General features: G+C 39.3%; 1 protein-coding gene across 5 annotated transcripts; it reads right to left on the reverse strand.

Annotated features, from left to right (window-relative positions):
• Positions 1386 to 59641, reverse strand: TMEM200A (transmembrane protein 200A). Of its 5 annotated transcripts, XM_021391439.1 has the most exons (4): positions 59501 to 59641; positions 41737 to 41806; positions 29364 to 29439; positions 1386 to 4541 (listed from the first exon to the last, which is right to left on the reverse strand). In XM_021391439.1, the coding sequence occupies exons 3-4, from the start codon at positions 29375 to 29377 to the stop codon at positions 3056 to 3058; spliced, it is 1500 nt and encodes a 499-aa protein (XP_021247114.1). In that variant the 5' UTR covers positions 29378 to 29439; positions 41737 to 41806; positions 59501 to 59641; the 3' UTR covers positions 1386 to 3055. The 5 variants fall into 5 exon arrangements, with proteins under 5 accessions (XP_021247114.1, XP_021247115.1, XP_021247117.1 ...); XM_021391440.1 differs by lacking the exon at positions 29364 to 29439; XM_021391442.1 differs by lacking the exons at positions 29364 to 29439; positions 41737 to 41806 and having other exon boundaries at positions 59501 to 59626.

A 72089-nucleotide genomic window follows, 5' to 3' on the forward strand; every position in this document is an offset into this window, starting at 1 on the left:
ATATGAATTTTTTTCTTCTGGATTATTACATTCAAAATGCTGTACCATAACATCTTCTGAGCACTACATATAAGGCTTAGCTTCTTATTGCATGTAAAGCCTTGTTGTGTAGTTGCACGCTTATTTTCCCTGATGAGAAAGCTAGTTTAAAACTTCCTGTCTTTGGCTTCTTTTTCACCCTGCAGTTGTACTCTCACTGTGGAGCTGCACAGAGCATCAGTAACAGCTACATCCATAAAAAAGTCTACGAACCTCAGCAAGAGAGTGAATATGACATATATGCTCTGAAGGTTTAAGACACATTCCCGTCTTCACCAGGGTCCTTGCCATCTGAACTTGGGTTACATACAGTTCAGAACACTGTACCTTATTCAGGATTCTGTCCTCTACATATGAAGGTTAGTGTCCGCACCTCTTGAACATCTACAAGTTTTTCTGACTAGATACTGAGTCAGAACTATACAAGAAATATGGAAAGATGCAATGCCCTTCATTTCCAGACTGATGCCTAACCTTGTGGTTAGTATCTGGGCAGAAATAGAGACCTACCCAACTTTTTAAAAACATTATAGCTCTCATCAGACTTAGCACCTTGGACTTTACGCCTTATGAATGATTTGGCATGCATGTTTAAAGTCTGGGATCTGAAAATCCAGGAAAACAAGGTTATCACCACTTTTAAGAGTTATCATGTTAACTTAATAGATGAGATTATTTCTGGAACTTACCGTGTATGTTATTATCTGAATGAAATGTTCTATTTTAGGGTAATTTGGGAATCTTTCTGTAGTCAGTCTGTCAATCACACAGCTTCTTTGTATTTGCTATTTCAATTTCTTGCTAACTTAAGTCAGTAACTTTGCCTCGGTCTCCCAAGCAGGTAATTTTTGCTGAAGTCAGTAAGTTTTTCAATATTGGGTATCTATGGAAAAATTAAAAGCCCATGCCCTGATATACCTACAAAAAGGACAACTATTCTCACATACAATGGTGAGCAAAACCAAACCGTTGTGTAAGCTAAGACTTAATTTAGCTATTCAGGAAATAAAAGCTCACATCATTTGTATCTGTTTAATAGTAGTTTCCATTTTTCTAAGCTTCTTTACTGCCAAACTAAAAAGAACAGGATGTTCTTTTAATACAAAATTTCCTTATATCAAAAGCATTTTGAATATATTTCATACTACATTAGAAACATAAATATCAGAAAAGCAGTAAACTCAGCCTCTACATATGCAGAGGTATCACTGAAATTAGTCACTGTCGTACATCTAGTGGTGGGCTAATATAGTTAGCATAATATTATTTACAATATTATGATACCTAATTATACTTTGATATGGAAGACCTGAGATTACAGAGGAAAAAACGTCTCACAGCAGGTATGTAGATACACATTTTATTTTTGTTTCAAAAAATAGCAAATGTCTTAAGAACACAAACCAGAAAGTTATTAAAAGCTTCATAGCAAAATATTTAGCCAACTCTATTACAATATATAGGCTTGAGGTTCTAATAGTTAACACTATGCCTCAATTCACTGAGCAAGTTATGCTCCTGATACATAAACACTGCACAGTTGAAATTTGGAGCTGAATATTTAAACAAAAAAAAAAAAGAGAGAGTATTTTTATGTTTGATCTTTCATAACCAACTGAAGTACAACACTTTCACAGGTTTTATTCTTTTTGGGAAAAGCCATTAAAAATAATTCCTGAGCATTTAGGTTACGTGAATATATCCAAAATGACCAGTTAAGACCAACGTCCTGCTAGGTGAGCCTTGCAACCAGAAATGACATTCTCTATCATGGCTGTCATGGCAGGATTAAGGCCTAAGTACCTTAATGAAATACATGAAAACTTTCTGGTATGCACACTCAAATTCTCATTTTCTTTATAAACAGCCTAAAACTGCCAACTGAGAAGTTTGCTCTCGTGAGACAAACATTGTTTTAAATGTCACAAACTTCTGCAAAATCTTGTAATGCAAATTACTCCAGCTAAGCTTTCAGTGAACCACCATGCCAATAATTATGTGAAATATATAAAACAAAATTCAGGCAAGGGGCTTTCATACTGTGTTAGTATGCATATTGAATTTGTATGCTTTGTATCAGCTATTTTGACCATAAAGATCTAGTTATTTAGCTTCTTGCTATTGAGAGGCAATATATTCACTTCCCATTATTCCCATCAGAATAATGTCTCAATATCATTTTACTATACATCACGTTTCTAAAATCCTGTTATCACTATGTTCCTATGATTTTAATTGAATCCAAATAGTTAGACTTTAGAACTGCTGCCAATCAAAGTGCTTTAGAAAGCTAACCCTAGAGGATTTTCAGATTTCTTTAATATGTTTTCCTGGAATTACGGGATTAAATTATAATGTATGTAGAAACATTATTGTACAAAGCATAGTTAATAATTCACAACACTAGTATTCAACTTGATCGATTACAATGAATTCACAAAAATGTTTTTAATTATACCCACTCTTCTCTAACCACCCACCTCAATATGTAAACAAGTTTCTCACAATGACAGTGGCAAGATTGTAATTACTGAGATGTATCATATGTGAAAGGCAACACCTAGGATAAAGGCCTGAATTTAACAATTCCAGTACGTACTGCTGCTCACTTCCCATTCTAGACCATAAGCACAATTTTTAGACTCTTGCAGTCATTAAATAAACAGAACTTATAGGTAAACTCAGCTTTTATTCTAATGCAGGCTTCTGGAGTCAAATTGATAGAAACTAACATGCTTATATAGAACAGAAGGGATAATTACTTGGAAAAAATTTGGAAAAGTTGTACCAAAACTCTCCGAGCATTGATAATGTACAATATTGCAACTGTATGATACTATGACAAAAAACTTGGCCTTACAAAGATGAAGATCTCTGTTCACACAAGCCAATTTTAATTTGCTATTAAGCATTTGGTTAAAAACAGGCTCAGAGAATTTTCACTGAAAAGGAAACACTTGTCAAAATGTTTTTTTTAAAAACACTGTATGATATCTTGTAAATTCCAATTTAAATATTAAAACCTTGTTTCTGAAGTTCCCCTCTTTAAATTGTTACTCAAAAACTCATCGTGTTCAAAACTCAAATTATTATGAGATCTTGATATCATAAGAAGCTTTTCCTTATTGGTAAAGTCTTTTTTGACCACTGCTTGTGGCACAAGTAACCTATCCATTGGGTCTTCTTTGTTTTCTAATTTCATATATCCTTTACTGTTGCTCCGATCCAGCCTGGGCCAGCTGGGATGTTTCCTTTGTTCAGCTTGGACAGTGAGTGTAGATGGACCCCTGTCCAAATCCAGTGACTTTGAATGTGAAGACAGAAGATGCAAAGATGTGTTGGAACCAAACTGTTTCCTGGCAGCACCAGGGGATAAAAGCTTTCCTGTGCTTGGTCCGAGGGTCATAGAAGATTTGAACTGGTCGTGTTGAGTATCCACAAATGAATTATGTCGTGGTAGCGCAGCTGGCTTGCAGGATTCTTTGGTGTCAGTTAATGGAATGGCCAAAGAGTCCATTGAAAGATTTCTGGACCGACTCCTTGTGATCTCGGAGTCCTCGGTTATGTTGTCTATACTGGGCTCATCAATAACACAGTTATTCAGTTTTATTACTGGCAGTGTGAAAGCACTAATGGAAGATGACACAATGGATTTTGTTTCACACTTTATAGAACTAGTGTTTTTGTCATCTGAAGCCTTGTTGGAATGAGGGTAAAGTCCAAAGACTGAACCAGATTGCTCAGTCAGCAGAGGTGGTAGTAGGCTAGCAGTGGTCCTATCTTCATTTAGAGTAATTTCATCTTCTTCAGCAGAACTATCCATTCTAAAACTACTCTTGAAGCCAGAGAAAGGTGCAACTGTGTTAGCAGCCAGCCGTGATGCACATGAGCTCCCACTGTGCCTGAGTTCTCCTTCCCCTAACAAACCAGCAAAGGCACCACTCAACTGCTTTTGTTCCTTGATCCTCAAGGTGTGGATGTCTATTACAGTTGAGTATATGTCTCTCATGTGTATGATTTTTGTTTCCTTGTCACGGTTTTCATGTAGAATGGCATTTGCGCAAATAAAAATGAAGATTCCAATTCCCATAGTAAAAGGGCCCAACATTTTCATCTTATCTGAGTGCACATGCTGCTCAAAGAAACGAAGTAAAATGCTTCCTTGGTTTCTTAGGACCTGGGTTTCGTTTACTGATAGATTATCTTCAGATCCCAAAAGCTGTTCCTTTTGGGGCCAGTATCCAAGGATGGCCATTGCAATTCCCAAGAATGCGATAAGCACTCCCAAAACAAGGAAGAATCCCGATGGAGAATAGAGTCGGATTTTGCCCCTGACAATGACTACATCTGCCCTGGGCCGGCGTCTGACTGGTTTCTTCTCCTCAGAAGCTGGTGCTGCGGCAAGATTTACATGTTGCTGAGATCTGGCAGAATCTTGCCTTTTCAAGGCAGCCAGTCCTGTTATGACTCCTCCGGTTGCTATCATAGTTCTATATTGTGTCCTGGGGGAAAAAAAAGCAGAAATATTAATGCAGTGAAAGTTTGTGTAAGCTTTGTTAATACGTAAATATTTATTATTAAATTATTAATACTTTTTAGAAGTTACTACATATTAATCCAGTTAGGACATAATAGAAGTGTTAAGATTCACATGGCATTTTAAAAATGTTTTCACATATCTTTATAGGCAATAAATCTTCCATTAATGATACAAACATTTGAAGAAAACTAGTGTTCTTTGTGGTGACGTATCAGGATTAAAGATGAAAATACAAAGAAATCTGTACAGATGGTTTATGTCAGGACTGGTCTCCAGGAAAAGAAGTAACAAATTATCACCTTGTATAAGTTTCAGATCATTTTACCATTTCAGCCAGTAGCTCTTTCAAAATCTTTTGTGACAATTATTACGATTACAGATCATTCTACACATCTTCTTTAAGAGATTTTGCCTTTTACGTTTCAGCATACATTAATGTATTCTTATTCTATTATTCAAAGAAGCTTTTATTAAGACCCTTCACCAGCTTTGTCACCCTCCTCTGAACACACTCCATGGCTTCAGTGTCTTTCTTGCAGTGAGGGGCCCAAAACTGGACACAGTACTCGAGGTGCAGCCTCACCAGTGCTGAATACAGAGGAACAATTACTTCCCTACTCCTACTGGCAACACTATTTCTGATACAAGCCATGATCATAGAATCATAGAATGGCCTGGGTTGAAAAGGACCTCAAGGATCATTGAGTTTCAACCCCCCTGCTAAGGGCAGGGTCACCAACCACTAGACCAGGCTGCCCAGAGCCACATCCAGTCTGGCGTTGAATGCCTCCAGGGACAGAGCATCCACAACCTCCCTGAGCAATCTGTTCCAGTGCGTCACCACCTTCTGTGTGAAAAACTTCCTTCTAATATCTAACCTAAATCTCCTCTGTCTCAGCTTAAAACCATTCCCCCTTGTCCTATCGCTATCTACCCTCGCATACAATCGATCCCCCTCGTTTATATGCTCCCTTCAAGTATTGGAAGGCCACAATGAGGTCTCCCCAGAGCCTTCTCTTCTCCAAACTAAACAAGCCCAGTTCCCTCAACCTTTCCTCATAGGAGAGGTGCTCCAGCCCTCTGATCATCTTGGTCACCCTCCTCTGAACTCTTTCCAAGAGCTCCACGTCCTCCTTGTGCTGGGGGCCCCAGGCCTGGACACAGTACTCCAGATGGGGCCTTACAAGAGCTGAGCAGAGGGGGACCACCACCTCCCTCTCCCTGCTGACCACTCCTCTTTTAATGCAGCCCAGAACACAGTTGGCCCTGCAGGCCACCAGCGCACACTGCTGGCTCATGTCCAGCTTCTCGTCCACCAGGACCCCCAAGTCCCTCTCTGCAGGGCTGCTCTCGAGGAGTTCTTTGCCCAGGTTGTATAAATACCTGGGATTGCCCCAGCCCAAGTGCAGCACCTTGCATTTGGCCTTGTTGAACCTCATTAGGTTCTCGTGGGCCCACTTGTCCAGCTGTCCAGGTCCCTCTAGATGGCTTCCCTTCCTTCCAATGTATTGATTGCACCGTTCAGCTTGGTGTCATCTGCAAACTTGCTGAGGGTACACTCGATTCCATCGTCTATGTCACTGATAAAGACATTGAAGAGCACCGGTCCCAGGACTGAGCCTTGGGGGACACCACTCGTGACCAGCCTCCACCCTGACATAGAACCATTGATCACAACCATTTGCCTGCAACCAGCCAACCAGTTCTTAACCCACCGAACAGTCCATCCTTCAAATCCATACCTCTCCAATTTGGAGAGAAGGATGTGATGAGGGACCCTGTCAAAAGCTTTGGAGAGTCCGGGTAGATGACATCCATCGCCCTCCTCCCATCCACCAATGCCGTTGCCACCAGATTGGTCAGGCAAGATCTGCCCTTGGTGAAGCCATGCTGGCTGTCTCGGATCACCTCCTTGTCACGTATGTGCCTTAACATGTCTTCCAGGAGGATCTGCTCCATGATCTTCCCAGGCACAGAGGTGAGGCTCACTGGCCTGTAGTTCTCCGGGTCATCCTTTCTCCCTTTCTTAAAAATGGGAGTAATGTTTCCCTTTCTCCAGTCACTGGGGACTTCCCCGGACAGCCATGATTTTTCAAGTATGATGGAGAGCGGCTTGGCAACCACATCAGCCGTCTCTCTCAGAACCCTAGGATGGATATCATCCAGCGCCATGGACTTCCATACATTCAGTTTCATGAGGAGGTCTCAAACTTGTTCCACTGTTACAGTGGGACAGAATCCGCTCCTCTCACCCACACCTCGAGGTTCAGGGTCCTGGCAGACACAGGGAGCCTGACCACCAGTGAAGACCGAGGCAAAGCACTTATTGAATACCTCAGCTTTTTCCATGTCTGAGGAAGCCAATTCTCCATCCTCATTTACCACAGGGGGAACACTCTCCTTGACCTGTCTCCTCCTGCCTATGTACCTGTAGAACCCCTTGTTATTTTTCACATCCCTAGCCAAGTTCAGCTCTACCTGTGCCTTGGCTTTCCTGATCCTATCTCTACACATGCGGACAACAGCCCTATATTCCTCCTAGGCTACACAACCCTGCTTCCACTTTGCATACATTTCTCTCTTTTCCCTCAGTTTAATCTGCAGGTCCTTGCTCAGCCATACCGGTCGCCCGCCTCCTCTGCTCGATTTCTTTTGCTGGGGAATGGAGAGCTCTTGCGCTCTCAGGAGGGTGTCCTTAAAGAGCTGCCAGCTCTGCTCTGTTCCTACGCCCTTAAGGACAGTTTCCCAGGGGATCCCACCCAGCAGTTCCTTGAGCAGCCGGAAGTTCGCTCTCCTGAAGTTCAGGGTCCTGACTTTACTCTTTGCCAGGCCTGCATTCCTCCAGATCACAAACTCCACCAGGGCATGATCACTACAGCCCAGGGGGCCTCCAATCTTAACCCCTCTAATGCTCTCCTCCACGCTGGTGAGCACCAGGTCCAGTAAGGCTTCACCTCGGGTCAGTCCATCTAACACCTGGACCAGGAATTTATCCTCATCAGACTCCAGGAATCTGCTGGACTGTCTGCCGCCTGCCTTGCCGCTATCCCAGCAGATATCTGGGTGGTTGAAATCCCCCATCAGGACAAGAGCCCATGAACGCGACACCTCCTGCAGCTGGAGCAAGAAGGCCTCATCAACAGGCTTCCCCCTGATCAAGTGGCCTGTAACAGACCCCAACCACTAGATCTCCTTTACCGGACCGATCCCTGAATTTAACCCATAAGCTCTCAACCTGGTCATGGCTGTTACTCAGACACAGCTCTTCACAATCTATCCACTTCCTAACGTAGAGGGCAACTCCCCCTCCCTTCCTGCCCTGTCTATCCCTTCTGAAGAGGCTGTAGCCCTCAATCAGAGTGTTCCAGTCGTGGGATTCGTCCCACCACATTTCTGTGATAGCAACCAGATCATAATTTTCCGAGCACATCACGGTTTCCAGTTCCTCCTGCTTATTTCCCATGCTGCATGCATTAGTGTAAAGGCACTTCAGCTGGGCTGAAGATGCCATTGGCCTTCTTGGCCACCCTTGGTGGTGGGTCTGGACCCTGGGCGGTCCCCTCGTGGTGAGTCTACACCCTGGACCCTTGGTGAGGGGTCTGGAGCACAGACCTTAAGAGGAGCAGCTGTGGGAGTTGGGGTTGTTCAGTCTGGAGAAGAGAAGGCTCAGAGGTGACCTTATTGCTCTCTATAACTACCTGAAGGGAAGTTGTAGTGAGCTGAGGGTCGGCCTCTTCTCTCTTGTAACTAGCCACAGGACGAGGGGGAATGGCCTCAAGATGCACCAGGGGAGATTTAGGCTGGATGTTAGGAAATATTACTTTTCTGAAAGTTTGGTCAGGTGCTGGAATGGGCTGCCCAGGGAGGTGGTGGAGTCACCATCCCTGGAGGTGTTCAAGGAATGTTTAGATGTTGTGCTGAGAGACATGGTTTAGTGGGGTTATATTGGTGGTACGTGGATGGTTGGACTGGATGATCTTGTAGGTCTTTTCCAACCTTGCTAATTCTATGATTCTATGATTCTAAGTCTGTTAAGACCACTTGAGTCTCAACTATAGAATCACTTTTATCTTTCTGAATAAAGCTGATCCTTCTCTATACATACCTATATCCTTTTCCTCTATTGTTACATCGTAAGACTACAAACTTGGTTTAGTTTACCAGATAATTTTCATAAATTTTAAGCTCATGAATTCAAACCTTCACTGTTTTTATGAGTTGGTTTTTTGTTTTTTCATTTTAGGCTTTTTACACTTGGCTGTCTACTATGTGGGAAACGTGAACCAGCACAGAAAAAAAGAAAGTCATGTTTGGTCATTTACTTATGAGTAAAAGTAACAAATAAAATGACACAGTTCAGGATTATTATTTATTACTTTAAAAGACATCTTATAATCACTTGAAAATAGATTCTAAGGTTAATTAATGAATTACAATGAATACTAGATAATATTATAAAATACAACCAAGATGCTATATGCTAGGTATGAAAAAATACATTATTTCTTTCGTGGTATTGCTAAGCTCTAAGATAAAAAAAGACTGATGGTCTGCTGCAGAGAAAGAGGTGAAATGTCAATGCTGGGGATGGTTTAACAAGCAGATAAAGTTAGACTGGGAGCATAAAATGAAAGACAGAGAAGCAGAGGGAAAGCAAACCACTGACTGCTTGTGATTTGCAGAAAATAATTTTCAACAGATGTCTTTATATATTTGGATTCTAAAAATCCTAACAGTGACATCCATTGCCAAGCCGCTTTCCATCATCTATCGGCGTTCCTGGTCAACTGGAGAGGTCCCAGAAGACTGGAAACTTGCCAATGTGACTCCCATCTACAAGAAGGGTCGTAAGGAGGATCCGGGGAACTACAGGCCTGTCAGCCTGACCTTGGTGCCGGGGAAGGTTATGGAGCAGATTGTCCTGAGGGAGATCACACGGCATTTGCAAGACAACCAGGGGATCAGGCCTAGCCAGCATGGGTTTGTGAATGGCAGGTCCTGCTTGACCAACCTGATCTCCTTCTATGATCGAGTGACCCGTCCGGTGGATGAGGGAAAGGCTGTTGATGTGGTCTACCTAGACTTCAGCAAAGCCTTTGACACTGTCTCCCACAGTATTCTCCTGGAGAAACTGGCAGCCTGTGGCTTGGACAGGTACACCCTTTGCTGGGTAAGGAGCTGGCTGGAGGGCCAGGCCCAGAGAGTGGTGGTTAATGGAGTTAAATCCAGCAGGCGACCAGTCATGAGTGGTGTTCCCCAGGGGTCGGTGCTGGGGCCTGTCCTCTTCAATATCTTTATTGATGACCTGGATGAGGGCATTGAGAGCACCCTCAGTAAGTTTGCAGACGACACCAAGCTGGCAGGAAGTGTCGATCTGCCTGGGGGTAGAGAGGCCCTACAGAGAGATCTGGACAGGCTAGATCTCTGGGCTGAAGCCAGCGGGATGAGGTTCAGCAAGACCAAGTGCCGGGTCCTGCACTTTGGCCGCAACAACCCCAGGCAACGCTACAGGCTTGGGGCAGAGTGGTTCGAAAGTTGTATGGAGGAAACGGACCTAGGGGTATTAGTCGACGCTCGGCTGAGCATGAGCCAGCAGTGTGCCCAGGTGGCCAAGAAGACCAATGGCATCCTGGCTTGTATCAGAAATAGTGTTGCCCGTAGGAGTAGGGAAGTCATTCTCCCTCTGTACTCAGCCCTAGTGAGGCCCCACCTCGAGTACTGTGTCCAGTTTTGGGCCCCTCACTGCAAGAAAGACACTGAGGCCCTGGAGTGTGTTCAGAGGAGGGCGACGAAGCTGGTGAGGGGTCTGGAGCACAGGCCTTATGAGGAGCGGCTGAGGGAGCTGGGATTGTTCAGTATGGAGGAGGCTCAGGGGAGACCTTATCGCTCTCTATAACTACCTGAAGAGAGGTTGTAGTGAGCTGGGGGTTGGCCTCTTCTCTCTTGTAACTAGCCACAGGACGAGGGGGAATGGCTTCAAGTTGCGCCAGGCGAGATTTAGGCTGGACATTAGGAAATGCTACTTTTCTGAAAGAGTGGTCTGGCGCTGGAATGGGCTGCCCAGGGAGGTGGTGGAGTCACCGTCCCTGGAGGTGTTCAAGAAACGTTTAGATATAGCGTTGGGAGACATAGTTTAGTGGGGTTGTTGGTGGTAGGTGGATGGTTGGACTAGGTGATCTTGTAGGTCTTTTCCAACCTAGCGCATTCTATGATTCTATGATTCTATGATCCATGCAAGAAGATGATGTCTATTATGGTATGAGAAACAGACAGACTGTATATATGGACGTTATCATGAATTTTCAACAGGTATCAGGTAAGCATATTTCCAAACAGAAGTTGCTCCAGCCTGCCATTATTTAATGACTATGAAATTAATAGAGAGGTGGCTGATGGAAGCACTAATCCAGAAACAAAAATGTACCCACTGTTCATTATTATTTGCTCAGTAGTAATTCAGGTGACAGACAAAAAGTGGCAACCTCAATTCCCTCCTTAGACCATCATTATTAAAAGGCAGAGTGCTTCTTCTCCGCCTGTAAGAAATCTTTCCTTTATGAAGAACTGAAAAAAAAGGCCTGAGGTACTATGTATACAGCATTTTCTAAATTTATGAAAGCAGACTTCAAAGGATTATTCAAAAAAACTCAAAAATTTCACTGGTAGTGTCAGGTTTCATGTTCCTAAATTCTCTGGAGATTCTCACTCACCGCAATTCACTCCCATTTTTATGCTATCTGGGCAATTTCAGTAGTTTCATGTCAATTAGTTTCTTTAGTTTTCATAAAAGCCATATTTTTATGTAACAAATTTAAAAATCATCCGAAGAAAGTTTTTTGAGGTTGATAGTATAAAAAAAAAAAAAAGAAAACAAACTTACTCGTATGTCTTTCTATAAGGGTTTCTGCCAAAACCAAAAGATTATTCTTCTGTAAAACAATGTTTGAATCTCTAAGCAGAAGTAAGTAGGACTTACTCATTAAAAAAGCCATTGTATTTTGTCCTTACTCAATTAAAAGTAATTAGTTTTCTCTATGAAATAAATTAAGAGAATTATGACCTATCTTTATGAAATGAATAGATCATGTAGCTATTATCTAATTTGCTCCTTTATTCTTTTCCACATCCCAGATCTTCGCAGGGATAGTAGTTTCCATATTCATGTGGCATTTTGCAGCACACATAAACTCACACTTGTCCATCTCAGGGTTGCCGAAAAGCTGCACAGGGTAGCACTAAATCCAAACTCAGCCTGTTAGAAGGATTTGATATTTTATGTGTTGTATTGTGTTTATTACAGCTACCTGGATTGCAAAAAAGGGTGAACCAAGTAAGCTCGGATTTGATTGCTAAATATTTTAAACACACTTTTGGCAAGAGCTCCTCTCTAACTCTGAAATGCACACCCAAAAAGAAAAATACATCTTGAGGTGTCTTTCCACAGAAAAATTCTCATTTATATGATTTACAAATACTGCAGGAAAAATACATAAATTTAATTACTAATTGGTATATAATAACTTGAAGGACAGAAAGAAACTGAGATCTCTTAAAGTGAGAAAGAGATCTCTTGAGCCACTTGATCACCCTCCTCCCAGCATTTCAGGGGAACACTGTTCCTCTTTTCACTGTACCTGCATCAGAAAATGGATGTAGAGGAGACCAAATTTGGCTGCAACAAGACGAAAAACCATTTTATATGCAGGAAAAGTCTCTTTCATATTTCTTCAGTTGACATCAATATTATTAAACCTCTTTTCTTTCATGGAAAAAATCACAACCAAGTGCATAAGTAATAACTTTTAATAAGCCACAGAGCTGAGTAAGGCTTCTGTACTACTTAATATTAACCACTGAATTTTGATCTCTTCTCCATCTAATAAAATCCACAGCATTAGCAGACATATTGATATGCAATGATTTCAGAAAGCTTTTCATAAGCCTACTACAATTAAATGCATTTTAAGATGGAAAGCCTTTTTTTAGAAAATGTTATGTTTAGAATAAAGTGTCTTTGTAGACACAAATTATCTTGCAGATCTGTTTAGCTGCACCACCGAATAGCCATAATTTGTGAGTACTGATGACAAATGCTAACTTTCTTACTTTGCTTAATACAATGATTATATTTACTCTTACTGAAAAGTCAGAACTGAAGCTTCTGAACAAGCAAACCTTACAAGATTTTGAGTCAAATTATAACAGAAGCTTTGACAGAATATTTTGGTAGCACTGTAAATGGCACAGTCTTACTCTAAAATGCATCGAATAACAATAAAATGGATGTGGAGTACAGAGGAAATAATACAGAGACAAGTCTGTAAACCACTTTGTAAAACATAACCGTCTTGCTGATACCAAAGCACCACAGCTGTTGATCTTTTTTTTAAAGAACAAACATTAGTATTTTTTTCAAGATTCTGCCTCCCTAACCTTGTAGATGTTCTGTTTGTTTCATCTTCAGCAAGAACATCAGTACCTGTCTTGGTTTTGGCTAAACAGAGCCAATTTTCTCCATAGTGGCTGGTATGTTGGATTTAGGATGAAAATAATGTTAGTAACATACTGATGTTTTAGTTGTTTCTGCTTACACTGAGTCAAGGATTTTTCATCTTCCTGTGCTGCCCTGCCAGGGAGGAGACTGGGGATGTACAAGGAGCTGGGAGAGGACAGAACCAGGAGAGCTGACTCAAACTGGCCAAAGTGATGTCCCATCCCATACCACATTGTTCATTCTGAACAAAATCTGCGAGAGTTCTCTGGGGACGCAGCCACACTCCTCAGGGACTGGCTGAACATCTGGCAGTGGCTGGTGAGCAATTGTATTTGCATCATTTGCTCTGTGTTTGTTTGTTGTTTTTATTATTTTTCCTTCCTTTTCTGTTCTATTAAACTGTCCTTATGTCAAATCATGAGTTCTTCCTTTTTTTCCCATGCTCTCCCCCACCCCACTGCAGGGCAGTGAGCGAATGGCTGTGTGGGGTTGAGCTGCCTGCTGGATTAAGCCACAACAGAACTAAAGGCCTAATACTTCATGGTTTTAGTCTTGAAAGAAACAGCAGCCCAGATTTACTCCTATATCTAGCACTGCTTTGTACTGCACTGTTGTTATCAAGTGACCCTTGCACCAGCGCTATCAGCCACTCCAAGAACACTCAAGAAAAGCCCATCTTGGTATAGATCCTGTAAAGTAGCTCCTGCTAGTGCTAGCTCTTCAACATCTGTACAGAGGAGAATGACTCAGGCTCTTGACGCTTCAGGTCATGGCCCTTAGCAAGATGTACTTCACATTTAATACAAACTGTGGGTCAAGTGCAGTCCTGTGCATCTGGCGCGGTTTCTAGATGCTCCCAGAAATCCAGCAGCAAGTGGAGTAACAGGCTGCTGTGTGCCCCTTAATAAGAAGGAACAAAGGACTCAGCAGCAGCTGCTCCCCATAGGTTTCTCAGGTAACAAGTGATGACAGCCTTAAAAGGGCCCTTAGAGATCCACGCAGCAAGCACAAAGAAAGAGATTCTCGGGGAAAGACCTGGATGACACTTGGAAACATATGGGTGATCAGGAGCCATGAGAGGAGGTGCAAGCCATCTAAGAGTATACTTGAGCCAGAGGAATAATTCATATAGAAAAGGTTTGCAAACAGTGTAAGCTGGGTAACAGTAAGAGAAATATCAGCCTGAGATGTGGAGGGCCACCTGCTTCTTTCTTCTGTAACACCACCTGCCCAGATCAAGGCTGACAGAAAGACTGAAAGGGATTCTCCTATATCACCTTTCCATATGGGCAGAGGTTGCTAAGATGCTCAAGGAAGCTTATCATAAAACTGTGAAGGAGGGGAAAAAAAGATGGCTTTCCTACAAGATTTTGTGGGTAACCACTAGACTCGTATCTGCTGAGCAAAGAAAGAGCAACAGCAACAAGTGGAATCTGAGCCAGCAGTGTGCCCTGGGAGCCCAAATGGCCAACTGAACCCCGGGGTTCATCAGGCTATGCACTGCTGCTAGGTGAGGGAAAGGGTTGTTTCGCTCTGCTCTGCTCTCTGTGGCCTCACCTCCAGCACTGGGTGGAGGTTTGGGTGCCATGGCTCCTCACCAGGGGAGCGGAGGGGCAGCACTGAGCTCTGCTCTCTGGTGACAGCACAGGACCTGAGGGAACGGCATGGAGCTGCGTCAGGTTGAGAGTTAGAAAAATGTTCTTCACCAGAGGACAATGGCAATGGAACAGGCTCCCCTGGGCAGTGGTCACAGCCCCAGGTGCTGGAGTTCAAGGATAGTTTGGACAGCACTTTCAGACATAGGGTTTGAATTCTGGGTGGTCCTGTGTGGAGCCAGGAATTGTAATCGATGATCCTTGTGGGTCCCTTCCAAATTGAGATATTCTATTATTCTATGATTCTGTACTTTTGTTAATCAAGTCGGAAGGTCAAACTCAAATCAACAAAGAAACAAAGGGAGTAGGTTCACTCCATGAAACGTAGGTAAGGCAGGGATTAATCATCACGGACAAATTGTAATTTAGCACAGATGGACAAAGGTCCCTATTTTCTATTTTGATTTGTATCAGTATGTCAAGCTTTCATGTATGATTAAACAGAAATATGGTGTGTTTATGCTGATAGTGTTACCCATATCTGAATTGTCAGCCTACAGAAGGCAGGCAGGCCAGAGGCAGGTGACCAGGGGAGTCATTAGAGCAGATGGTGTCTCCAGACAGCTGCAGACTACAGAGCAACTTGAACAGCCTGGACACGTCCAGAGGGAGGTGTGACAGATAAGAGGAGTCACTCAGAGTCCCTTTGAAGCTAAGAACCACCTACACAAGTAATACTCAGTTATCCTTCGGAAGCCAAGGAAATGACAAAATGGGTGGAATAGGATTTGGAGGGATTTGAGCCCAGCTGACTCACTGATTGATTATCCCACATATAAAATGTGTCAACTGCTAGAATGTATTACAGACTGCACATTTCTGTTTTAATCACAACTAAGACAATATCAGCTATTTACACAATGGTTCTGCCTCTAGGCAGCCTAGAAAAATCTGAAAGATGTGTATTCAAGAACAAAAACTCAATGAAAGGAGTCAACTACACAGCATGTGGTAGTGGCTCCAGCTAACTTCTTGTGGTTCCAAAACTATAAACTCCTTACTTCTCTCTTTACCCTATGAAGGGCAATACCCCTCTTTCCTCCCTGATGACTAGCATCATATTAGCAGTATAGGTACCAACTAAATAACTTTGTTTTTCAGAGATGGTCAAACTGTTAAGCATCTAATTAATCTCTCAGAAACTACACAAACTTTCAACCAGTAGTTAGCTTGAAGATTGGCATTTCTATTTCAGGTGATTGAAACAGAAATCTATTGTTTTCAGCTGTTTTGGTACAATACAAGTTATTACCACTACCTACAACTTAAGTCTTCTGAATAAATATATGATCATTTGAATTATGCTGAGTTCTTACACTGAATTTAAAATGTATACAAGCAGCAAGACGGGAAGTGAAATAAAAGATAATAATATATATTTCTTAAATATTACTTGTTTTATTCCAGATACATTTCAGTGTCCCTTAGCACTTATGACCTTTGCTTTTTGCATGAGTATTTCTTTTGCTATAAAACTAGAACACTTACTTGTTGAAAAATTATTGAAATTTAATTATTTGAAATTATCAGAACTGTATATGCTATTTCCCATAGTTTGGTTTTATCTAAAACTTTGTGAAAAAATCAGGTCTTGTATTTCAGCAAAGAATTCAACTTAGTCACAATAAGAAGTGTGAAAAAAACTGGTTTATATGACCATGGCATTACCTATCCTGCTACTTCAGTTGATTAGGAAATTTATTTCCTGTTAGTACGATTTGTTACCATTTAAGTGTCTCAACTTCAAATTGAGAGGACAAAATTTAACATCAAGTAAAGTTTCCTTTTCCTTTGATAAACTCGAAGTCCTAGCAATTAAAGAGGCATGTGTAAATTCTCATAAGAATGCAAATGATACAGTAATAAGAGAACTGGTAACATAACTAAGTAAACAAATCAATATTAAGTTGAATTTAACAGAATACATGTAAACTTCGTTCCTGATATATTATATATCCATATGTTATCTATGCATAGACATTGTCATTTGATACAATCACTTCTTTTCCACAGGTAGAGATATGTTCTTTCAAAGCAATTTTATAGGCACAAAGAGATTAATCTTTCTCGTAGAGGTAACACAGCAATAGCCAAAGAGAAAGTATTTCCACAAGAAAAACCATCCCAAATTCCACTTTTATTTAGTAGCTTAACAAACAGTCCTCTCTAGTTGACTAATACATCAGTGGGACTACCTTATGATGCATCTGTCTCCTAATATCTAGTCCTCAAAATATGATTAAAAAAGAAAAACAAGTACAAAAAAGGTATCTTTTGTATTTGTGATTATAGGGTATTTTAAGTGTACTTTAATTGACAATAGGTGAGATGAAAGCATGTGAAATGTGGTATTAAAAATCTTCATAACCTCAGCTGGGATTTTGAAGTCATGCAAGCAAAGCCAAGGACAGAAAATTGCATGCCTATTTAAAACATTAAAGCTTTGAAATTTCCAGCTGAAACAAACCCTTTGGGTTCAAATTCCCTTTAATGTTGCCTCTTTTAGGCTGCAAAGAGATAAGCTTAGGGACTAATCATATCCTTTTAACCTCCTGGTTGCCAGTCAGATTATGGAAGCAGGCCAAATCATGCCAGCCATTTCACAGCATAAAACGGAAAAGGCGGGCTGCATGTGGGTCAGGTAATGAAAGAATCCAGGGTGTCTAAGGGGCAGCAGTAGGCATAAGGTCCATAGCAAGAATTAAGAGCTCAGGCTCCCCAGGTATTGGTAGATCTGTATCAAATGTTCCGTATTTGCTTTACATATCAAACAGTAAAATCTCTGCACTTCCAGGTGAAAAACAAAAGCTTGGTATTAAGGATACATCAAAATCTGTGAAGAAATTTGACATTTGACTGTGATTCACTCTTTTAAAAAAACCTAGGTATGGCAGCAGTTTCCAAATCTGCACTGTACTGGCCCAAGCAACGCCAAGGGTCTTCATCAGTTACCTCTAAAGAATCAATGGAAGATAATCAGGAATGGCACATCAGAACATCAGAATATAATTTCTTTAAATATATACATATATTTTCTACTTTAAGGAATCCAGGGGGACCACAAATTGTGAAGGACAGAAAGCGACTGATCTAGTGTGGCTCTAGACGATGGACTGAACATATGTTGTTCTACTATAATAAGTTGAATACTGAAACAAGGTAAGGGAAAATAATTAAAACAAAAACAAAACCAAATACAGGCTCTTTGGAGAGTCAACAGACCTCGTCTTATATGTATTTCTATAGCTACTCAGTGACAGTACTTTGGAGCACATGCAGAAAGGAACCTTTATTGTATACAGTCACAGTTCTCTTTTATAAAAATGATTAACTTTCAGAAGTGGCAAATAGCTGTTAAACTTCCTTATTTTACTAAGTAGAGACACTCAGGTGGCAAAAATAGAATTATGCAGTTATTTGTATATATTTGCTGTATCAGAGAATCATACACAATCACAGAATGGTTGAGGCTGGATCGAACCTCTGGGTCCATCCAATCCAACCCCTACTCAATTAGGGACACCCAGAGCAGGGTGCCCAGGACTATGTCCCAGCACCTTTTGAAGATCTCCAATGAGGAGGCTCCATAGTCTCTGGGCAACCTGTGCCAGTGCTCCATCACCCGCACAGCACAGAAGTGCTTTCTGATATCTAGGTAAGAAAGGGCTCTCACATGTGGGGAAGTTCAGGTATGACTGTGAGTAGCCAACTTCCTAACTGAGCCTTCCCCAGGCTGTTATACTATGTGTCTGCATAATGACTCTGTGGACAGGTTATAAAATTAACCAATTCACAAAACTATGATTCCAAAAATACTTTCATTCTCCACTGTTCCTTTGAAAAAAAAAAAGAGAAAAAACAAAACAGTCTTAAAAAATTCAGTACCATTTAAGTGAACCTGTCAGCAGACAAAGAACAGAACTTGGTTACAAAGGTACAACTGATCAGCCCCCAAAGTTCCACAGCTGTTCAGTTTGTGTCCAAAGTAATGCAAGACTCTTCTTCTTCCTTTAGAAAGCTCATGGAAGTGAGTGTGGAGTGCCTTTTTTTTTTTCAAATCAAATTTTGGAACGTTCTGCTCAAGACAGCTGACTCAGCAGGCTGGAGTCTGTGTGCATATACACAGTGTGGCTACACTATTGTAAGCTGATTGTTAACTTGGGCTGAGCAGAGCTCAGGAGATCTCTAGGCCGACCTCCATCTCACAGAAGGGCCATCTGCATGGTCAGCCCTCCTTCCTCATTCTATTCTCAGACGTGAGGCCCCTGGCTGAACTTGTTCCAGTCTGTGAATGTCTTTTCTCGAATTTTATTGATGCAAAATTCCTTTTTGGAAATTCTCTGGGATTTTATTTGGCTGCAAACTTGATTTGAAACTATCAACCTAACTGAAAAAAATAAAAACTAAATATGGAATTTGAACTAAGAACTACAAACTCAGAAATATTGATAAATATAATTTAAGCTAAGTAAGAATGCCTGTTACTCAGATTTGGGGAATGTCTTGACTTCATTCTTTAAATTACACAAAAGAAAAATCCCTTTTGAATGCCTTCATCACATACAGTATCTGCCATGTACACTAATTATTTCAATTAGTATGCCAAGGTCAAAAGCAAAGTGAACATCCACCAATACTGTATGAAGATGAATGCCCAATCTGCTTGTCCTCTTTGCTATTATCTCTTCTCCAGCCTGATCCTTAGAGTGGGTCAGATATTGTAATTCTGTGCAAAATCAGCAGCATCCAATATTGGCAGCATTACACAGAGCTCGTTAGCCACTCACAAAAGCACAGAGCACACATCAAAGAGAGAAGGAACCCGAGTTCTACATTTTGCTTTCAAAACACTGCTTTATGACTTGGCCTAGATTTGGTCTACAGGCTTTTGCCTGCCTCAGCTGCACCCACTTTTACATTTGTTCCTTCCTCAGTTACATCTGCAGACACACTGCAGAAATCTGGTGAGTTTACAGAATGTTGGAAATTTTACCACCGTAAAACATGAGGTTGGCATCAGATATCCAATGTTGAAAACAGCTTCTGAGTCATCATACAATGAACTACATGTTCTCTTCATGGCCACAGAACACCTATCTCATGCATTATCAGCCTGAATCATTGTCACATATGATGTCTACAATGTCCAGACATTCTGCTCAGCGTAGCTGTACCAGCTTAGCACAGGTGTTAGATCATGGATTAGAGAAATAAAAGTGCTCAGATACTAGATGCATTTGTTTGTGGTATGCCTACTGTAATGTCTGTATTCACTGCACTAAATTATCTATAAATTGTTTTCAGAAGTGTGCACTGATAACTTCCTCACTTATGCACAGAATTTTTCACTTATTATGCACGAGTATATCATGTCCTGTTTCAAAATACATTACAGGACTATAACAAAAAGCAAGAGAGAGCTAAAACAAAAAGATTGCAGAAACAAAAATAGGAAGCTTTATAAGACCTGAAGGAAAAGTACCTAAAAGCAGACTGCCTAACAATGTTCTTGCATTATTTTCTTTGCAGAAGAAAAAAAAAAACTGAATATGCAAACAAAAAAATAAACCTGGATATGGCTGGCTATACTTTTGCTTATATTTGCTTGCATTCTCCAGTTTTTTTTTCCTACTAAAAAAGGAACTAGTTTGGGATTTTTTTTAAGCCTTAATTGAGTAATAACTGTCCTTTATGACTAAAGTGAGAAAATCTGTTTCTAAGCTATGAGGGTGCTCCAAATGTAATGTCTCCTATTTTATTATGTTGCCCCACAATGTCAGAGGTGGATGTTGGTGGTATGGGAGCAGAGTTTGAACCTTCCCACCAATATCCCATCACATTTGGTTGCTATGTGCCTGATGGCAGCAGAGGGGCAGCCTGACAAAATGGCATTGGACAAGTGCATATGAAGCACAGGTGTGTCACTGAATTCCTCCATGCAGAAAAATTGCACCCACTGACATTCACTGATGCTTGCTGAATGTTTATGGAGACCAAAGAGTGGGTGTGAGCACAATGAAAGTTGGACTGTGTGGGCAACATTGTCCGAGCACCAACACCAACACAGCAGGTGTGAAACAGTCCACTGGTACTGATCTTTACATGCGTGGCATGCAGGTTCTTGTTCATCACTGGTGAAAATGCAAAGCTAATGGTGGTGACTATGTTAAAAAACAGTGTTTTGTGGCTGAGAATTTGCTCTGTCAAATACCGTTATTGTGCTTTGCATCTGTTGTAGTTTGCATGAAAATAAATAGGAGACATTACTTTTGGAATGACCTACATATTTTAAAACTTTAATTTGAATAAAATCCATTTCCTAGTGAAAACAAGTAGCAAAATTGGAAGTAGACATCGCTATTTAGCCAAATTTCAGAATTATTTTCAAAACATCTTTTCATTCAGACTGTTGGTGTTCATATTCAGGGAATGGAAAAGATCTTAGGACAGTTATGCTTATAGGCTAAATAGTTTATTAAATCTTTTATGCTCTTCATCTACCTGCTTTCAGTATAAACAGAAATAAAACCTTTTTTTATTGAAAGATAATCATTTTAGGAGCACAATCAAATTTAAAATATGTGTAAGAAGCATGTGGGGCTTTATGTATTTATTCCAGTTTGCCTTTTTTTCATTTTATCTTTCAGACATTTCAAAGAATATGAAGGAATTTATTTTGAAGAAAGTGAACACTGAGATAACATCAGAGATCGGCAATACTAGAACTAAAATCCCAAATGCACAGAATTAATGGGAATTTGGAATCAAGCTCACTGAATGCAGATTAAAGTATTGACCAGACATTAACCATAAAGTCATGAAATAAATAATATAAAGGGTCTCTCTCTTCTGTTTCTGAAAGACTCAGTTTGTAAAAGCAGAGTAAAAGCTATCTGTCACTTACTGCAAAAGAAAAATTAACACTCCAGAGCTCAGTGTGCCAGAAGATGAATAAGCTCAAGTTTCCCTATAAACCAAATGTGAAACAAGATCAAAGATGTTAAATATCTTCATTTACAAGCACTATGACTTGCTAGTTCTTCAGTCCTTGCACACAAAATTTCAAATGACTTATGAATAAACCAGTGGCAGGCACTTGCTGTGAAGGTATATGAGAACAAATAATATCGTAGTCCTTTGGTGAAACATCATCTAGCTTCACCACCAATCTGTTACTTGATTTAGTCAGAGTGAAATCTTCAGGCAAGACACACACACTTAATGTGGGCAGCGACCAGCTGTCAGGAGACCAAACAAATGTCCTTATGCTCTACATGCTCACTTAATCATGTTAATTAGCATGTTCTAACAACTGTAATTTCTCACTGTGTATAGAAATTCAATGACTGTAAGATCAAATAATACCAGGAACAAAATGAAGTAGCCATTTAAAATAAGGTTTAAATAACATATATATATGAGTTCAAATCTATTTGTTCCATAACTGAGGTGTTTCAGCAGAGCTTTAGCCCTGACCTAGAAAACACATTGTGTTCTTTTGTTCTGTAACACATACAGGCTGAAAACTGCATGAGTTATCATTCTCTGTTTACTCTTAGAGACCTAGGACCAGTTTTTCAAAGATATTCAAATAACGTCAGAACCTAACTCTGAAAAGTTCTTAGGTATCTATAGGTATCTGAGATGCCTATGTCATGTAGTCATGTTTGAAAGTTTCAGTGCATGCCAGAGGTACACAAAAGATGCAGTGCATGACTTTCCAGAATTTAAGTGCCTAAGACTGTGAAAGCCACAAACTTAATCCTGCTACTTTCAAATTATGCTGCCAGTGCTAATTGACAATTAGTGGCCAAGACATCAGTCTGTGAAGAGGGACATTCTGGGTTTCTGGCCCCTCCACCAACAGGATACTTTTTAGTTGTGTCATGACATCTTAGTCCATGTCAGTAGAAAAGTACATGCAAGGGGCTCTTTGGAACAAGAACTGGCATCTGGGCTCCCTAAGCACCCCAGCCACATGATGAGCGTTTATATGTCCAACAGGAACAGCTGCTTCAGCACAGTGGTGGCCCCTTGCTACAGCTACACTCATCTGGTCTGTCAGTGCCTTTGGAAATCTCCTGTGACAACTATATTCCAAGGAACACTGAAAAAAAGAATGGGCGATGTGTTAGAATATTTTTTAAATATTCTAACAATTTTTAAAAATATTCTAACACATTAAATATTCCATAATATTTTAAATAGATTAAAAAATAAAGTAATATTTCACACAGAAAGGAAAGCATAGTTCAAAAATACTTTGGGCAGAATTTGCTCATTAATAGATGTCTCAGAAATAAATCATTATTAAATTGCAGTAAAACTCCACCATGTCTTCAACTGAATGCTGGAATGCCATAGCCAGACGTCCACATGGGAGCATCTTTAGAACCTGCAGGCATTTCTACCGCTCCTCAGTTTCCTGACCCATAACTGCAAAGTACACATAAAAAAAGCAGCAGTTCCAAGACACAGAGACTAGCAAATTAATCTTTCATATGTATAGAACTATAGAAATGTCAATATCAGGGTCAAATTAATTCTCAGTAAGTAAATTATCCCTAACAATTTCTTCTTTACTTTTAATCTTCCTCATTACCATTTGTACTATAATAACCAATTCTTGCGCTCTAACATCCAAAACTAAGAATACTGTAAACAGCAAGAAGCCACAGAGAGCCAAGTGATTTATCAGTAATGAGATGCTAAGAGAAAGACATGCTGAAATACTGTAGGTCATATTTATGGAATTGTACCTGAATCTTTGACAGACAAATACATATCTGCATATAGATACGTGACGTGCTTAGCAAGTCTCTTTTTTGCCTTAGCTCTGAACAACCCAACTGATGCTGTATCATTGTGGAGAAGGAGAAGCAGGAAAAATGTTTTGGCTTAAGCGGTTTCTATGACAGTAAAGTCTATCCCTTAACAATGATAACCTTTCTGCTAAAACTGCTAAGTATCAGCAGCAACATAAATTTGTAACTTGGAACCTCTGAAAGCAAAGGAGATCTGCTAGGTGTCCTCTGCTTTTGTTCAGTTTCCCTCCCCGTTAAAAACAAAGACCTGGGCACTGCATAGAGTAAAGACAGTTCAAAGAGCAAAAGAATGGCTTCCTGTACTACCTCCTCACTTCTGCTTGCTCCCAAAATGCCAATGTGTTCAGACAGGAGACTTCACAGCTATCACAAAACTTTCTTCTGTGACCCTTAAATGGTTTATATCCACTCCATCCTGTTGGCCTTAATTTTCAAACACACAACTTTTCCATGACACCAAAGACACTGAATTAGCTTCTGTGACTTCGTTTTGCATCTGTGTATCAGCTGTATCAGCGTATGTCTATCCTGCTGTTTTGCTCCATCTGTTGGTTCCAGTTATGCCTTTTGCAGATTGAGTCCATAACAGAGAGTTTGTGTAGTAGTAGGCCACCAGGCCTGAGAAAAATGAGAATATTCCTAATACATGAGGAGTGATTAAATGGTACCACTAGCTAAAACATGGTACCCTATTAATGACCTATTAATGGATATGTTGCATGGATAGCACACTAGTACACTGCTCAATTTCAATGAGGTCTATACATCTGTGTTTTAACACATTTGAGCTATCCTGTATAATTTAAAACAAGATCTCAGTCGACTCATATGATCAGGTCACCTGTCAACGATGACTGATGTTAGGTAACATTTTAATTTTAAAAAGAGATAGTCAACTGTTATTTGTATGTATTACAGACTGCAATCTATTCAAAAATTACTTGCAAAATTATGTTTTTTAGCTTCTTGAGGTCCTCACTTACGTTGCTATTTTTACATCACCTCAATGCTACTAATATTTTGCTTGTTTTCCCTTAGCCTGTGTCTGGTCACAATTAATTACAAAGATAATGTCAATTTCTTTTAATGGAAATCCTCCTGAGTTACACAAAGCCAGAATAACACTCAGAATAAGGCACTTAAAATATAAGTAAGGCATGTTTAAATTCAGCTGAATGCATGTCTTAAGTTAATTGAAGCACCTTGTTAAGAACTGTTGGTTGATTTGCGATGCAAATATAGATAGCATAAACAACTGAGAGAGAATTTCAATAAGGAGTTAAGAGTCAAGGAGAGAGAAAATAAAGAGTCTTTTTTTTTTTTCCAGTTACTGTAAAATTTATATTTGTGTCTTATTGCTTTAGGGTCTTCTCAGCTCATCACAGAACACTTGTAGCTATCAGTCAGTCTAGTATGTCTAAAGCTTTAGCCCAGTTTCTGGATGTATTTCTGAGAAGTAAAGGTCAGCAAAACTCTCTCAGCAGACTATTAAGTATCAACACATGTAGTGTGGATTACTTTCTTTTTCTTTTAAGAAACTTCTGCAAAATTATCAGCTATGTGTAAGAAAAGCAGGATGAAGAAATAGGGAGAGGGAGATAAACTGAAAATGCAATTTTCAGGTTAAGCAGCAGGAAGCTGCCAGTAGTCTACCATAATGTTTACAGTTCAGAGTATAGGGGAAAGGGTGAAAAACAATGTCACCAGCTGATTATTTTTTTCAATATAATGTGTTACTAAATTATTTCAAACAGAATTATTTAGACAGGTATAGCAACAAGCAAGCACAAAATGAAAATTATGCAAGCATAACTGAGGGTATCCACTAAAAATCATAAAAATTACACAGAGTATTATGTAAGAAATATTCATTCATGATTCCACTTCTCTCACAGCTGAGTTTAAAGGTCGCCATTCAATGCCTGTCCCACTCAGCAGAAAGACATCACCAACACAACCAGTGTAATGATGGAGTAAAAGGCAACAGATAAATACAGAAGACATTACAGAACAGTTAAGACTATCAATACTAGTGCAGTTAACAACAAGCAGAGCATGCTAGGAGTATAACAGCTGTCTAGTTTTGCGAGTTACTGCCCTAACACAGGTCAATTCTGAGGACAGATACTAAGTAATCTCTTCCCTTTGCTGCAGAACCCTTAAGAGTTTTGATTCTGCAGAAAAGGTTTTCCGTGTAGAAAACCCTGGGTAAAGTAAATGGTTTAAGCAGCTGGATTAGTACATAAATACATGAGTTTAAGTTCATTATAGGACTAAAATGTGAAGAAAGTAATCAATGCTTCGTTAAGGCAAAGAAAGTACCGCAGAAAAACCAATCAGCAATGCCACAGTAAGCCAGATACGTCAGAAAATTAAAGTATTACTTTTTTTCTAAGAATGTGACTAAGAATTTGCAGAGCAAATATCAGAAGGAAAAATTTCTGTACAACTTGAACTGAACTTGGTATTTGAAATAGTGGTTAATAGAGCTGCAAACAGTAAGGACCACCCAGAGTGAATAAAGAGGCAGATGAACATGCAGAGAGATTAACCAGACCATGCAACTATGTGAAAACAGCCTGAGATGTCAGAGACAGAATGTAATTTGACCAACACAAATGAACAAAAATGAAGATAACAAATGAGAACACAATAGGAGGCAAGGAAAAATCAAATAAACTAAATGACCTACATAAATGATGAAAGAACACAACATATGAGATTGAAACCAAAAAGGAGAGTAGAAGAAGCATCTGGTCATGAGTTTGATTTGTTTGATTTGTAGGAAATGTGCAAGGTCTGTGGGAGTTAACTAGTCAGATGCAGCTGCTGGCAGATTTGGAAGTTGATCACATTCTCCTAGTTCAGCTGGAGGACAAGATTTTGCAGAGCAAGAAACTCCTTTTCCCTCCACATTACATTGTTGTTTATTCCTCTGCAGAAAGGATCAACCACCACCTGCCCAGAGGCTGAAAAAAGCACTTCATGGGCACTTCTTTCAGGCTTCTCATTTATTCTTCGGTTTTCATTATCCTAGTGCACAACAAAGATACCAGTGAGTAAAAACAAGAAATACGGTCCTCAGAAAAGTCATGGACTGCTCTATGCTGATTCAAGATAGCCAACCAGCATATACAGCATTGGTAAGAAGTCTTCTGAACAGTTCCTAAGCATCTACCAGTTATGTAAGCTGGCTCTTTCAGGAAAGTGCCTTCATCAGCCTGGTACGTGTGTGGATTCTCACACTGTCTTGACATCCCAGGGTGTGGTTATAATTGAGGCACATCCAAACTGAGAGTGTTCCAAATTCCAGCCAACACTGATGCTTCTGCCTTTGAAATAGCTGTGAATTTGAGAAAATGTTTAACACAGGTCTTCTGCAGTTTTTCACAGCTGAGTTGTTGAGTGGGTGAAATAAGGGGTCAGAAGAGAGGACACTCAAAACATCTCTCCTGTTGCCCTCAAAAACTAAATTTGGAGGAGAAAGGTCCAAAGATACCAGATAATCAGAAAGTTTGTTCTTCTGTACTATCAGGAAATAGGTTAAATCATGTGGGCATTTTTGTTAGCGTTCTTATTGGCAAATTTCCATTAGTTACAGTGTTTTACTGAGGACATTAGAAGTACATCTTGTCAGCTGCAAATTGCAAACATGAATATCCCTAGTATTGCAGATTGGCTGAAAGCTGTGTTGAGACTTCTCACTTGGACAGTCCCACTCCATTCAGTTCCAAGTCCATTTTCCAAGCCATGGAGAGACGTTTGTATAGCAGATCTCTATTACTTCATAGTGATAACATGCGATAGCCTTTCTCTGCCACGTACACAGAAGAAGCCTCCCATACACCTAGGAACTGTCAGTGTCAATACTAAACTTGATGGTTCCTCAAGGACCTCCACTAAATGCCTTTGCCATGACAGAAGCAAAACAGTCAGCTCATCACTGCCAAGCATGCTGAAAGCAGGGACACAGAATTAGAATCTTAGTGGTTGGTATTTGTCTGCTTTATTTAAACTGACTTAAATCTGCAAACTGAAACACAGCTGTGCTCTCTCTTCCTAACTTGTCAGATCATAATCCATATGTAGATCCAAAAATTCAGCCAGAAAATCCCACATCTGACAAGTAAAAAACTGATCAAGTTTACGGGAAGTATGTGCATACACTATATGGAACTAGGGCAGTGTCTTAGTGAATTCTGAAATGAGAAAATCCTAGATGAGTCATCCTGCTTTGTGACCAGAGGGACAGATTCCTAAATAATCCCTAAATTAGCTGGGAAGGAATTATCTCCCCTCTAGCTCATAGGTCATACCAAACAAGACTCCCTCGCATGTAGTCTACGTGAAGAACATTTCTTGACCAAATATTCTCACTTATACTAAGATCATTCCAAAACATCACTAAAAAGTGCTGGTGTTAATAATAACATCATCTGCTGGTGCCATAAACTTCCCATGAGAACATTCTCACAGGTAACCAGTCTATGTAAGGAGATTCCAACTTTCTTTCCAACTGAGATACAACATAGATCACATAATACGTAAAGCAGGACCATACTGTCACTCCAACAGCTTTCAGAAATGCTGGTATATTTGTGCCATTCCAGAAGCCTCAAATACTGAGAGCTCTGAGAGGTGGCTGGAAGCTGAGATGTGAATGTGTTGCCTTATTCTAGCTTGGAAACTCTCAATCCATGCATGATGCAGCACCCTGGTTTCCCCATATTTTATTCTGCTGTTGTTATACTCCTGAATAAATATAGTGACGCCTGTTCTTGGTGTCACAGTCCTAAATGCATTACCCCACGGTGTACTACTTGTTCTGAAAAAGCATTACTGAGGAACACTGAAGAAGTGAAGTACAGCCAGCAGAATATTTCTATGAAAACTTCAATTTTCTAGCACTTACCGAGTATCTTCTGATCTGAGCTCTGTGACCCAGCTAAGCATTAACATTGATTTTTGAATTTAATTACAGACACTCTGGCTTGGAGAATTGTGACATGCTGAAATTCAATTGAATTGGGCTTGCCCTGGCCTCCTCCTAATACACACTATACTGATTAATCCAATCCTGTTCTGATTTTCATGCAGTCCAGGCTACATTTATCCTTCCCCATTCCTTTACACTGGATACTGTCTCCCATTTGCATCTGTGATGCAGCACTGCTTAACTACATGCCCTACATCAGCTTTTTGTGCTTCACTGAATCAGTCATCACAGAAACGCATTGCTTTAAAAAAGCAAGGGCAGTAAGAACAAGATGAATGAAGGGCAGGTAGAAACTCAACATATGTTTTGGAGAGGGATTTACAGATTTCAGATTTGCAGAGGCTGCAACAGGTATGTACTATTCAGAACATATTTATTCATCTATATTTTTATTTTTATTTTATTCTTGAGGGTAATGTGGTTCTACTGTAGCTGTTTTTATGAACCTTTATTTCACTGATAATATAACTAGGTTACATCCAACCAGTGCCAACTTGAGGGCTGATTTTAGCCCCATGGGATGATGACAAATAATTTGTTTACTCCACTGGCTCACAGAAAGGGCAAGTAATAGATGCTCTGTCAGGCTAAGGAGTCCTGATTCATGTTTCTTAACCATAAAATCATAAACAGACCTCAGCATACTGGAACCTACTCTTAGTCAATATCATGTTCCAGGATGTCCAGAACAGAGCTATGAAAATGTCATCAGCAGATTATCACCAACAGTATCTATAAAACATGTCCAACAAATGCAACAAAAATCTTAGGGCAAAGTTCTAAAGAACGATCCAGAACCTTATTCAGAAGTTACCTGTGAGCCTTCATTCAAAAAGGAAATTGAGTATCCAAATTACTCAGAAGTTTTTCACACTTCTAAGAGTCTGAACCTGGAAATAAGGCAAGATTCAGCTTTAAACATTTGAGCATTTGAGTGTCCAGTTCCCATCTATTAACTAGGCCATAGCTCTTTTGCTCTGACCCTACAACACCATCCTCAAATTCCTATTTACTAATCATTAAGTAATTAAGTTCTAACTGATCTCCTAGACAGCTATTCCTTCCTCAGTCCTGCCTTATTCTTCACACGTATCAGCTTTACAAAGAACTGATTCATAAAATTTCAGGTAAGCTTTCAGCACATCTTGCTATCTGTAGATCCAGGCTGCAGGGCTCTACCCTCTATCAGTCTTTGTTAATAGAAAAAGGAGGAAAACTATTTTAAAGAACAATACGCATGCTGTATTGTTTGCTTTAATAATATGCTTTTAAGGTGATGCTGTCATTATTTTGGACAATTTTTTTCCAGTTTTCACTATTTATTTCAGCAGTCCAGAGTGGTGAACTGCACAATAAAAGCAGATTCAAAATATGCTGAATTATGCCTAAATTTAAAAATTCCTCCTTTAAATTAAAATAGGCTTTATGTAACAACTAAATACAGGATGCATGTTTGCGCATGTAAGCAAACTTCATTAATTCAGAAAGGATTAGAAAAATGACTATCAAAGATTTATCACTCCTTTTCTTAAAGGCCCTGATTAACTGCAAGGTCTTCCAATTTTCAACAACATGTTTCCTTGCAACCCATACACCACCTGTGAAATTCTGAAGAATTCTCTAGAAAATTATGAGGGAAGGGAAAAGGACTAATACATCATAAATGTTCTTGGAAAACAGAATTATAAAATATTACTGTGAAGCATGAGCAGCAACAATAGTTTCTTCACGAGCTATCTGTCAGCTGAATATTCATCCTGGTGAGATGGCATCAATATTATTAACATGCTTAGTAACAGGAATGTTGAAATATATGAAAACTCAGAATTATGAATCTTTCTATTGTCATACAAATGATTACACAAGAGATACAGTAGGGCATATTACATTTAGTTTTTATCTGTTTAAACAAAAGGAAAATAAATAAGGCTGAGTTTATTCTTCCTTATTGAGGATGCTTTGCTGAAATATTCAAGCTGACCCCTAGACACTGTCTTGTTCATAAGGATCACTTCACATTTAATATTCAGCTTCACAGTAACCATTAATTGTGTTCTTTTTCCACACAAGATTAAAATGAAACTCGTTCTTTGTACCACATCAAGTAGAACACTTCTACAATATAAACTTTTTTCAGTTAAGTGAAAATGTTTCCTCAACTCTTTTAAAATCTCTCTTCAATGCTGCTCCTACAGTCAAACTAAAATCTAGAGAGAAAACAAGTAGTTTAGTTCCTTTACTGGTGACAAAGATAGCACTAGATGTTGTTTTAAAATGTTAAAGACCAGAGAAGATCTCAAGTTCATTACATTAAAATCAAAATCATTTTATAGTATCTTTTAATTATTCTGCTGCCTCCATTATAAAAGTGAAGTATTTTGTTCCATCCTCCCACTAGGATCACTTTAACTCGACATCTAGAAATACTCTCCTTGCTTCCAGCTCCATTTTATTCCTGGACAGTTTGTCCTCATTTGTTTTTGTGCCACATTTTCTGAGACATTTGAACCCCACTACATTTTTGAGACAAGCTGTATCTGATGTTGAAGTAGCTCACTGCTGTTTCTCTCTCTAATGAAATAATTTGTTACAGTACTTTCTGAATTCTCCATAGTATTAAGCAGGGCAGATTCATCATTTTCTAAATTCTCAGAGCACTTGATTGATCAATCCACCAATACATTTAAATGCATGCTGAACTTCAAGAATCTGAATATTGAAGCTGACCTTGCCAGCATTACAAGCTAAAATGCTCCCTGCATTGTTGGATGGAAGCAATATCCTCCATAACTTGCAGACTGATGTCAATGGAGCAGGAAATCAGGACTGAATTGGATCCATTAGGGTTGGATCCAAATATTTTCCTATTACCTTCCCTGAGAAATCCTGCTGATGTTTTTTATGTAAAGGATCTACTCAGAAATGCTAAGGAGCTCACATAAGCAAGTGCTGTTGAATGAGAGCGGTTCTTTCAAATGGACTGGAGGCATTAAAATTTCTACACTTTCTGCAATTTACTTTTTTACTAATTGGTGATTTTAATTCCTATGAGGACATTTGTGGAAAACTCTTTTCTTGATCCTGTCACATACAGTTGAAACAGGGCTACATTTTTCATACTTGTTTACCTTTGCTGATTTCTGGGTTGCTTAGGATTTTGATTTTTTCCCATGCTGCCCTTTATTTTCCTCACTGTCACCTCAGTTATTTTCTGAAACCATTTAACATGTTTAGCAACTATGATTAGCTATGATTACACAGAAACTAAAACTAGACTAGTTCTTCCAAATCCTGAAGACATTTTTACTCAGCTAACGTAAGTTGGAGGGAGAAAACACCACTATCTTCAACAAACACTAAACGGCTTGAAGTCTTTCTCTAACCATAAGGAGCTGACTCCTTCATAACAGAGAACACACAACATCTTATATTCCAAACTACAAGTTGATAATAACATAATGAAAGCATATATATCTGCTGTATAAAAACTTACAAAATCCAGGTTCAGGACAATTGTGCAGTTGTAACAGATAAATCAGTGGCACCTTTATTATAATGCAGACAGAATCTTGGCCATTTCTCTAAACTTTGTGAAAACCACACTGGTGAACTGTGGCAGCAGCACACGAAAACTCGTATCTTCCTCCTATCAGGTAACACTTGCAAGAATCCCTGTGTTGGGAGTTGCAATGCATACCAACCACAGAAAACAAATTTCTCCCTAGTTATCTTTCTTATAACATAAAGTGACTTTGTTTTAATTTTCACTGTAACTGCTAGAAATGCTTTCAGTAATTATCTGATCTTCTGAAGCTTACAAAGTTCTTTATTTCAAACATTAAATATGAAATATAGTTTCCTTTGATTAGTTGTTATTTTTTTACTGTGGTCTGGTTCTCATGAGGGTAAAGGGGAAACACTCCCAAGGCTATCTCATAGATATTCTATAAGAATATCTCAAGTTGGAAGGGACCCACAAGGTATATCGAGTCCAGCTCCTGGCTCCACACAGCACGACCCAAAATTCAACTATGCCTGAGAGCGTTGTCCAAACGCTCCTTGAACTCTGGCAGCTTGGGGCCATGACCACTGCCCTTCAGAGCCTGTGCCAGTGCCCAACCACCTTCTCAGCGCAGAACCTTTTCCAGCCAAACTTGACCTTCCCCTAATTAAGCTCCATGTCTTTCCCTTCTTTTACTCATAGATTTGTGTATGTTCATCTTGCTTTCTCTTACATGTCCATTACAACTGAAGTCCAATCTTTTCAATATGGTTTCTTCCAAGAATTTTGTCCATTATGAGAAGAGTTCTTATGAGAATGTTCCCACTGCCATTCTAAATTCTGTTTCTCATAGTCTCTTCCACTTCCCATTGCCATCCATCAGCGCAAGAGAAGAGTAGCTAAAGATGTCTACTCTAGACTGTAAACACTATGGGGCAGACACACTGAACATGATTCTTTGCTGTCCACCAGACAGCACAGGACATCACAGTGGATTATGTACATCACTACCACTATAATGTAGCAATGCACTCCTTCCCATTTTGCATTCCCTCAAGTTGACAATAGAATAGTAAATCAATTAAATTTTGAATCACTTATAATTAATAGGTAATTTTCACATGTTTTCCATTGCTATAAGTATCTCAAAATATAAAGCAAAAGCTCAGAATGAACTTTGCTTTGATATTAATTAGTTAAATCCTTTGAACAGATTCAAAATAAAACCTATGTTCAGTTCCTAATCACTGGACAAAACTGGCATCACTGAAATCATTCTGACTGACATTTGCAAAGTTCCGAGATCAGATTGTATACCATACTCTCAGGGGAACATTATTAAAACTAAGATAAATCTGCAGCCAGAGCGATTTAGATGGACTCTTTGCATTAAGCATAAACACATATATTTTCTTAAGTCATTGCCAGAGTCCAGATACCTTAGATTAACAAAAATTAAATTCTCTTATCAACATAGCCAAAATACAGATAAAGAACCTACTGTGTGCTCTCATAAATCAAATAACAGGTACTTAGAGAAAATATGTTGCATAACAGCAGTGAATTTAATTATTTTGTTTATCTGTGAACACTTATGTGAAGATATATATCTTCATATTTGCATCTTGACATGACTAACGAAAGTACAGGGTTTGTCTGCATCTAATTCATTTTAACTTAATATGTCAAGGACTGATTAATTTCATTTTCTGGTGTGGAGGACACCCTGTAACATAGCTGATGTTGTTTCAGTACCTTTGAACTTAATTATCTCCAAATAGAATTCAAAGTAATAGGTACGATTTTTATCTCTCTTCTTCTCTTTCTTATCTCTTGAAATCACCTGCTGTGAATCAGAACATTTTTCAAAGATTTATGGTTAAGCAAATGCTACTCTTACTCAGTTCACAGTTTTCATCAGGAATTTTGCATTAGTAAGGCAAGTAAAATTTGATCTGGAAATGTCTGATAGGATTGTGCTCACTATAATTTATTTAAACTAAATTAGAAAGAGAAATACTCTACAGTTAGAAGCCCAATCCTACTTTTCTAAGTGCATATAAAATTATGATTAGCTTTTATTTAAATCTCGAATGTGCAAGGAATACAAAATGATGTTAAAGAATATCAAGTTTTTCATCTACCATGAAGTAGGGTTATGAATACCAAATAACTACCTTGTGGTCAGAAGACACTGATGATGAGATCTCTTAAATACTGACAAAATATATTTACACATGTACTCTCTCAATAGGGAGCAAAGGTGTTTTAGTTCAATTTCTAATTGTTTTAAATAGCATTCAGAGACATTTCACATTGTCACCTAAGTGTATTTCCATTCCATATTTGTGGAATGGAATCCTGAATTCTGAGGTATTATTGAAAACAATAAATTAGAAATGATGACTTAGTCGCAAGAACTAAGGAGGCTGTGACACTACTGGGTAAAATTCTAAATACTAACACCAGTTGCAAAATCTGCATTGACCTTAACAAGGATAGACGCCTTCACTTATGGGCTGGAAGTTTATTTTGTGGATATTCTGAATTATTCCTTTCACACACACAGTCATAACTAGGAAACTACAAAAATGTGGACAACACAACACAGGGAATGAAAAAATAAGGCATGCAGGAATGAAAATTTTTAACAGTGGTACAGTTTTACAAAAACATAGCTATACAGCAAATACAGAGGACATTCAGCAACATGTGCAACACACCTCAGCATTCTGAATTTTGAGTTTCCCTTATGCTGAGAAACTTTATGCACAGCAGCTCTGCAGTAATCATGAATAGGTAACCATATAGGAAAGCATGTGGACTTATACATAAATAACTTTCAGCTTTCTCACCAAAATCATAATCAATCTAAACTATTTCTTTGGCAAACAAAAGATTTTTTCTGTGTCTTATCACCAGTTTAAAAACACAAGAACTGCTCTAAAAATACTGCCTCTGATTTTATTATGTCAGCCCAGGACATCAGAGGAGGATGTCAGTGGTATGGCAGAAGAGGGTGAAACTTCCTGCCAATATTCCATTACTTTTTGTGACAGATGGCAGCAAAGGGGCTGTCTGACGAAACGGTATCTGACATGGAAGTACATATGAAGCAAAGGTGTGTAACTGGAATTCTTCCATGAGGAAACAATAGCACTTATTAAATTGATCAACACTTGTTGAATGTTAATGGAGACCAAAGAGTGGATGTGAGCACAGTGAGGTGGTGGGAGAAGCATTTCAGCAGTGGCAACAGTGACATGAAAGACAAGTCATGCTCAGGACAGCCATGCAGATCTTTATGAGTGCAGCACACAAGCTGTTGTTCATCGATGGTGAAAATGCATAGGTAATCATAGAATCATAGAATGGCCTGGGTTGAAAAGGACCTCGAAGATCATTGAGTTTCAACCCCCCTGCTGAGTGCAGGGTTGCCAACCACTAGACCAGGCTGCACGGAGCCACATCCAGCCTGGCCTTGAGTACCTCCAGGGACGGGGCATCCACAACCTCCTTGGGCAACCTGTTCCAGTGCATCACCACCCTCTGAGTGAAAAACTTCCTCCTAACATCTAACCTAAATCTCCCCTGTCTCAGTTTAAAACCATTCTCCCTTGTCCTATCACTATCTGCCCTCATAAACAATTGTTCCCAACAACAATCGTTCCCACCACAATGGTGGTGACTACGTTGAAAAATAGTGTTTTGTAGCTGAGAATTTGCTTTATCAAATAGTGTTATTGTGGTCTTTGTACCTGTTGCAGTTTTCATGGAAATAAATGAGGCATTACTTTCAAAGCGACCCATATAGTTATTTTTAGGCTGAATTTGGATAATATCATCCTTCTGAGAAGAAAAAAGAAGTGGTTTCATTTTCAAAACACCAAAAATATTTTGTTCGCTTCAAATTTTGCTTTTTTTAGTTGTTATTAATTTAAGCCAAAACCACTTGCTGAATTTAGTATTGATGCTCATGGAGTTGCATTTTAAAAAAAATCTAAACTGCCTTTATTGCAAATAGCATTAATTAGCAAAAATGCTGTTTAATATACATGTAGTGTACTCTCTATTTTAGTTTCACCCCATTACAAATTTTTGACAATGGTTAAATAAAAAGATGATGAAAAGAAACACTACAGCAGCTCTTCTTTCATATTATTGTCAACACTGAGTCTGAGTGAAATGTTTTGCACGTAAAAGTGACTTTTTTAACCAAAATATTGCACGTACGGAATGACTCATGTTATAAATCACACAATTTCTGTCAAAAGAAAGAAAAACGTTGCACAGGACTGACATTTGTCTGGTTAAAAAAATTAACTGTTTTTATGAAATGTGATTTCGCTCTCCCCAGATCATGCTGCTCTTCAGAAACATTTTTACAATACGTAAACCATTCTCAGATGCATATATTACCACCTGTCACAGACTGCAGCCAAGATTGCCCCCTGAGGTTTTCCAAATTCTTGTCTTTACTATGGCACATCCTACAAGCTTGCCAAGAACTGGAAAGTCACTGCCCAAATACAGTAGATTTATTAGAATTGCTGAAGATATTTATGGCAGTGACCAGTTATTTGCCCTTAATGTATCCCATTGTTCTCTCACTGCAAGCTACTCCAGGCTGCCAAATTTTTTGTGTATTCCTGTTTGCTGGATTTTATGAAGACTGGAATTTTAAGCAGAAGCTGCAATGCTATTTTAAATCGGGAAGCTCCAACAAATAGATATTCTCTAAGGGCAACTGACTTTCCAAATTTTATTTTCATTACAATTTTATGTCAGACAATATACATCGTATCCTAGATAGAATCTTGCTCAGGAAAGCTTCCTCATAGGATATTAAAATTTATGGCAGCCTGCTGCATTTTCCTCCCCTTCAGAGAAGGCCATATGTACCCACTGAAGCTCCGCCTGCAGCATGGGGACTTCAGAGCAGTATTAACTGAAATTCCATTGAAGTCCTTTTTGTTCCTTGTTTTGAGCTTCCAGCCTGGGATCATACGTGGGATGATAAGCAGAGGAATAGAACAGATGGAGGAAACAGATGTCATCTCCAGACACAGGTGAAAGGCTATGGTTAAATTCATGATCCTACAACTGCTAACTTTCTCTCCATGCCCATATATCATCGCAGATAGCCCTGGCACCAGCAGATGTCCACTGTACCTACCCCAAATGTAACTGATAACTGCTATGCACTTCTATTTCCCACCTTTGACACTGGTAACAATATTCAGCTTTCTGATTATGAAAGTCACTTTTATTCAATTTGTATAAAATACCATGTGTATAACTGCAATTACTTGACATGGGATAAATGATAACACATAAAATATCACTTAGAACTGAGGTCAGCATCGAAGGATAACAATCCTAGATGACCTCCAACTGAAAGCAGTAGCAAAATTACTATAATAATTGGCACAGGATTGGCCTATAAATTGCCAGGGATAAACACTGCAAGGTGGTGTGCACTTTGGCTCTTGGAGATCTGAAATTAATTTTCAGCCTGCAACACATCATGGGGATGTTGATCACAATGAGTTCACAAACCCACAGAGGAATCAGGGCAAGGCCAAAGTTTTGATGAAGCCTCTTAAAACTTAACCATAGTTAATTTTAAAAAGAAAAAAAAAAGAACACTTTTAGTATTTTCTACTACTTGTTTTACTGGTTAAATTAACAAAAAGAACTTGAAAATGGTCACAGTTTATTTTTTCTTAATTTTGTGTATTTGTCATTTTTTTTTGTACAGTAAATTCCTGTTTCCTGTGTGATTTGTTCAGACTTCAATTTTTAAGATTTTTTTACATAGTAATATAGAAAATGCAAAATAAAAAGTGTTACCATTTCCAGGAGCACTCAAGTTCCAACATTTGTAACGTAAGTTAGACACTGATTTCCAATGCGTTTTGTCTCCTCTTATATTTTTTAATACACGGACAATGCATATTTGAGCTAGAAGTACATCATAATCATTTGTGCCATAAAACTGGCAATGAAAAGAAAAAAACAAAATGCATACGTCTTCCAGAAAAAGACTTCAGGATAACTGCATGATGCAGTATTAGTCTATTGAACTGCCAGACAAAAGGCAAATAACAAATCCCATTTTCAAGAGCCAAACTGCTTAGGAAAGCGTAATGGCAAAGAAGAGGAAAGCCTGAGCACCTGTAATTCAGCTACCAAGATATTCGTATTCTAGATCAGTGATTTTTGAAGTTCTAATGTTTTTAGATGCCTAAAATTTTTCCAGTGCAACCTCCTGCAGAATTTGTTTTCCTATTCATCATTCACGAATGTCTTAGAATGTTCGTAGCCCCTTCTTTCTACTCCCCTTGCAGTCCAATGATCACATGCTCAAAACCAAAATTATAAATTCAGGAGACAAAATGGACTTTTAAAAATAAAACTAATTACAGTTTTAGAGGACAAGTAACTTCTCAAGGCCAAATCCCACTGTCCTCATCCTATGCTCAGATCTCCAAAACTTTTAGGGCTCTGATCTACTACTACTGGAAGTCACTGGCCAAGCTGGTCAAATATCTCTCCATGTCTCCACCAAGTAACTCTTTAAATCTTCCAAGCAATCTGTTATTCCAGCAGCCAGATGTCTTAAACAGTCACACTCATGCTTCATATGAAGCAGATCTTCCACACAGATGGGTCCAAGTCCTCCATGCTGCCTATGACTGAATCATGTGCTCCCTACACTCCCTGCTAGGAAACCCTTGGCAGTGTCTGAGATAGACTATTTCCTTCAGCCAAGATGATGTTTCATATGCATGAAAATGTGGCGAGCACTATGACAAATTAAGATCTCTACAATATTAGAGCGTACCTAATCAGAAGAAATGAAAAGAAGAAATTACAAGAAATCAGAGGTAATGAAAAGCCTAGTATGAAGCCTTTACTCGCTAGAATAAAGCAGCCATACATTAACCTTAGATTAGCCCTCAAAACTAGTGAAAAGAAGGACATAATGTCCATCTCTAAACAGACTGTTTTTCCTGCTGTTCACAGGATTTTTAAAATATATAAAGAGCATCCACAAATGTTCATATTGGTTGCTTATTATTCAGTTCATCTGTGTTAGTGAATAAAGCATCATACCTGATTTATTACTTTCGACAATGTCTCAGAACTCAAGATTCCATTCCACATTTGTGGAAAAACACTTAGGTGACAATGTAAAGTCTCTGAATGCTGTTTATCAAAATAGTTACATCTGAAAATGAATTCAAATACAGAACATCCGCATCCTGCTATCATAAGAATCCACAGCTGTGTTTCAAGCCATACACATTCTATCAGGTTATCTACAGAGATGAGGAAAAAATCCAACACAACAAAGAAAGAAATTCTAAACAAAACTCCCCTGTAAGAAATATATTAATAAAGACGTGGCTGAAATTTGGTTATATTCTTGAACAAGGAATACAGATGTTTCACCTACAGTTGCAGCCATTCTTTTACATAGTCAGTACTTGCCTGGTTGGGGCTAGATTCTGTTGCTGTGACACTACAGGATATAACTACACCACAGGAGAAACTCTGCTGTGATTTACATTCTGTTCAATGCAGGAATATTACAGTAGCTCACAGGAAATCACTCTGGAGCCCTTACTATTTCTATTACAAACAGTTCAAGTAAAATCAAGTGGGGCCACGTACTTGAGTACTTACTGTTAATATGGATGCCTTTTACATTTCTTAAGAAAAATACATCTTGTAACACATAGTACATAATGCTGATTATACTCACAGATTATCAAATCCTTGAGGAGGCTCAAAAACGAGACATACAGCATTTCAGATGTTTCTTTTGGATGCCTTTTGATGCTTCTCTAGAAGGTGTCTCCTTACACCACTCCCAGTCCTTTACTTCCCTAGGTGCCATCTCCTCAATAGCATCTGCCAGCATCTCCCTCCTTCCTCAGGAAGGGTCTAACTGCCTCTTGCTTAGTTGCCAAGGATCCCTGAAAATATACTGCCATGTTTCTTTGTTCTTCCTTCAGGAGGGAGTTGGATCTGTACACGCTTTCCTTTTCCCCATAACTGTCTGTACTTGGGTCTGTGCGCCCCTAATCCTCTCTGTCGTATCTGTACTATGTGCTTTCTTCATTTTCTTTATTCAACCTTCGTTTTTTTCCTATTTAGGAGATGAACCATTCTGGATGTCAATTTTACTGGAAGAAATGTAAGATCTGAGACAGAGATCTGTTATGCCAAAAATGCTAGGAGATGGCATCAGTTAGCATTGTAACCACTACAACGTTTCCCATGCTTCTGATCTGCGCTTGACAGTCAAGAGGAGATCAAGGAAACAGAAAAAAAGCATCTCCTCCACTTAACTTTATCCAGTCAAGGATGAAGTGCCAGCAACTGGGGGGATTGGTGAGTGGACTTGGGTAAGTCACTCCCTACCAGCCAAAAGGAGGAAGGGAGCTGGCTGTTATGTCACTCCTGGAAGTACAGTATGTGGGTACTGCTGAAGACAGCATCTTGCCTACAGCAGTCTGTGTGACTGGATGTGACTGAGTGCATGTCCCAGGGATATGCATTCAGCCTCACTACTAGTGGAACCTGCAAAAGAGAAAGCAGCAGCCGTGTCCATTGGTCTGGGATGGAGACCTGTGGGTTTCAGGACAACCCAGGCTGGGAACAAGCAGTTGGGCAGGAGGAATCGCCAGGCTCTGGAGCTGTTGGGGGCAAAGGCCATTCCTAACAGTCCTTAACAGCTTGCTTAAGCTGATGCCTTCAATCCTGCAGTCATAACAACATTGCTTAAGTACTGTCACGGTCTTCTTACATGCCCCATACTACGCCTTCCATTTTTAAAAAACCTAATCCATACTGAGAGGAGCTCACTGCTCCCTGTAACATCGCTGAGGATTTGGATGATAACACTAAAGCAAACCATCTTATTTATCTCAGACAAAACACAGAGGTAAGTCAAGGTAAGCTACAAGTTGAAGAAGCTCACACTTTGATCAGCCATCTAGTTATTGAACTGTTACATGTATTGACCTAAGTTGGGAGAAAAATTTAGTGAGGAAGAGGTAGGGCAGCTAGCAAGTGCTAGGGTTAACATTCTTCTCCAGATTTTCTATCTGTCCATCAACTACATTTTGCAAGCCCTGCATAACTTTCAATCATCTGTCTTAGCAATTACATATCTGAATGACTACATATGTGCTTTGAAAGTACATAACAAGACAAAAGGTTAAATCTTAAGTTCAAGCAACAGGAAGTTGTCATCAGTTCAAATGGGATCAGAATGTTATATGTGATTCAATTTTTTTTTTTCTTGTCAGTAATGCCCGATGTGTGGCTTGCTGCCTTTTCAAAATAACTGCTACTAGGGTTTATTATTTATAAGCTTAGGAGTCTTTGGAGGCTGTCCATTTCAAACCCTAAGAGATCCATTCTTGTTATTCATTTTTAAACATTCATGCTTCAGCATTAAATTGGCTTATTAAAGAATACAATGATAATTGCTGTGGAACTTAAAAATGCTGATCTTTTCATAACCCTGAAAAGTAAAAGACTCATTTTAATGTACCCTAAGGAATTATGGAACTTAAATTATTATTTCTATAGTGACAAAAGAATGCTTTATGTTTACAAATTTAGCATAAACTTCTACAGAGAGCCTAATTTGTAAATGTCTACTTACCTCCAGTAGCTTTCTTCTTCATTTTGAGGTCACAGAACTATTACAGCAAATTCTTCAGAGTTACTGCACACTGTATGTAAAATAAAATTACAGTCTTACAATTTGGATGTTGGAATTTGTTCATTACTGACAGAAGGAGAATGCCTTTAGTGAATCTAAATTCCTGGAATTGCCTCCTTTAAAATCAGAGTGATTTTTTATGTGACTAAAGGCAGCTAGAACTGGCAAGAATTTGCAGAAGTGAGCCCAGAATACTACAGTTTTCTATTCTACTGTTTGGCATGTGGGGAAAAATTCTGTCATTCCATGGAAACTGGCAGATCTAATCATATGTGAAATTTCATATGGTTTTGCTTATCAACAAAACAGATGAGCTATATGATTTTTCCAAGCTGATATTTTATTTGAGAGAGTGACAACTTTGACCAGACAGAATGAGTCAAAAGGAAATACTTGAACAAAAAGTTGAATAAATATGTTTATAAGTAGTCCTGTGTAAAGTTTCTACCATTTTTAACTTATGAAAATGGTTCAGCCATGAGGTTATTAGCAGCACGTAATCCACAGGCACAATGGCACCTATAAGCTCATTCATCGATCAGCACTGTGCTAAACAAACAAACAAACAAACAACAAAAAAAAAGCAGTCCATATCTCAAAGGAAGTATTTGTTTCTTAAACCTTAAGTACATTATTTTTTTCTCACCACTTTATACCTTTGATTTTCCTAAAAAGTTCCATTAAAAAAAAAAAAAGTAAATAAAGAAGAACTCTACATTGCCTTTAGTTCACCACGCTTTGGTGACTGCAGAGAACAACCCCTTTTCCTCCTCAAGACACATCTGTGTACATTCCCCACAAGAATGGAATATATCTGTAGTTCCCCTGAACTCTCCCTACATTTTCACTTTCTCCTACAGTGCAATGACTATCCTGAGAAGCTAATCCTCATATTAATATTAGTTCAAAGATGTATCATAGAATCATACAATGGCTTGGGTTGGAAGGGACCGGTAATATATTTTCATGCTCAGCAAGCTGACTGCAGTTAAGTATAGTGTGATCACAGAGAAAAATATTTTCTTTGAATATCCTTTTAACCTAGGGTTGTCATATGCTTCTGTACACTAAAAGCCTTACTTTGGCTTGCTTCCAGACTTCCTTTGAAACAAAGCCTGAGCTCTCTGTAGAAGGTTATTTTTCTGTGTTAGCGTGCATATTCAAATTATTGGAAACAGGGCTGGTAAGTTCCTCACTTCCATAGAGGAACCAGGAAAACTCCTGTGCCAGTTTTTATCAAAGTAATTCTAAAATGCTAACTGGTAGAATGATATTCTGGGGTATATGGTGAAAGGCTCACTTTGCCCGATATCCCCAGAGAAATAGTCTGCTTAAGAGTGATGATAAGGTCCTCATCCAAAGCAACCTTAAGGCAAAGCAAACACTAAAGTCCACTAAATGTATGCAGTACAAAGCAGAATATGTTAAAAATAGGAGCAAGTAAAATAAGATTTTATTACAGGGAGAACAAGGACTTAATAATATTACTAGCTCAGTATGAGCTCTCACTCTTCTCCTTAGCCTCCCCTGCTTCTATTTGCCATGACTCAGTTTTTTTGTCCCAAGACTTTAAGGGTTTCACACAGCATAGTACTGAACAGATTGCCTGGCTGAAGATAAATCATAAACTTTAGTATATATAAATACTAAAGACGCTGTACTGAATTAATGCCTGCTATAGGTGAACAGCAGTATAGCTTTTACAGAATTGGGAATAAATAAAATGTACTTTATATTAATAATCAGTGAATGTGGAGATTTCAATAAATAAAAATTAATGACTAAATCCTAACATTCAGATAAAACTAGAAGCTTTACAGATAAAGCTAGCCTGTATTACCAAACACTTGGGTTTATAACATAATTAGCATATACTTTACAATAATCATCAGATAGTCTTTGTTGTCAGGCCTCTGAATAGAGAACCAACATCTTTTGAGCAGGCCATAGTAAGTCCTTTCCCCTTCCGTTACAAACCAGAATTGCAGCCTTTGGGCACAATTACATCATGCAGTGAGGTGCTGTAATCTGAACTCTGAGATACAGCTAACAAAAAACAAACAACAATAAAAAGCAGGTAGAGTCCTACTGCCTTGGATAAAACATCACTTTTATATTTCTTTTTGCAGAGGCAGTATTTTCTCCAGATGGCATGATGCAAGTTAAGCAGGTAATAAAATGTCTGACATCGCAATGTGTAGACAGAACAAACCACTTTTTGCACAGTCAGCTATTAGATGAAGGGCTCTTTTGAAAACTAATAGTCCTACCTTCCACATGCTGGTACCAAACTAGCCTTTTGCCTGAGGAATCTGCATCCTAAAGGAAGTGCAAGATAAATCACTCCTTACGGCTGTCCTCACATTTTGAAATCCAGTGCTTATCCATATTCATCCAATGAGAGTCATCTTTCAGCATGGCTCAGCGTGATTGACAAAATCCTTATAAACCCATGTGATTAAGCTGGACATGAAGTGAACAGTTCTCAGGGAAGATCTTTATGGTCCACTGCTGTCCACTTGCTATTTCCTAACTATTTGATGTTAAATTAGATTTGGGGCAAGCGTATTAAGTCCAAGTATCTCTGACAGCAAAGCCTAGCAATTCAGAGCATACAATTATCAAAATAATTAAACTACATGCATTAAACATAAATTCTTAGATTTTCAGGAAAACTACGTTAACCTAGAATGACCATTTTTAAATCATTATGAAAAAATTGAGTCCCCACATCAAGGCTACTTGATGTTCTCTCTGTAAAGCCTCCTACTTTCTCTGTTCTCAGTACTTCAACTTCAAACGGAGCCACTGTTAACAATCATTACAAGTACTCCAGATGAACAGCTTTTGCAGTTAAAGTCAAACTGAGCATAATGAAATCTCCCATAGTTCACTGGGGGAAAAAAATGCAAACAGAATACGACTTGCTTTCCTTTCCCTGAATATTATAATGAAAAAACAGTTACAAAAATTTGTCATTCTTCAGCAATTCTTGTCTTCTCCCTGCAGATATTTTTCAAGAATATCTACTAAAGATGTTATCCTTCTTCAACATTTTTCTTCCACCTTCACCCTTCATTGATGCCTTTAGTTCACAAGAAAGATGAAATTTAACTTAGGACGACCTAAATGATTGCAAACGTTTTGCTCTGAAAGATAATCAAACCTGCAATTCATAGTGTTTAAAACTACGCTGATCTTTTAGCTAGGTATGAAAATAAACCACAATGGCTTGACAGTATCTGATCCAGCAGATCCTGGAGCTGATTCTCCCATGGACCACAAGAAATACTGAAATGATCACACTGAATGTCATTTCCTGTATGATTTTTTGAGATTCGTGACAGTATCACTGTGAAGGAAATTACTTCCTTTTCCAAAGTCCACTTAAAATGCTGCCAGGTTCCCATGCCTTTGTTAATTTATCTCTAAATTTTTGGTTGTAATTTTAGCCAGAATTGAATAACTTATGTCTTGTATTGAACAGGGCAGTCTTGTATGTGATGGCTTCATGAAAACTTCACCAAAAACTGCTTGGCTGCCTTCTAAATGAGACTGGGAGAAAATACATAGAAAATATTTTTAACTGGATATTTACAAATCTGCAACTCCTGTATACATATAAATTCTATGCACATTTGCTATAATATACCTGGGATATCAGTTCTGCAATGACTAATTTTGTTTAAACTCTGTGATAGCGTAGAAGAATAGGATACACACAAGTTGAAAAATATTAAGAGTCATCTGTTCGGCGCAAAATTGTAAAATACCATTTAAAGTAAAAAACAGTTCACAAAGAGTTTCTTTACATAACATAGATTTTGCAGACTAATACACAAATTCCCCATTATTAGCCAACCCACCTAGAAAAGAACGAGGATAATTTTGGGTGTTTTACACAAGATTCTGACAATCTTTCTCATACAAATGATTTATCTTCTGAAAGAAGACATGTCAGAAAAAGGACTGTTCAATCATATTGAATTAAGAATCTGAAAAATAATCAAGTCTGCTCACATTAAAGCATGACAATCAGACTTCAGGCTTGGCTCCATGCTCGTTGCAAATTAAAAGGGTTTGGTAATGTCCCCTAGAGTTTTGGGTAGCAAAAGGAATTTGGAATGAGTAAATCATTTATGCTATTTAATTATGTATATGAAAATCTGGTCCCATTGTAATTAATAGGTAAATTCTCAGTTATTCCAGGAATGTGGGCAGGAGCTCCATTTCAGAGGGCAGAAGTCATAACCTTCACAGAAGCGAGATACAGACAGCGAACCTCATCTCCACAGCCACTAGAAATGCTCACAGATTCCTTTTAGAAAGGCTCCAGCTATATTTATATCTAACTACATGTCTCTGAAGGCTGTAGACTCATTCTTACTCACGTAGAAAGCAAACACACGTCTTAAATCACATTAAATAAAACAATTTAGGCTGGACGAGACCTTCAGTGGTCACCTAGTCCAAGATCCTAGTCCAAGATCCTGCTCATTGCAGGGTTAACTCCAACATTCAATCAGGAATACAATTTCCATTAATTTTTCTACAGGATGCAAAGGAAGACAAAAGAAAGATTGCTATTTCAACTTAAAAACAGTTTAGAGAGTGCTGAAATGATCCAGTTGTGTGCTGTACAAGACACATGTGAGTCATCAAAAATATTACCAAATTGCTAGTATGAAGTATTGCACATTAAACGTAAACTTGTAGTGGGATGGCTGCTCCTGACCTGACAGAGTTTGTGGAAATTATCCAGCCTTACATCTGCACCAGCTCATCCAGAGTACACTTGTGAAAGTCATCCCATGTCTGGTGCCCTTATTATCTCAGGCATCACCATGGAGAACTGAATTTTGTCGCTTAACAGTATCAACTTTTGCCATGCATAAATAATGCACTAAAGGTACGGTGTGGTGTGTCTGGGGAACTTCAAAACGACTCAGCCACATTTGTTCCATTCACTACACTGAGCTTGTGCAATCTAAATTTTATCCAAGAAGCTGCACACTGGAGAGCAGCATTCTCCCTTCAGTATCAGTCTCTCCAACACCTTTTTATCAAAACAGCTGGAAATTCTTGCCTTAAATAAACATTAAGCCGTTATGTTTGACTAAATAATGAACTTAAATCATAAATTTAAAATAATAGCTTTGATAGAAAAGTACTATTTATTCACAAACATACGACTGCTCCACCAAAGAATAAACATACTCATGGACAGAAAAGATCATTGTTGTCTGTGTGCACTGCATAAATAACTAATCATATTTAACTCCAATTTCTGTGTCAAGCCTATAACTTCTCCTGAAGTTAGATATTCCAGAAAGATAGTATTGATTTTAAAAAAGAGACAACTCAGCTCTTAGGAGGCACTTAAAGAATTAATTCTTCTCACTATTAAAAATGTAACCAATTTCAATTGTTATTTTTTGTTTAAATATTTTGATTTCCAGTACATTTTGGTGCATGAAGACAGCTTCTACGGTTTGATTCTGCTCAGGCAGCAACATTCACAGAGCTCTTCTCAGTCAGCATACATAATACTGATTTGATTTCGTGTAGCACTTTTCATTCAAAGGTCTCAAAAAACCCTCATGAGTATTTATGACTGATAAGCCTCACAAAGATATGCCTTCATTTTGTAGAAAGGCAAACTGAGGGAAAAGACACTAGAGACCATATTTTCTGAAGGAATAAGACCAATACATGAATGAGGTGGCTTTGCACTTTCAGGAAGGCAGAATCAGGCAAGCCATCCAAAGACATAGCACACCTCTGCTAAAGACAAGAACAAGACCCTCATCATCTGATTCTTACAACTCTGTTTCTAGAGTGAGACCACTATGACTTGAACACATTATTTCTATATACGGCTATATAAGGTTTAGGTATACAGCTCCACATTTAAAAGAGCTCAGAAATGCACTACAAATTTAATACTGGTGGTTGAATTACATTAACAGTACAAACTGTTCAGCACGGGAGTGCAACAGCTTTTATCCTGCTTAAACAACTGTTTTTTTCTAAAGCTATTTCCTACAAGACCACACTTTGGGCCTATTGAATCCCAACCACCAAACTCACAGCCAGCACAAATTCACCTTGGCAGCTGCCGAAATTCTTACCTATGGCAGAGACAATGAAGACCTCAGCCACTGCCTAGTGACACTGTGGGAATGGACGTGTGCACACCCTGTCACCTCTTTTCACATCCAAACTGGGGAGGAAGGGTTTTTTTCTGGTTCACTGAACACTACTGAGCAGATAAAATGACTTAATAGGTTTACTCCAAAATGCAGCTAATAGCTATCAGAGCACATTCTGAGAGAAGCCTTGTTAGCACAGACCTCTTACCCTCACAGCATTATAGCATGCAAAGCAGCAGGTCATGTCATAGAGAGGCAGAAAATTCCAGTGATTCTGTCCCAGCGGATGGAACTGCAGAACCAGAAGAAGGAAAGTACATTATCAGCACGTTTCTACAATCCCTCCTACAACTCTAAGCTTATTGCTTAAGCTGACTGGGATCTAAAGGTTACTGAGATTTTTCTACTATTTTTGAAGTGGGGGATGTCGGCTTTCATGAATGGGCAGCTTTTTGCCAAACGAACATCTGACCTTCTGAGATTTAGTGGCCCCAGACAGTCTTTCATATCAGTGTTAAGGCACTTCTAAAAGTTCTCTAAAAAGTATTTGTCCTGGACCGTATGAGAAATCTTCTCCATTACCGCAAGTAAGAAAATCAAACATCTATTTCATACCTTGATTAATTTACTTAACCATTCATAATATTCTATTATAATCAAAGAAGGTAGACGGAAATAATCTTTACTGCTCTTCTAACCAGGCATGTTAGATACATCATTTAGAAATTTGAAAGACAGATGTTTCAAAATCCAGCTGATAAAAGCATAAGTTTATGAATATTAAAACAACAACAAAAATATCACTGTAGCACAGCTTAGATAAACTAGCAAGTCATCTTTCCAGAAATACATTCCAGAAGGCTTTAGGGGTCTCAAGATGGCAACTGATTAGTGGAAACTGATTCTCATGGCTTTGAACTAAAACCCTTTTAGCTCCAGAGAGCTGTTTTGCCTTACTTGTGTCATGAAGCCATGACTCACAGAAAGCATATTTGACATTTTTGGGCCATGTAAGAACCAGTATACTGTATTTACTAGGACCATGAGTAACTAACACACTGAATTAAATCCTAAACTTGTCAAAATATATGGGAATTCTGTCTTTCATTTCAGATGGTTGGGATCTCACCACACCACCCCAGCAACTGCAACCAAACAAGAATTCAGTCCTTCTATGGAGTCCTAGAGATCGCAGCAGGAAAAGACAATTATTAACTTGCATCATCCAGTTCTCAGTGTGTTATCCAGCCTTCCAACATTTTTGTTACTTGGTACACTAACACTCCGTTAAAATTAAAGATTTAGACTGATGGAAATGTGAGCAATGATAGCAGAAAAACCATTTTCTTATGTCTTTACTGACTGGTGTAAGTTATATAGCTTTATAAATCAACTTTGCAGGAGTCATCCAGGAGGCCAGCATTTATTTACCTAAGCATTTTCTTCTCTTAGTCGCAAAAGAACAAAAAGGAAGAAGTGAAGCAAAAGAGAAGGAGATGGACCTCTTATTATATACATAGAGGACAGAGCATTGTAGGGACATGGAAAACCTCAAGTCTTCAAAGGATTATTTCAGAGAGGAACAAAGTCAGCTATTATCAAACATTTCATGTAACGACATGCTTACAAGACTCTTACATGCTGTAATATACACCAGTGTCTTGTCTGTATCTACACAATATGGGGGATGGTTTGGGTTCACATCATAAAGTAGAGCCACAGCATGAAGATGACAAAGTAGGTTTGTAATCCTCTACACGACATAAATCCACTACCTAATTTATTTTTATTTCTTACAAAACAAGGAGAAACAGTTCCCTAAACCCCCCACTCTCCTCATAAGACAGTATATATACATAAAAGCCACTTTTTCTTGAGAAAAACAGAAAATACCATCAGATGAGCCAGAGTAGTCACAGTAAACTCAGACACATTCCAATTATGCAATACTAGCTTGGCTACATAGTCATGTTTTCTTTCGTGCTCCCTGTTCATGAGCTATTCAGACAGAATAGAGATTTGCTGCACTATAACTATGTCAGCTAGTCTTAGCCAAAACAAACAAAACCCATACTGAGAAGGAGCAATTTAAAAAGTTTTACAATAAAGTATACCAAAAACTAAAACACAAGCCAAATACAAGATGTTTAACACAAGCCATTTATCAGCTTCAATTTTATCATTTTCCCAAAGCTAAAACATGAAGTCATACTATCTTCAGGGGTTCGATGAAATCCAGGATTGTTTCTTTGTCTGTTTCTCAGACTTCTGCTGTGGCTCATATTTTTTGTTTTTACAGTTTGATCATAATGACTAATAGTCACAGAAGCAGACCAGACCTCTTTCCTGGGGCCTTTTTTACTGCCGCATGTCAAAATCTTTGCTGTCACTGCTGAAGACCTGAGTGTCACCCCACCACATCTTTCTCTTCTAAATTGCTAACCATGGCGAGTGACAACACTTGGTTTCATCAAGGGATTGACTAAAAGAAAGAAAAGAGAAACAGCTGTATGATATTAATGCCACATGCATTTCCAGCCACATGACATGGTAAGACCCACTTCTCATAATTACAATTATTCAAATAAGTCTTCCTGCTACTTGTCAACAACATCATTTGCAAATATGTGGGCTTACCCCTAGAAAATAACTAATGTCTGTAGCTGCTGCTATAGTACTGGCCTATCTTCACCTACATCTACAATTCTGTCCTCATAGCATCATTATATTCACAGTCCTGAAGTTGTCAAAGAATGAACTGTGTCTGACTCCATAAGTTTTTTAAGTAAGGCAAAGAAAGTGTAATAGACTGTGCCAGTTTCTGTGAGCACGGAGCCTCTAAATCTGGGCAACTGGATCTAATCCATGCAGTTAGGCACAACACAGCAACAAGATTATTAATATAAAACAATTTATGAATCTGTACAACAAACATTACTCAGACCTCCAAGAACCAAGTCTAAACTAAAAAAAAAAAAAAAAAAAAAAGAAAGCCACTAAGTAATAGAAGGATTTCAGCCACGTGCTCTTGGGAATATGGGTATTCCCAGAGTCTCACTGTTGAAGGGCAGCATCCTCAGCTAATTCCAGAACAAATGACTCATCAGGAAAATTCTCTGAACCAAACTTTCCACAACATCAGTGCACCCCGGCTCTGGTTTTACCAGTCTCTCTCCCCATCTGATTTCACAGCTTGCTCTACTGGAGCTCTCTCCTTTTCTTTTTCCTCATCTTCCCCACTTTCCCCAGTAGATGCTTCTTCAACTGCAAAGGAAGAATTACTGGATTGGGAAATAAAGCTTAGAACTGAACTCTGAAGTCCATCATCTCAACAATAAGGTTTAACACATTTAACCTGTGGCTGATGCTGATACTAGCTTCTCACTGAATGTTAAGCAATGTGTTAGGCTGTTTCCAAAGCACTCGATATTTTGGGCTGAAAATATCCTCCTTAGCTCAAATCTGAAAACCATGCATGACAAGCTTTATTCAAAACACTGTACCGTAACAATTAGAATAATCTCGTACTAGGCCTAAATCTTGTAAGCAAGGACTGCAGATCATCTTCTGATCCAGGTGCTCCCGTTGGACTTTGCCTTCCCTAACACAGGGTAAACATCTAGTACCATGTACACTGACAAAAAATGGCCATAAAAACAAAGGTTGAGTATTCTCAAAATTCTTTGGAGAAGGCAAGAAAAGTAATGAACTTCACATGTCACAAAGTCATGCCACAAAGCACAATAATAAAAAATCTGAATGCTTTAAAGGTAATGTAAGAATACCCTGGTGAAAACGTTAAAGGAAAGCTATTCCATCTGGGCTCAGCCTCCCATAATGTAATCCTGACTCTGTGACAACTGCACTTCTTTTATGGGAATTATATAATGTATACAACGACATCTAATCATAATCTCCAGGTTTCACAAGAAAAAAAGTTCTGAATAAAAAATGTCACTATATTAAGAAGTAAGATAAAAAGGAACCTCAGTCTTAGCTATAACCCATTCTCCATTACCATATTTCAACTCTACAGCCAGAGGACAATGAAAAATTACAAAATGGAGTTCTGCAGAACTCAACACTGTTTGTTCTTAACAAATAAATGCTTCTCTCTGTAATTTCATTGGTAGGTGTATTGTTTGCAAACTTGATTTGGAAAACAGTGACTTGTGTCTTTCTAATATTTTATAGCCTATTGAACTACGTTCCAGCAGCATATGTAGGACCTGGCAGTTGTTCCTCCATGGGCACTAGCAAATGAGGCCATGTCCTAGGAGAATAAAATTGAATTAGAAAAAGAATGGAAATAAATTCAGAATAGGAGTCTGCAAAGTAATTTGGAAATAAATTTCTTCCTGGCAAAGAACAAACAAATACTTTGCACGGGTTCTAAGAAGGATCTGGGGAAAGCACTTAGGCACTGAATTAACACTAAGCGATTCTACTGTTCTAGACGTCTGTGAACTGTCTGCTAAGCCTCTGAATGTCATTATTATTAATGCTCCTTGGTCATTTTTTTACCAGGGTACTACTACAATGCCAATTATTGTGACATAAAGGAACTGTCAGTAAGAACTGACAGTAAGAAATGTATTTCGTGTGGAAGTTTGAACTTGTTTAGCAAATTTCTCATAATCCATTTGGGAGTGTGGTGCCCCAAGATGTTCCATCAATTCTAAGTATTTCGTATGTCCAAATGTAATGCAAATAACCAGATCACTCCAACTGTCCTCATGGCCAGAGAGTGGGCCTATGCCTCAGTAGTTTTCTAATACAGACCTAGCAAAAACGTGCTGGAAACTAAAATCTGTGCAAGTATGGTAGCTAAGCACCACCTTGAATAAACACTACTTAACTATCCACCATTTTGAAGAAAGTCCCCATTGTTCTTATTGTGCTCATTAGTCTTCTATGAGACAGCAACAAATTACACAGATTTGCATGAGGGCAACCTTGGGGTTCAAGGTATTTGATTGCAAAAGGAAACAACACCTCACCTAACTTGCAAAACTGGAGTAAAATGCCCTGGCTTAGTAGTTCCTATCTTGGTAAACATACTGTACTCCCTGGCTACTTTCTTTTAATCACAGAATATCCAAGTTGGAAGGGACCTACACTGAGGAGCTGAACATCAAGTTCAACTCCTGGCGCCACACAGGACCATACAAAATTCAAACCCTATGTCTGAGAGCATTTTCCAAACACTCCTTGAACTCCAGCACTTGGGGCCATGACTGGCGCTCTGGTCAGCCTGTTCCAGTGCCCGACCACCTTCTGGTGAAGCACCTTTTCCAAACTCCCACCCTGACCCTCCCCTAACACAGCTCCATGCCATTCCCTCAGGTCCTGTCACTGCCACCAGAGAGCAGAGATCAGCACTGCCCCTCCACTCCCCTCATGGGGAGCTGTAGGCCACCATGAGGCCCCTAAGCCTCCTCTGTTCTGGGCTGAACAAACCAAGGGACCTCAGCCACTCCTAACATTTCTTGCCCTCTAGATCCTTCACCATCTTCAGTTTGAATAGATTAACTTACAATGTATCTTCTGCAAGAACAGTTTATTGTCATTTCTATAAATCAATATATTTTGATACACAATGAAGAAAAATGTAAGCCATTTAAAATGCTTCTTCAAGATACAGTTTCTTCATTTTCAGTTCGTATTTCAGAGTCAACAGACAGGAATGCATCAGAAAAGAAACACCACCATATATTTTGTTTATAATATTCTATTTATTATTTGAGCCTATTTCCATCCATATAATTGAATCTAGCAAAATTCACCTTTAAATATGCTACTTATTATCTCATAATTTTTTTCTGCCTTCATTTTTTCCTTCGATTTTTCTTTTGACATTCACTTTTTCTCTTCTGTCCCTTCTATTTTTTTCCTCCTTAATTCACCCCTTGCCTTATTCCTTATTCCTACAGTAATATAGTCATACCTCAGGTGAAACAAGTCAGCTGTTAAATACACTGTCATACAGGTCTTTTTCAACCTAAATGATTCCATAATTTATAGCACAAAGTAGACATCTGCCAATCTCACACATGGTATCAGGTTTATTCAGTTGAAACAACCCTACCATGACACCCACGTCTCCAGGACAGTATGGTTCCTTAATGCATATCTTATTCCAGGACCAGAAAGTAGCCTGACACCTTATATGCTATGTGTGTGTGGCACAAGATGATGCAAAAAAAGCTATGGCAGCCAAGTTGTGCACACCTTGCCAGTTCTAAGGAACGCTACCTTAGGAAAGCTTCTTTGCTGCAGTAGAGTGCTGCCCCAACACACGGAGCTACTCTCTTCCCTCTTCAGAAAGTAATACATCAAACATACATCTCCCTGCAGTGCCAATACATGCTGAATTTCATATCTGAGCAAGAGAGAAAGACAGATTGTATCTGTGCATGTATCCCTGCAGAGGCAGGAACATACAGAAAAAAAATCCGTTAACTGGATCAAGTCAACTGCTAGGCTAGTGATTCCATGATCATCTCCTCAACTTGTATGAAGATAAAACCTTGCAGATACAAAGTAAATTCTTTATTATGAGTTTTCCAGTACACAGAAGAAGAGTATGACATTCTAGCATCTCTGAAAGCTATTCATTTACCTACTGTTTCTCACACACTGAATTCTAATAAATCATAAATAGATGGTTTTCAGTAATGGCTTATCAAAATTGATTGGTATTTCTTGTTTGTTTTATATTACAACATACCTTTTTGCCTTCGTTATTTTGAATTACATGAAGGAGAGAAAAAATACAAGAGCTCTGAATGGCAATTTTACGCATGCAACTAGATGGATGGGCAAGTTATGGTACAAGTAACAGCACTTTTTTTTTTTTCAATTCAATACATAGCAAAATGTAAGCAGTAAAATTAATTAGATACAAATTTGTTCTTCAACAATAGGCTGCTGATTACAGATAAGCACGACCATTTATTCAGACACACTCAGAAGGAAAATCTTAAAACAAGAATCAATTTCTATTGCTGTTATCACTATTGCACCAAATTCATCAAGACTAAGTCAAGGTTCTTAACTGCCTCTTAATTAATCTGCTTTGATGGTGATTTAAGTTCAAAAAAAAAAGAATCAAAATGATCTTTGGAATTCCCCCTTCCCCACTAGTGTAGAAGTTGTGTGACCATCATTGCAAATCACTAAACCACTTGTTTCAATTTCATATCTGCTCCCTGAGCTGATGCCACAGATCCCATTTGATAAGCCAAAGGCATCAAAGTGGAAACCTCTCCTACTCTGAGTTGAAGAATTAAAAGCTGCTAACCAATTCATACTAGTCATAGTCTGTTAGTGCCCAACTGCATCAATCTTTCATTGAAAATGACCTTCCTATTTCACAGCCCGAGTGAATTATGGAAATACACAGTTTCAACATGCTCAAATACTAACGCTTTTTACTCATGGGTTTTCAAACGACATTGCTGGGATGCCCACTCCAACAGACTTTGTGAAGCAGCTAAAAAGAAAAATAATAAAGTCATAAAAGGAGAATTTTCTTCTCGAGTTCTTTGCCTTTAAACTAGTGGCAATGAAAATAACTTAAAATACGTTGTCCATCTCTTGTGATTTTTAAGATCTGCTTGGTTAGAGCATGCATCTGAAGTTGAAACAATCAAATCCTCATTCCTCGGAGGAAGCAAGAGTATCATTGTGAAGCTCAGTAGGATAGAAATAAAACAAAAATGTAGAAAAAATGCCCTTTGTTTCTACTTAAATTAATTGGAGGAAAATAAAAAGAATAATTAAGTACAACTCCAGTGGGATACAAATAATGAGATGTTTCTCAAAACGGACATCATAGAGTGAAGTGACAACTGCCTAACATTCCTCTTAACAATTCTCAGCGGCTGTGCACCAAAAGGCAGTTCTTGGCTTCATTTCCCACTTGTCTGTTTTGGCATTACCTTCCCTGAAATGTCTGCCGGATGACTGCATCTCATTGAAGACGACATGATCCTCAGGTGCCCAGTTTTGGTTAGGTGGCTCTGCACTTCTCTGGCACATTTTTTTTAGTTACAACAAACCTTCCCAGCATGAAACAGGGAAAAATAGAGAAGATAACTTAAAAAAATCATCCTTCCTTTTCATGTCTTCTGCTTATTGAATTATTTTCAAAAAGAACCAAATGTTCTTTGTAATATTTCTATCACCAGAAGATCAAAATAAGAATACTGAGTGATACAAACATGCTCTGTCTGTACTGTAGATAAAAGGTTACAAGCAGCTCTTTGTTACAAGATATACATCTCATTTGGCTGGCTGTGCAAAAATAAATAAATAAATAAATAATGATTTTTAAGGAAAAGTAGCCAAGTAAAAACATGAAGTTTAAAATCACTGATCCTGCAATAAAGTTCTGGTAGGATAATGTAGTTACATCTATACTAGGAGATCAGTATAGCCTGAATATTTCAGTACTGTGTTCAGCCATCAGGTCTACCTGATCTGCTCCTGCCAGGGTACACTGAGATGAGAAGGGACTACAAACATAGTGATACTGCAGGTACTGAACTGTGTGTCATATGGAAATGGTTGGAGGTGGAATAGAAGAACAAACTCTTGCTGTACAGTCAGACTGTAGTCCCAACAAGGAAATTGAGAACAATGCTTATTCTCACAAACTCCACAAAATGAAGACTACTAAAACTAGTGGGTAGGGTAACAGCTGTGCCAAACATCTGTTCAGCCGTTTCATTCACTAGCACTGTCAGCATTTCACCTCTCCGTGCAATCTACAATCCACTTATTAAGAACCTAATTACCCATAGATTGTGTGGGTGATGTGTTAGTCAGTAAGAGAAGAAAGTAGAAATTTTTCCTTACTTTATTCTTGTTTTAAAACAAAAGCACTACCTCAATGCCTTCAATTTCTGGTGGACTAAGAAAGTGAACACATTTTAAAATAAAGAGATGCAGATGAACCTTCTAAGATTTCCAATTATTACATTATTGATTACTATTTGTTACTATTTGAGGAACATAAGGCAGTCGCAGTGCAGGAAGCAGCACAAAGATTCTGCTGGTAAACACATACTGGGAAGAATCTCCCTAAATCCTCACAGCAATGGCATATTTGGGAAGTCTTCCCACATCCATCAGATCGCAGCATCACAAATCTTAACTACAAGGTTTCTGCAGAACAGATTCAAGTCTGACCTTACACACTGGAGAGAGATTTGCAATTTTCTCGTTGTTCCAGTGCCACGAGATCAAACACCTGTAGACAAAAGTAATTTATCTGTTCACAAAGCATAATGGCACCAAGTCAAGTGTACACATCATCACTACATCTCTACTACTACCGTAGACAAGACTGACAGTGTTCTGTAAAAAAACAGGAAGCTATTCATGACAGCAGCTCATAGGTTTCATACTTTTTATATCATACCTTCACCTGGTTTCAATGATTCTACTGGGAGTCTTCACTGATCTTCATCATTTCAGTTTTTTGGCTCGTAAAATATACTGAACAAGCCATGAGAAGTACCAGTCTCCTCCTGCTATTCCACACATACATTCTAGTTCCTAACTAATTTTCACTTTTTATTTCCTCCTTTTGTTCCCACAGAGGTATGAGTCAATCAAGATCACATAACCCACAAGATGCGGTCGATGTGAATACTTGCATACGGCACAGGTGTTTTGTGTCATATGCCTACCACTCAAGCAAATGGAAGCAGAACACATTACAATACAGCTTGGTCCAGGAAAGGTCCAGTAATGCTGCTAAGCCAGTGAAGAGTTTCATTGAAGTTATTGGCTTATTGCTCTCTGAATGAACTCACACCACAGGTAGTCATTAGATTGGGAGCTTGATACTACTCACCAGTTTGAGGGTCAGCATACATTGCAGTGCTTCGTCAGAGCAGAGCTCGCTCAGTCCATACTTGACAGGATTAAATTCAGACAGCCCACCACTTATAATCTGATTATAGAGCTTCCATAAAAATGAATTCTGTTGCAATTCCAGAGAGACAGATTGGGCAGAACTGTTTCTATACAAGGAATAAAATAATTATAGCGTGCTGAACTCCTGCATTATTATTCCTTTTCCAGCTTTCCTTTGGATCACTGTTGCAGCTCAACAAAGGAGCAACAAAGGAATAACAAACATGACTCTATGCTAACAAAATAAAAATTATATATGATTTTATTTGTTCAAATTGCTACTTACCTACCACATATCTTTTCCCACAAGGATGTTTTTATCTACGCTCGGGGCAAAAAATCTAATTGTAACTCATGTCTCAAATTACTAAAACTGTCTTTAAGTTATCTTCCAGCAAGTATTTTGCTAGAAGAACATTAAAATGTTCCAAACTCAAAAGACTCTTTGGTTTTATTACTTATATTCAGTGGAAATAAAATTTTCAGGTCTTTTTCCTACCTTCTACGAAGGAGTACAAAAACAATTCAAGGAGGAAATGCACTGTTTGCTCCTCTCTGGGCACTCCCTTGGATTCCCTCACAGATAGGAAGTACCACCTAGTTAAAGACGAGTAACAGAGCAGCTGCCAGTGTATTGATCCTGAAATTAGTGAGCCAGAGGATACACCACCTTTGGTAGCAGGATATATTGTCTTGAGTGATACGGCCCTCAGTCCCATAAGCACTCTAAGTACAGGTCCACCACATGACCACAGGTTATTCTGAAGCTCATATTATACAAAACGACACACTGGAAGAATACTTTTGCCTGAACTCTCTCGTCTTTGAAGAGGAAAAGCAGTTTTATCTTTTCTAACCGCTGTACGAAGCAGACATCATCAGTTAATGACAATCAATCAGTCCCAAGTGTCAATGGACATCACTCCCGCAATCTCAGCCCCATACTCGCTGAATTCAGCGCCAACACAACAATGGTTGCGGGCAAGGGGGGATCAAGAGACCCCTCTCCGCACCCCCAAGCTGCTCCTGGTACTTCTGCTTCAAAGCCTGCCCCATAGTGGCTTCTGGCTGCCCCGGGAGCGATTTATTCGAGCAGCGAGGTGCGCTCGCACCGAGGGAAGCGTGCAATCCCCCTCCCGTCCCCGCGCTTCGCCCTTCCAGCACTCAGCACACCACCATTTTTCCTCAAACAAAGCTGAAGAAAACCCGAACTTGGGCGACAATAACGGCGAACGGGGAACTTCCCAGGGGAGGGTGAGGGCAGCGGGTGAAACCCGGAGGCAGCTGCCGGGGCCGGGGCGCTGCAGGCGGTGGCAGCGCGCAAAGTATTCCGGAGCCAAAGCAGACAAAAGAGGGTGTAGCAGCTGCACGGGAGCGGCAGCCCCGGCGTGCCGCCGGCTCCGCGCGGGAGGAACAAAGTCTATTTCGGGGAGAAAAAAAAAAAAAATCCCCCCCGTGTGCCTCACCTCCCCTGCCCGCTTGGGCCCCCCCCCGCCTCCCAGGGCTCCGGGCGCGCCTCCAAGACCCCCCCGCGCCAGAGCTCGGCCGGGAGCCCGCACCCCGCGGAGACACCGGAGCTTCAAGTTTGGGGGCGCGGGGCACCCCTCGCACCCCCCAGCGCTTACCTGCGGGGAGGAGCCGGGCGTCCGCCGCTCTCACGGCGGGGAGCGCTGCGGGGCTGCGCGGCGCGGGGAGGAGGACATGGGGCCGCTCCGGCGAGGCGGCGGCTGGATCGGGCTCAGGCGGCGGCTCCCCTCGCCCGTCCCCATCCGCGGCGAGGCTCGGGCGGGGGCAGGCGGGCGGCGGGGCGGTCACTGCCGCCCGGAGAAGGACGCCCGCCGACCTGGGGCTGCGCGCCCCCCCGCCGCCGCCGCGCGGACAGCCAGAGGCGGCCGCCTGCCGCTCGCCCCGCGGAGACGCGCGGGTGCCATAGCAGCGGGGCCGGGGGCAGGGGCGTGGGCGGGCGGCGGCCACAAGAAAGTTTGCCGGCCCCGCGGCGAGGTGCTCGGCCGCCCCGCGCTAGTCCTCGCCGCAAAGTTTCACTCCGAGAGCCGCCGGCTGCGGGTCCGACTCCTCGGGGACGGCCCCTCCATCACCCACCGCTCCTCACGGGACGAGGAGGAGGAAAGAAGGGGAAGGCAGCACGCGGCGGGACGGCAGCGGGGCCGGGGCACAGCTTTTCCTTCTCCCCACGGAACACCGCAAGCACCCCTTAGGGAGCCAGCTCCCCTCTGCCGCCCGCCCCGCCGGGCGCGGGCTTTGTAGGGCGTACGGTTCCGCCCCGGCGGGCTGCGGGGCCGGGGCCGCGGCCGCGAGGGAGGAGCCGCGGGGCGGGGGCTCGGAAGTCGGGGCCGGGAGGTCCGCCGTGCTCGGGTGGGAGCGGGGGGAGGGCTGGGTGATTCAGCGCGGTGGGTTTTACTTCGGAGCTCAGAGGCGAGAGCACTTTTATGATTCAGCTCTTTTCATTATTTTTTTTTTCACGGTTATTTTGGGGTTTGGTGGTTGTCCGCCCACCCCTGGTGTTCAGCCCGGGACAGTTTGGCTGCCGGCTGCTCGCACCTCCCGGCCGCGCGAGGTATAGCCAGAGGATGGCGAGGAGAGGACTCCTACTTGCACAGGATTTTTCCCAGTGTGTACGTCGGGCATATGTCGTGGGAAAAAAAGCTGCACCTGTATTGAGTCGGTAGCTGGTTTTATTTGATTTTCAAAAATTGACTGGACCTCAAAGTTACCATTGCTTTTCATAATATTATTCTACATAATGCTTCTCCTAAAAAGACAGAAAGGTGTTGAACTTGGCATCTGCATATCTAAATTTACCCCAGGCTTGAGATAGGCAGTGACCTGGGAGCTCCTGTCCACCACGCAGTGGGACCTCTTGAGACCTCTACACTTGAGGTGCAGAGAGAGTGGTGGGTTCTCAGAGCTCACATTATGACGACTGTGCCTGATGGCTGCATCAAATATAGCCCCAGCTGTCACCCAGCCCTAGCAGGGAGACATCCAGCTCAGGACTAGCAAAGGACAGGGAAACGTTCATCAGAAGTTGGAAGCATTGCATTTCCAACTTCAGCGTCTTTTGATTCGAGGAGGAAGGAATAGCTTACAAGCATCAGGTTTCTGCTTGTTTGCTCAGATATTAGCAGATCTGTACTTTGGCTTGTCCATCATGTGTTGTGTTTGATGCCAGCAAGGGAGGGGACAGCCTGCAGACAGAAGTGTGCTCGGGTTCTCTGACTGCACTGCCTACCCCTGGGGGTGAGGGAAAGGATGATGCTTGTGCAGAGTCAGCGTCTCTGCATATATTCAGGTGTTGTTTTTTTGGTTTTTTTTTCACTAGAATTTATGGGAAATGTCACTGCGGAAGAGGTGTGGAAACTTCACTCTCCTGTGCTACCATTAGATCATGACATCTAGATGAAGGGCATGATGTGAACCAGCACCAGCTCCACCACAACTGCCTGGAAAGGCTGGGGCTGGTGATGCTGCAAGGAGGGAGATCTGCTCAGTTCTTGCTTTCTCTTTGTTTCTGTCAGATCTCTTTTTTCCAACCCTAGATAAAGTACGGCATCACCACAACTTCTCCATTCATATTTTCATGCTACAAGATGCTCCTCAGGTCCTTTGGAAGTGCTTAGATGATTTACACCCTCAAACAGCCCCTCTCCACAAAAAGTAAAAATTAATAGGAGTCCTGAGGCAGCATGATTGTGAGGACAGAGCAATGGACTGGGGCATAGGTGTCAGCAGTGCTATGAGGTGGAGAGCATCTCTGTGTCAGACAGAGATGGGTTAGACCCTTGTGGGGTACATGCACAAAACCCACGCTGCCACTGAACCACAAAGTCGTCTTTTTTCTACACTACCCATAGGTTATATGTACGAAAATTAATTAGACAGTTGTGATTTTAAAATGTGGACAACGTGCTTTGTGGGAGCTTGCTGTGGATGATGGCACAGCGAGATCTGCCCATCCCATTGACTGGGAGATATTTGACTTGTACGGCTTTGCTTCTTATCTGGATTGTTTCAATTCTTGCTTATTCCTTTCCCTACTTACAACAGTTTGATATTATCTGAAGAACACTGATTTAAGAGATTTACTCTTGATCTGCAATGGAAAAGGAAGAAGAGAATAAGCCCGCAGGCTCTTCACATCTCAGTCATCTGCAAATCTCTGGAGTCAGCCAATGTCAAAACCAATATTCCAGGCTTTAAAAGTCAACATGGATATTGCTCATCCCAGTAAAACAAACATGTTAATGCATTAATTATGATGGTGGTTGCTTCTGAGATTATAGCAAGAATCGGTAATTAACCTCATGAGTGAGATCCTCCCTTTTAATTCACTTAAAGGCATGGAATACTTCTATTTGAAAATTGGGATGTTAGCAGCATTATTCTAGTTTCCTTTCCAACCTGCGTCTTTCAGCTCATCAAATGATGTCATTCATTTGCTGCCATAAACAAGGCAGTGGGTGGGTTAAACGGTGAGCATATCTTCTGTAAACTAAATGCATTGAAGGAGAAGGCAGACGTTTACAGGATGTTTTTCAAAGATCCAGGCTCACTTCTACTAGAATTTGGTTAGAATTTGAGTCGCTGAACTGTCTTGTCCTTTAGGGTGATAAATGTGAATATGTGAGTTAGGATTGTGAATGTAACTGAAGGTTGAAAGGATCCCCGTGAACGGTGAAGAGCTGGAGTCAAATCTGGACCACTATGGGGAGAACAAACCTACTCGTTTTTGCCAAGACTTAGTGTAAGTAATACTGTGTATCAGTTACCTTACATAACTTACTTTCCACTTAATATTAAACTAAAGTATCCCTCTTAAGCTGTTATCCCTTACTTCTAATTAAGATACTTCTAATTAAGATAGACATACTGTCTATCATTTGTTCATACTCCGTTTTTTTTCAGTGTTATCGGTATGAATTCAGTCTCCATAAAATATCAAGTGTTCCGTGGTGATAATAAATATTAGTCCATAACCAATAATCGTGGGACTGCAAAATATGTCTAGATATCTGGCTAGCAACTGGTTTCTGTCTCTAAAAATACACAATCTAAGATCTTTAAAATGTATGTGGGCAAGAACTAAGTAGTGTCTTAATATTAAATGACAAGCCTATAACTTACAGTTAGATTGTATGGGCTGGTAAGCAAAATCCAGTCATAAAAAACCTGAATCATCCCAATGTTTTCCATCAGGAAATGGATTCAACAGTGTAGATACTTCTATAACAAACACACCCAAGTGATCTTGCATGTTTTTCTGTATCCCAGCTGTACTCCTTCCTCTTCATTCCATGTTCGTTTTGAAAATAGGGAACATAAAAATATTGTGATAAAATGGGAAGTCATTTATGCTAAATATGATCAATCTCTTTTGCTGGATAAAATAGAAAAAATGCAGTGTGTTTTGAGATGCAAAGGCCTGTTTAAGTAATTCTCGGTGGTAAATTGAAGCATATGCCTAGGTGAAGTGCATCATGTTGTGTACATAGAAACCTACACCCGTATTTGCCCATAGCATTCTTTCTTGTTGCCTTTGCATCATTTGCTACTTCACGTCCTTGTTTATATATTTACCAATTGGCTCAGGTGGCCAGGCAATCACAGTAATAGACACACTTGTAATCTGCAGTAAATACTGTACCCTGGGGTATTATCACATGGACTCAAGCCCTGATCCAGTATCCAGCACTCAAGAGACTTCATTGGCCTCAACACATTTTTCACTGGATCTTCACTTGCACGGGAATTTAAAACAAACTTACAGTGTTCAAATTTGAGTGACATACGTGGGTAGCATGAACAAGAGGCAGCACTTCCTGCTGGTGTTGAATGCCCTAAGCCACCACATGGTTTTGAACCACAAAAGGCAAAGTCATTTTTGGAAACATCTGCTTTTGCTCAGGTGAATGAATAATGAAGCTTGTGTTTCACTAATTTCAATGTTATGTTGGAACATACAAATATAAAAAATACAGGATTTTTAAATAGCACAATAAATTCTAAAAGAGAAAATCATTTTGCAACAATATGCTGTTAAAAGTCATGATATCTTACTATAGACACCACTGAACTTCGGACTGGGATCAAGAACTTCTCATCTTCTGGACTTTCTGTGTGGCCCAGGAGACGTCACTTGACCTCTCTGTAGGGAGGACTTAACTACATCTAGAGCTTTCTTGAACTAATGTCTTTGTCTTATCAACCTTATAAATATTTAAAGGACAGGTATCATGAGGATAGAGCCAGGCTCTTTTCAGTGGTGCCCAGCAACAGAACAAGGGGTAATGGGCACAAACTGAAACACTGGAAGATCCATCTGAAAATGAAGAAGAACTTCTTTACTTTGAAGGTGACAAAGCACTGGAACAGGCTGCCCAGAATGGTTGGGGAGTCTCCTTCTGTGGAGGTATTCAAAACACACCTGGACACTTTCCTGTGTAACCTACTGTAGGGAACCTGCTTTAGCAGAGGGCTGAACTCAGTGATCTCCAAAGGTCCTTTCCATCTCTACAGTTCTATGATTCTGTGACTTCCTTTTGAACTGAGACAGTGAAGTTATTATTAAAGAGGAATGGTGCCACATAGGCTGTTGGTTTAACTTGTGACACTGTCACTACTTCCCACTCCCTGTCTCTTCAAGCAGAAACCACCTTTTCTCACCCTCAGAGGTCTAGAAGTGATGACTTTGCTTCCTTTCCTGATCCCATGCTGTTCTAGTAGCTCAGCTCCTAGGCCCTAGTGCCAGCATCCATCGGCCAACTGCTAAGATGTTTAATGAAAAACAAATATTTTTGTTGTGATGCCTTATACTCTACCACTAAATGAAACTCATCGTTAAGTATCAATAAAGCTACTTCGTTGGTCTCCCTAGAGCAACAGTGTGAAACTCCTTTCTGTATCGACAGGAAAAATCTTAGGAGTGGCTGGGCTGCTGCATCTCTAGCTGGCCAGTGCAACTCCTGATACTCATCTGTTATACTCTGTCTTTACCCTGCTAGCAGCTCTCCATGGCAGATAGCATCTTTTTGGTTTCCATCTGCACAACGCTGAATATGATCAGGTCCTGTTCAGCAGAATCACTGTGTAAATATTTGTTATTAGCAACATAAAGCCGAGAAACACAGGACTGTGTAAATGTTGGAATCAAATAAAAGAATTTTGGCATGTGTCACTATTTATGTTAACAATAATTAAATGGCATGAAATACTAGGTGATATGTTACTTACTGGGTTGACCTTTACCTTGAACAGATTCTGAAGGCAGTGAAAATGTAGATAGAAATGCCTACTACCAGATGATTGGCAAGTGGTCAACAATACTTAATAGGGCTGATTTAATTTCATCCTTTTATGCTTTCGTATGATCTAGCATTTTAAAAAGGAATAGACAGACAGGATTTAACACTCAACTTTCCAAGTATGATGAAAATGTGTATATGTTAAAAAATTAATCTTTGAAAATCATGTTCGTAGTGTCTGTAAATAGGAAGTTATATTTTTCTCTGTGCAGCGTCAAGGGTATTTATGGCATTTCGTATGTAGAGAATGTGCTGGAATACTTCTTGTTTGGATTTTAAGTATGAAAACAGTGTTTGAGTTTAGTAGGTTTTAACCTGTCATGAAGTGATCTAAGAAATCAGACTTTATTAAATGTTTTCCACTGATATAATGAAATTTTATTATGCCTTTATTTGAAATGTTTGTCTGAACAGAAATGTTCTTATGAATATCTGGATATACCAGAACGTGTAATATTGGTAACTAATAAAAACCACTGAAATCCTCATCTAAAAAGAAAACTATTATTTATTATGCTCATGTAGATGAAGAAACTCTGAACAATACACTGCATAAAGAAAGTCAAATGCACATGAATCAAAATTCTTTTTTAATGTGTGGGATAGTGAAGAAAAAAGGCTTCCAAAAGTTGTTTTATTTTCAATTTCTTAGATATCAGTGCAGTTTATGAGCTTTGGCCTGTGTCTGAGACACTTTCTTGTGCTAACATCTTTAAATTGCAGTACCATCTTGAAAGGAAGATATTAAGTAATGTGTAAGCTTTTTGTAAAGCTGGAGCCCTCAGCAAATAATATAATAGTGAAATATTTTTGTAGAATAAGCAAATATATAGAAAATGTATTCTTTTCTCAGATTACCGAAGTGTTTGCAGCAAACACTTGGTCTACTCTGCATTTAAGGATTCCTGATACTCAACCATGAATCAAAATACACAGCTTTTCTGTTTGGACTGCTTCAAGCTAAGTAGGCGGGATGTTGTTAGCACAGGTAGCACATTTCCTTGTTTGCAGAAGGGCTTGTCTCTGCGTAATAAATACCAGCAGTAGTGCCAGAAAAAGGGAAGTGCCAACTTTTCATCACATACTTCCAGGAGGATAACAAAAAGCCACACAGTGTGTGATTAAACATGAAAGTTTTGTAATAAGTTTCCCATGCACATGCTAGCATGAGCAGTAGTTACATTGTCTCCCTGCAGAATTCCACTGTGGTCTTAGAGGAAATCAGGAGCAAGTGAAAGAGAACTATATTGGGAAAAGTACTGTTGTTCTTCTGAATGAAAATCTAAATAATGGGAAACATATCACTTTTTCACAATTTTTAAAGGTACTATTGAAGTATTTTATTTGTGACGGATCATAATTATCTGTAACCATTTTCATTGTGGTGATAGACAGTAAAATGGGCCTTTATGCTATTTTACACCGTCTTAAATTCTTCTCACCACTATTGTGGGAAAAAGCTATGGACCTTTAAGAAAAGTTAAGAGATGCTTCTCATTTGAATACTTGTACCACTACTGAAATGTATCATTAAGGGAAATATCAATTATTTCTTCTATCTCTTACTACAAAGAAAAAAAAGTTTATGTAATAAATTCTTATTATGTAGAAGATGTAATTAATTAACAAGTGCTACCAATCCATTTCCTAAATATTACTATTTCTAGAAAAAAAAAAACAAAAACTGGAATTGAACAATAGCTAGCTTCGTTACAGTAGCATGAATGTTCTAAAAGCCTTTTGTTACATGACCAGATATGCATGCTTCTTGAAAACATGAATTTTATGAAGTGACAAGTACCTCAGAGAAAATGCACCTCTTCATAGTCATTAGCATTTTATCCTCTGTAATCACATGCCTTTACTGCCCATCCTTGATTAAGGAGCTAGATCTTAATGCTTACATTATAGGAAATACTTCAGAAAAATGTTCGAGTTCCAGAAAAAAAAATGCTAAAATATCTTCAGCACAGAAAACCAGAACAAAATCATCTTAATATATTCCCATTATGCTTAGAGGTTGTCAGGATACAATAATAGTGCCAGAACCTGTTCTAGAAAGATGCATGGGTTTGCATTACATCTTGAGGGACTCCCTGCGTAATGAGATTGTGCGAGTCCTCTGAATAACTGAGTTCTACTGAGAAACTAGAGGAAGTTAGTTTTTATTCAAATAGTTGAAGAAGGTGCACAAAATCTTAAAGGTCAGGTCTAAACATGTAGTAAAATGACAGCCATAATTTCCAGACTTTATGAGGAATAGATGGTGAGTGGTTGTTCTGTTAATTTTCATGCCTACTTCTGAAAGGCAAATGATGAATAACTCAGTAACAAAGACAACAAAATGTGATAATTAAAGTAGAATAATTGATGACATCAGGAAATTAACATTTAATATGAGAATCGTGATGAAAATAGTATTTATGCCTAATCCAGCATTTTGAATCCAACACAACACAAATCTATCTGCTATTTTTGCTGACATATCAAGGACTTAGTGCCATTTATAAGATCAGTCACTGTGGGTTTTATCTTTTGCTGTCCGGTTCTAGACACTGTTCTTTCTCTTTTTTTCTTCTTCTTCTTCTTCTTCTTCTTCTTCTTCTTCTTCTTCTTCTTCTTCTTCTTCTTCTTTTAATTCCAGTGAAACTTTCAAGAAGGTATTGACAATTCCTCACTTAATGCATGAGTTAGGTTTTTGGAGAAGAGGGATAACAAGGTGTTTGGGTTTTACATTCTCGTGGTATTAGAAGGTAAAGTTTGTTCTTTGATTAAAACTAAGAGAATAGGGTAAAACTAAGAGTAAGTACAGTAGAACTAATAGAATTATTACATTTATATTTAAACCAACAATAATATTCTCTTTAATTCCAGACATGCAAATATTTGTTTTACTGAAATATGGCTTGAGCCTTCCCGAGAAGCAGAGCATTCTGTTACTGTATGATAAAACATTTTGAGACATATTTAATGCTAAAATGAATGATGCAGCTGGAAAACCCATGGGCAGTATTCTTAGTGTCCTGCTAAACTGACGCAGCAATGATTATGTGGTCTTAGTGCTACCAAAATAAGATTGGAGCTTTCATTTTTATTAGAGTTTTACTAAAATATTAATATTACGTAAAAATTACAATTCTGTAGTTTTGAGAATTTAGTTCAGTTTGGCAACGATGTGCTTAGCTGTTCTGTCTGTCCTCAGGAGCTCCTCTGATCCAGTGGAAAAATAATGAAAGAGGACAGAGTGCCTTCATGCCTTCTTTAGCTGGATCTAAATGATGGAAATTTCTGTACTCTCATGTCCCATCATCATATACACTGTAATACAATGCTGTAACTTACTTTTTTTGCAGCTTCTTAGAATTTTTTTTTCCCTGATAGGCCTCTTGTACTTATAAATAGTGGATTTTTTAAGACATATGTATTTATAAACATTTCTTATAATTACTGCTTGAAAAAGAATGTGTTACATTCAGTTTTACCTTCTCCCACAACAATCTTGCAGTGCTTAAGGATTTAAGTTTTCCCACAGGAATTAAGACATACTGGGAGATGTGTTATTTTTAGAGGATTATATACTAAAGCAAATCAAACTGAAATATATAACATAGCAGAAAAAAAAAAAACCCATAAAACCTAAATGGAAAGAAATCCTCACCATTTTTAGCTCATTTTGAAAACACATTCTTCTGCCTATTGTTTTTGCAGTCATGGCTGAGAAGCCCATAAACAGCACTCTCATTTCTGAACCAGTAACCCAGAAAATAACCGATTCTCAGCATAACTTATGTCAGGAAGTTGTCTTAGAAGAAACTGCTAGAGAAACTGAAATGTAAAAGGAAAAAATTAGAGGTAAGGTAAACTTCTATACAAAGATGGCACTGAAAGCATTTTTAAAAAATATGGTCTCTGTTTTGCTCAAATAATTGTACATACATATTAAAGATGATTTAGATACGTGCATGCAATCTGCTGCCTATTTCCAGTCAAATTGATGCAAGAGGATGCTTAAGAGAGCATTATGGAGCAATAACAGTGGAGCCATTCATTAATGTTTAAAAATTTCATTATTAATAATTATATAACAATCATATAAATCTACCATAAACCTCAATTTGTCATCATTTTGTCTAAAATCTCATTTATTGTGGGTTGTAACTGAGTTGTTATTTACGAATATTAGATTTGCTTAAATGGTAATTAACATAGAAGCTTGATAAAGAGGAGTTCTTTATCTATTATTTACATATGTCTCCCAGGGTTTATTATAGAAAAATTATTTTCAGGGGAATTATTTTCAGAGAAGTATTGATATCTTCATTGAACTACTAAAGATGGAAAGGGATTGTGTCAAAACAGGTTAACCTGATGCTAGAAGAGAAATGCTTTCAAAAAAAGTTATTTTAAAGTTATTTTTAAGCAAATTTCCCAACATACTTAAGATAAAAGAAATAATATGGAACAAAGTGCTGTGCAGAATGAGCTTGACTACTTTAGCATATTGTCAATTGCTTCAGCACATCTGCAGAAGAGCACACAGCAGGAGAGCTGGAGCCTCTGTTTATGTAGTTTGACAAAATATAAATTAATTGAAATGAAACATGAGGAACTTTGTCAGTATCTGTTTGCTTATTTCATCATCTGTTCAGAAAATATATTTTCTTCTTCACAGCTTGACCAAAGCTGGATAACATCTACCTTGGGAGAGCTGTTTTGTTACGGTTATTTATGCATGACCAGACAGTTTATTATGTAGCCATTTGCATGTAAATTGACATTGACTTTAGTGTTAATTTAGTGCACTGGATAGGAGAGAGAGGAGGTGACTAGTACATGTTTTTATTTCATCTGCCATCATAGGCCTTCATGTAAATACATGAGGTAGTGGTACACTCTTTCTGATATTTTTTTCCACCCCAAGAAAACTACTGATGTTAACCTTGGTCTCCCACTCACTTACATTCCAGCACAAATAATTACTTTTTTTTTCTACTTAGATTTCCTCTACAGTTTCCAATTGTCACAGCACTCCTCACCAGTAGCTGTTACATAGCATGGTTGTACACTGCTGACTGGAACATAAGAGCCTTTATTTTTCATTCAGTCAGCAGACGCATTTTAGCTGTACAGTTTATTTACCAGGGATTCTGAGTGCATCTCACTGCTCCCGTAGAGTTTCTCCCATCAACTGAAGCTTAAATCCATATTATTCATTAAAAAAAAAAAAGTTCTGATTTACAATAAATCAAAGGTCTATTTGGCATTAACTTTGCTTGTAACCAGTTTAATTAAACTAAGTCCTCTTAGCTACGATGTGATGTTTCCTAATTCTGTGTCTTTCCATAAAAGGTAAAAGGTTAGACTGATCCTCTGGGGCTGTGGTGGACTGAAGGATGTGTAAGAGTATGATTTCATGAGTAAGCTGTCATGATCCTTGCTACAGCCACATCTCCTCCCTTAGGGCATGCAGTCTCACAACAGAGGGAGGTGTCAAGAACACTGGCTCAGCCCAGATGGGAAGAATAACCATGTTTTTAATATCAAACTTGCTAAGGAGATGGCAGGAAGCAGTGGATCTTGCTGTGGGACATCCACCCTTCAGTCCTTACCAGAGGAAGAGCAGGAGATGGAGCTGGAGGAGTCAGAGAAAGACCATGGGTCTGGAAAACTTCACAAGAGTGACCCTGTGGGGATGGTCTTGTGAGGCTGAGACCATGTGTGTAGGCTCTACCAAGAAGCCCTTGTACTTGTAGTGTCCTGTTTCTTTCTCTGTTGGTATTCCAGTTGTGGATGGCCTCATCAATCCCAACATCAAGGACTGTGTGGGATGAAGTCGGGATTATAATGACAAATAGCCCCACAGTTGACCTGGCTCAAGATTGACCTAGTTGAGGGATGACTCCAAACCTAGCTGAGAAGTGGTCACACTATAGACAGCATCTTTATGATGTAAGAGCTGATGAGAAGGATCTTTTTTTTCTGTTTTTGTGCTACAGCCACCAGCAAGTATTAATTTTACCTATTTGTAAGAGTAATAGGCATCTATGCCTGGGGTATTTGCATGGGCTTTACCAGAGACATTTATTACCAGTTCAGAAAGTAAACTCCTGTGTCAGGATTCCTCAGGATAGTGTAGAGTGTAATGAACTTTCATTGTCAAAATGTAGGAGTTTGTTAATCCAACTACATGTGAAATTCTCTTCGCACACAGTATTAAATAAAGAGATTCAGATGATAATGAGCATTTTGGCATAAAAGGCAAAGAAAAAAATGTTCAAAAATGTAGGCACTAGGAGCAGAAGAATGATGTTTGTCCTCAGGTGCCCAGGGTAGCCATTTCTTGCACAATAGGAAACAACAAGGGTAGTTAGAGGTTTGCTGGTATTGGAAATATCCCAATTTTACAAAGTGCTCTAAAAGTGCATGGGAGTAAAAATTACTGTATAAATATAGGAAGTCATTTGTTTACAGACAGTGAGCCTCCTGTGACATTCTAAGTGCAAATTATAGATAAGAAATGGCTGTGCAGTGCAGAAATGGATTCACTAGAGCGCATGGTCCCCAAAGAGTTGCTCAGCAGTCTGCGTAACATAACTCAAAAGACAACAGGAGCTTGGCGCTCCGCAATCATCAGCCTTATTAAGTCTCCAACACTTGTGCAAAATACTGCCATTTTTATTTGAACCTGCTTTTGCAACCAATGTTTCCGATGAGAATTTTTAGCACAAACTGGAACACAGGAGTTTCTCTCTGACTATCAGGTAGCACTTCCGTGTTGTGTGTGTAATGGAGCACTGACACAGACTGCCCTGAGAGGCTGTGGAGTCTCCTCCTCCTTGGGGATCATCAGAAGCCTCCTGGACATGAGCCTGGGCACTCTGCTCTGGGTGTCCCT

The sequence above is a fragment of the Numida meleagris genome, chromosome 3 (assembly GCF_002078875.1).
Source record: "Numida meleagris isolate 19003 breed g44 Domestic line chromosome 3, NumMel1.0, whole genome shotgun sequence".
Lineage (NCBI taxonomy): Eukaryota > Metazoa > Chordata > Aves > Galliformes > Numididae > Numida > Numida meleagris.